The 50,613-nt window shown below is 32.4% G+C and overlaps 2 protein-coding genes across 6 annotated transcripts; one reads left to right on the top strand and one right to left on the bottom strand.

Moving 5' to 3' along the window:
• Positions 1-8,626: 8,626 nt before the first annotated feature.
• On the bottom strand, positions 8,627-29,609 carry LOC124359697 (retinol dehydrogenase 14). 3 transcript variants are annotated; one of them, XM_046812644.1, is made up of 8 exons: positions 29,509-29,609; positions 21,079-21,284; positions 20,190-20,282; positions 16,932-17,171; positions 15,902-16,084; positions 14,942-15,051; positions 13,761-13,850; positions 8,627-11,858 (listed from the first exon to the last, which is right to left on the bottom strand). In XM_046812644.1, exons 2-8 carry the CDS (start codon positions 21,272-21,274, stop codon positions 11,754-11,756), a joined length of 1,017 nt encoding a protein of 338 aa, XP_046668600.1. In that variant the 5' UTR covers positions 21,275-21,284; positions 29,509-29,609; the 3' UTR covers positions 8,627-11,753. The 3 variants fall into 3 exon arrangements, with proteins under 3 accessions (XP_046668600.1, XP_046668601.1, XP_046668602.1); XM_046812645.1 differs by having other exon boundaries at positions 29,442-29,539; XM_046812646.1 differs by lacking the exon at positions 29,509-29,609 and adding an exon at positions 24,854-24,910.
• An 11,160-nt stretch (positions 29,610-40,769) lies between these two features.
• On the top strand, positions 40,770-50,199 carry LOC124359701 (retinol dehydrogenase 13-like). Of its 3 annotated transcripts, none has more exons than XR_006922182.1 (7): positions 40,770-40,970; positions 43,436-43,528; positions 44,123-44,359; positions 45,038-45,257; positions 46,616-46,728; positions 47,157-47,246; positions 50,004-50,055. XR_006922182.1 is itself a non-coding variant. In XM_046812651.1 (7 exons), exons 1-7 carry the CDS (start codon positions 40,814-40,816, stop codon positions 50,115-50,117), a joined length of 957 nt encoding a protein of 318 aa, XP_046668607.1. In that variant the 5' UTR covers positions 40,770-40,813; the 3' UTR covers positions 50,118-50,199. The 3 variants fall into 3 exon arrangements, 2 of the variants coding, with proteins under 2 accessions (XP_046668607.1, XP_046668605.1); XM_046812651.1 differs by having other exon boundaries at positions 45,089-45,241; positions 50,004-50,199; XM_046812649.1 differs by having other exon boundaries at positions 45,038-45,241; positions 50,004-50,197.
• The last annotated feature ends 414 nt before the right edge of the window (positions 50,200-50,613 follow it).

Below are 50,613 nucleotides of genomic sequence, written 5' to 3' on the forward strand. Positions count from 1 at the left end.
CAAGCGGGTATGACGTAGTAGCGCCTAGCGGAATTTTTCTGAACTAACCATTAAAGCTGGCTTTCTAATGCAGCAGACAGCACTCGAATATCACTCGAGCAACTCCGTATATCAATCGGCAAAGCTGTGCTCGAGTCACGCTCGAGCGCCGGCCGGGGGTTTAAACAATGGCGCTCGAGTCTGGCTCGAGCGTAGACTCGAATGTGTTAAAAAAAAAATTTATCTTGAATACAAAATTATAAATTTTTAATGAAGAAGAAAAAAATATTTGTTAGTATTTATTTTGTTGATTTTGCTAGTAATTTTTCACAATTGATGTTTTTGTGTGTTGAAAATCAAATTTTATGAATTGGGTATATATTAATCTGTAGCTGGTTATGTTTACAACAAAAAAAATAACTTTTGAGATAAGTACATTTTTTACTTATTTATTGAGTAAAAATGTTTCTTGGATTCTGACGTTTCCAGCCATGTGAATAAGCATCGCCACAAGGTCTTCTTTGATTTTTACTTCATCTACTGCTTTATATGGTAGCACTGCAGTACAAATCGCTTCATACAAATTTCATTGCAATCGCAGTACTTCATTGTTTTGTACAAATTTCTATTTCCTCATTAATTTTGAATCTTTCCATGAATTCTCTTGATGTTCCATGATGAGCTAGCTATCTATTGCTAATCTGGATGAAGGCAGCACTGGATTGAAGGGATGTAAATACAGTGAATGCTGGATTTTGCTCCTTTACTGAAACTACTTGGTGCTGGACATTTTTAGTCTCCTGGATATAATGATGTAATTGGTGAAAACAAAATACTAAAACTTGTCCTTTTGTGGTTTATAAATTTAACTTTGTAGTTGCATAATCACTGTTTACCACATTCTGTCACAGGCTTCTGTGTTGTTTTAAATATATAGCTCATCACATGTTTTTAGTGTTATTCAACCTTTAAATGTTTTCGATTTGGTGAAAGTTAAATGAAACTATTAAAAACACCATAATTAGTTGCTGTATTGCTAAAAAAAATGAGTTATTAACTAGATATTTTGTAATCCATTGGTTTGACTTTATTATTTGTTTCAAGTTCAATATTCTTATCCCAAAAACGCATATTTTGTAATATTAATAATGCATATCAGTTAAGTTGAATTTGGTATTAAGCTTAATTTCTTTTTTTTTACACAAAATCAGTTGCTATTATATAGAGAATTAATATTCAATAATAGTAATTGGACATTGGTGGAATGGAATTAAAATTATACCAAATATTCAAACAATAATATAAGCAGCAAACACACTAAATTGTTTTAAATGAATTAATAATGGAAGCTTATTTCTAGCTGGTTTAAACAACAACAACAAGTACATCTTTTGCTCATATCTGGAGTAATACAAATTTATAATGTTACATGTTTATATCATTAAAACAATTTATTATAATATTAATAACAATTTGAAATACTGTAAAAACTTATTGGATGTAACAATGATTGACATAATCTGTGTGTTTGGTTATTCAATCTGCCAGATGTGTTTTATGCTAAGAAGTGATATTAATTTTTAATGAATTATTTCCACTGGAGTGAAAACAAATAAAACAAGAGTAGTGACCAATTGTGCTAAAACAAGTCATCAAAACCAAAGATGTTGGAAATGTTTAATAGCATTGATTTAGCAATGACATTAGTTTATATAGAGGAGAGATGACTTTGTTGACGGAGAGCACTATTATGAGTGGACTAGTGAACTAGAGGCCGGGGAGGTGATGCCAGAGGAGGAGTGTTAAATAGAGGTCAGATCTACCTGAATTCCAATATGTCAAGTCTCTCAGCCAATTTACAAATTAAAAAGCCAATCATAAATCAGATTCTGAGATTGGATTTTTAATTTTGAATCTACTTGCTTGTTGATACTTTAAATAAATTTATGGTAGGTCATATCAATTCAAATATTAAAAATTGTTTAAAATATTTCTGTAAATAAAATTTGAAATGTACTGAGTTTGTTTTGAAGTAATATCCATTTTATATGTACAGTGAAAATTTCAATACTGTATATGTAGTGAATATTGTGAGATTAATATTCCTAAAAATGTAATTTGTATCTGTGTTGAAAATAATCAATAGCGAATTTCAAGATGAAATAAGACTATGTACTGTGAAGTAGCGTAATATATTTATTTTTATAGTGACATTAAATGAAGATCAGTACACATTTATTCTTAAAATAGGGAATAAAACTTGTACAATTAGGTAAGACTAATTTCAGTCACATTGGAAAACAGCAGACAAAGTTGTGTCTACTTAATCTATTTCTAATGAGTGGAACACTAATGATGTACTTGAAATGTGTCGTCATCTCCCTGATTATCGTCAAAATGCCAGTTTTGTAATGATAGCTTGAAATGTTTTTAAACATTGACAGTTAAATTCCTATTTCCTTGCTAAGACACTAGTTCACTTCGATATAGTTTTGTGTCGTCTTATACCTTCGGTTTGTTCTTGATGTTTAGTCTTTTTACTATCTTGCTTTAAGTATTCAGATTAATTTGATAGTAATTTTTTGTAATGCAACATTTTACTTCGCACAATATGTTTGGAGTTTTATTATTAGTGCCATCTATGTTGTGACTGGTAGATCAGAATAAAGGAACATCTGGAACTACAAAAGATCTTTGATCTGTGTACTTATTGAGACGTGTAATATATTTTCTGTTTTGCCGGTTTACTGTATCAGTGATGGTCACTTTGGTAATATTTTATTGTAGTGATAATTCCGTTTTATTACAATCACAACACTTTTAGATAAGTTTTTCTATCACAGCTGTGACATTTTAAATTGCTATTAACTTGTACAGAACTTTGTTTTAGCTCCATACATTTTAAGCTTTTGTTATGATACTATGTTATTGTTTTTATTTTAGGATTTGTATAAAATTTCATTGTACATACTTTTTGTTATTTCTGACCTTACCTTCAATCCTCAGCAAGGAAGTGAGAGAGGATAGTTCGACAGCACTCAGGTAGTGTGAATTTTTCATTCGTAGGAGTTTTTTAAGGGGGTAAACTTTGGAAGTTCAGATATTCTTTTGAAACAATAATGAATTCCAGTTTCCGTTTAGCAAGAGTATAACACTTTACTTTATTCAGTTTTCTTACATTTTTTGAGTTCTTTTTGAATATTTGTGTTATTTTTCCACAAATAGATTTTGTATCTTTGCCACACACCCTTGTAAAAAACAAAAAATATTATGTATGATTTTGTTTTGGAATATGCACATTTTAATAGATTTACTTGCCAAATTTTGTTGTGTTTAAATCAGTATACTACACCAGTTTGCCCTTAAATTATTTTATAGAAAATGTTGGAGTGCTTTTAACCCTAAAGCTTTAACCAAAATGGAAAAAATCAGTTCTATAGCATAGTATATGGAATTAACCCGTCTTTTATGCCAGTGAGTCAGGAGGCAAGTAGTCATGACCAGCTTCATTAAAACTTCATAGTATATTGATCAATATTTTATCTTATATTTATTCTAAGCATTCAACAGTAGAATCTTAATACCATAAAAGAAATTTATAAGTTAGTAAACAATTATTTGATCAAGAAATTTGACATAGCAAAGTATGTGTAATTGAGAGTTTAAAAAGGTTTGGTTTTGTTTTTCAAACACTAACAACAGCTGTATAACATTTCAGAAAATTTAGTATGGGTTCTGGATTTATCTAATGTGAAGGCTTTTTATACAATAATAGATTTGCTTTTTACTAATGACTTGCAATGAGGTGAAATTGATTGTTGGTGAAAATGAGGATGGTATTGTTATAAAACAATGGTTAGACAAATGCTATGTTCTAATGATATAAAAAAATAGTTTATATGGTTGCAACGGTAAAGAAAGGTCGTGAAGAAGAGATTATATGAAAACTCTGAATGTTGATGAACACAACAGCCAAAAAATTGACATTGACTTGGCCGACCAAATGGTACCTTACAATACAGCTGATTGAAAATCGCTAAGATGCACAAAAATGTACAGAACATCTTCTATCTGGAACATCTGTACTAAATATTTTGGTAATTTACAGATTCCTAATAAACAAGGTTATCGCTCAATTTCTTAATTAAATAAAGTGGCTCAGTTAGATCTCGTAGGACTTTTAAACAACAATCCTGTTACTCCAGCAACTCAAGTAGGAGATCACTTTCTGAAGGAGTCTGACATTTTTATATTGGTGTAGGTAAAAAAATAGGTGGCAGAGAAAAGTATGTAATAGTTGTTTTCAACAAGCAGCTCCAAAGTTAAAAAATAATTAGAAAAACATGTAAAAATAATCACACACTGTGGTAAGTATCCAGGTCCTCCATATAATTTATGTAAACTTGGCTTCGAAGATGCAGTAATATATTCACAAAACCTGTGTTTTCGCTGTGCTACATTAGACAAACAAAAATCTATAGCAATTTGGCTACTTTTTGTTAATAGTATATGTCTGCAATAAGTTTTTTCAATGGTTATTAAATATTTTAAACTAATTTAAATATAGTAAACTTGTTTTTAAAAAATCAGTGTTTTTCTTGCTTTTTAATACAGTAAAAATACTGACTGCAACTGAAATAAACAGCATATTATAGGTGACTTGCCATACTAATGGCAATCCAAAGTAACAATATCTTAATGTCAAAAGAAAGTCTTTCTGGCTCTTAAATATTCTAAGTTTTGCTGCTAGAAATTGCTAATAGTTTGACAACAGCTGACAAAAAACCTTATACGATTCACTAGTCCCTTTGGACTTTCTGGGAACTGTGAATTAATATCAAATTTGATTTGATGGCACTGGATGTTAGCTAATGTTGTAAAAATCTATAGGTCTCAAGGTAATGCTCCTTCAAGCATTTCAAAATGCAATAAAACTGAAATTCGAGCTAACTCCCATAGCCTCTTCAGAATTTTAATTTGGCCACTGATTAAATGTTTCATATTTTGTCAAAATCATGTTTTTTCCACCAATACTGAATTTGATATTAATACATTTTAATATTTGTGAAGTCAACAGATATAATTAAAGTGCTGAATTTTTGCTCATTTTTAGTTAGGTAGTTCAAATGTTTAAACTTTTTAATAAAACACTTTCCATTTCTACTAAATAATAAAAAAGGAAAAGATATATTTAAAATTTATCAACTATGAAAAACATTAGTGATTTATAATGAAAGGATATTATTTAGTGTTCAAACTCCACTATTAGCCATTACCTTTAGCTTTGCATGTAGTTCTCAAAATTAAAGACTATATAACCTTCTTACTGACATAGCCTTTAAATCACTTAATATGATGTTGAGTCATATTTTTCATTTGGTATCAGGCTTATACAAGGGTTACTCTAAAACTTTGGTATACTGGCAGACCGTGCATACTCCAATAATCTTATAACTCTTATCTGATTGTCTGAGTGCCAATCAGTACCTGAAAGCAATTTGAGCTCATCAGTCTACGTGTATTTTCTGTTTGGAAAGATATATTTTATGCAGTCATTGAGAGAGCACTTTCAGTTTATGATTTTACATTCAGTTTGTCTTAAGAGGAGATCATGAAACATCCCAAAATTGCCTTTGGTTCTAAAACACCATCTCATGTAACTATTTTTTTTTTATTTATTTATTTTTTTAATATTCATAATTTCAAAGGAACTGTAATTTGCTTCAAGATGGTGAATGTTCAAGAAAGCAGCATTCTGCCATCACTTAATAAAAGTTGATTGGGTGTGCACTATTGTCCAAGTAGATAGACATTGTACTAATGTAATGATAGATCTTTCCTGGGATTAGATCAGCAACAGAGCGAATAATCTTGCATTACTTTTTAAACTACAGGAAAATTATTACTTGAGGGGTACCTCATGACTTGAACATTAGGAATTTAATTTTGTACCATGACAATGCCTCTTTCCATACCGCTGCAAATATTTCAAAATCTTTACACAAAAATGGTATTAAATAAATAGAGGACCGCAATATTCACCCGATCTTGCTATGAGCGATTTCTGGTTATTCTTCAATCAAAGGAACATTTGTGCGATCATATGTTTTCTTCAGAAGCCAAAATAAACTATGGATACATAAATACTTTGACTCTTTCAAAAATTGAGTGACTGTCAAGTGGACAATTACTTTTAACAAACCTAACATTTGATAAGTCCAGCACAAAAACTCTTAATGTATCTCAAAACTTTCAGAGTGACCCATGTATCAGGTATATATATATATATTTCATTGGTAATAGTCTTAGAGTATCAGGGGTTAAGCGAAATTGTGACTGACTTATATTAGGTTTTGCACCTATATCAAAAAAGTATAATATATATACAGGGTGTAACTGAAATACACAGACAAACTTCAGGAGGTTGTTCCTGGAGTCTAAACAAACCAAAAAGTTCCTATAAATGTGTGTCCTAAAATGCTTTGTTTTCTGTCTGTCCGTCTGTTTGTTTTTTACATTAACATTTTTTTATAAACAACCATTAAAGGTAGAAAGTTAAAGTTTTCAAAATATGCTAATCTAGTATAGATTGTGAATTAAAAAAAATGTTTAGTCCACAAAATTCAAAATGGCGGGTTCTTATAATCTTTTATGATGAATTTCTCAAAAACTACTTTCTGTATAAAGAATGTACTAGAACCAAAACATTGTATAAATTTTATTCTAAAAGAAACAGTACCTCATTTATTGCAATTGCTCAAGAGATGAAAAAATTGTGAAATTTTTAAACCTAGTAACACATCATATTTACAAGTTTTTCCAAGTTTCAGAAAATTTAAGTATTCTACAAGTGTTAAGAAAATTTAAAAAAATATTCCACCATCAAAAAGAATTTTAAGCTGTAATTACTAAAAACTACGGAACAACTTAACAGTACAGCAGTTATTTCAAAACCTTAGGGATCACTTTACAACAAATGTCCATTTCTGTTACTGTTTACATTGCAATGTTCAGAAAAGCCAACCAGTTTTATGAACCTATGTGCAAACACTTACAGTTTTGTTTATTAAGGTAAGTTTCCCAATACATCGGATGTTGTAAATTTGTTACAGGTGTAATCTGAAGTTAAAAATTAGAGAGTTATCTTCTCTGTGCAATCTGCAGTACGCTACTGATCAAGCAATATATACTTATTATTTTCTAAAATTTAAATTAAAAAAAATCTTTCAGCCTCTTTTGTAAACTTCATCTGAAAGTGTTGACAGCAACTGTTTAATGTCAGTAACTTTGGATTACTTTTCATAAATATTGTAATAATTTTTACAAATTCTAAAATATTCCAAAGATCTTTTCTAATTTTAAAAACTTTAATGTGGCTTCAAGAAATATTTAAAAAAAAAGAATTAGCCAAGTTGGTCCAGCTGTTCTCGAAATTAGCACTTAGCAACTCATATAGCAATTCATTTTTACTATACAGATCACAGTAGTTGAGTAAAATTCAGTAATGAGGAGTATTTATCAATGAGATTTAAGCTTTGAATTATTCAAAATAATAAGGGGCATTGACGAAAGTTAACCCTAAACAATAGTTGATACAGTGTTATTTATCAGTACAATATTAATAAAGTAATCAATAGATTTTTCTTAATGAGCAGTTCTAGTTTTGAAGATATTGTTGAACTATATTTTGTATACTTACACAAAAGAATTAACAGTGAAACTTATAAAATTAAATGCTTCTCTGTTTGTCCCTTAAGAAATATTTTTGCAATACCGTTTTTTCATTGTTAGTGAACTTTGTTGAAAAATGAGCTTTAGTGAACTAATAACTAACATTACAATATTACAGGAACATCCGATCATAGCTTTTCACTAGATGGATCTAAAAATGAGCTTTAGTGAACTAATAACTAACATTACAATATTACAGGAACATCCGACCATAGCTTTTCACTACATGGATCTAAAAATGAGCTTTAGTGAACTAATAACTAACATTACAATATTACAGGAACATCCGACCATAGCTTTTCACTACATGGATCTAAAAATGAGCTTTGATGAACTAATAACTAACATTACGATATTACAGGAACACCTGAACATAGCTTGTCACCATATGGATCGAACTAGTTAAATTGAGATTAAAATATATCTAATGTGATAAAATGTATTTGATACATTTCTTAAAAAAATACTGGTTCTGAAAGCATGTTGAAAAATTTAATATGTGTACTCATGTGTTAGACAAAATACAAAAACAGAAACAAATATCCTGTATTAATAATCCTTGGTTTATCACTTATGAGATAGATATATAACGAATAATTTCCTTCAAAAACTTTTTGGAACCACAATAAGAATCAATGACACCAATGAATATTATTGAGTTACTGAAAGGGTTGAGGAGAAGCCGGAAATAGCAGCATTTGTTGCTGAGAGAGTTTTAGCTGTTCTGAAAGGTATAATTTGTCATCTCCTTTCCCATGTTTTGTGCATATTTTAAGGGATTTATTACTTTTTCACCTATTGATGTTTGACTGCAGATATAATAACTTATCACTCCCAGGTAAAATCCTGGGATAACCAGATGTTGAATGATGTAAAATTCTTATTAGTGGGAAAAGCAACAATAAACCAAATCAAATAACATAATTGAAATAAAACATTTATTGAACAAATCACATAAGAACTATAAATTATACCTAAGATTTTATAATAAAAATTATCAATTACTTAGCTCTTTACATGGCATTTATTTACAATTAAAATGTTCTTTAAGTGTAAGTATACTATGTGTTAATCTAGTAAGGACAACATAATATTGAAGTTTAATACCGTCTAGCACACAGAATTTTTTTGTAATTTATGATTAAGAGCTTTATACATGTTTAAATTTAAGGTGCTGCAATGGGTTTTTGGATTGTTTTTAAAAATCAAGCTACAGATGTTAAAGATGACTTTCCTAAAGGCTGAAATAATATTTAGAAAATGTTTGATTACTTTTTGTGGAATTATAGATGTTAAAATAGGAATTTTTTAATCAGGCCCATAAAAAAATGGCTGTACATGAAATTATGATTTTTTACAAGAAGTTATGATATGAATTAGGAAATAACATGTTTTCTAATGATTTATGATTTAAGGAAATTACGTGTTTTCAGGAAATATAACGTGAAAAGATATTAAAATATTAAATTTGTATGTTCAAATTAGATTTATCATATAAAAAACCTGTCATTCCCTCCAGCACCTTTTATATACATACTGTAAAATAAATCATAAATTGTGACAAAAAGTTTTTTTACTTATCGCATCACCTTTTACCATTTTACTATCTATGGACTGCAAATGTTTTCTATAACACAATAAAAAAGTAGTTACAAATTATTACAATTCAAGCTGAACAACATTATGTTCAGAAATACTGACATATGTAAACAAAAAACCAAATATTAACATTTTTAAGCTTGGAGACTGTCAAGAAATCACCAACTTTAGGCCATTTGAGTGTTTTGTCACCCACAAAGAAATAATATCTGGAAGAACACAAATTAATTTAAAATTTGGAAAAAGTCAACAAGGTTTAATATATTTTGGCTCAACTCAGAAATAATAGTCAATACAACTTAAACTGAAAGTTTTCTTATACCTACAACAATTTGTTATGGATATCAAATTTAATTAAATTGTAGTGGTAAGTAAACACAGTGTTTTTTTAACCTCTTTTAGGGTATTTTAAGAGTTTTGCCTTTTGTTTAAAAAGCATAAATATGTACAAACATGTGTATAAAATGCGTATTGTTTGTGTTTCTTTATTTTTCCTCAACTAACAAATGGTTTAAGTTTTAGAGTTGACAAATTTAATGATTCCAGACTTACAATTCACATGGTTCAGGGTCAAGTGTTGCATTTTACATGTCTAATTGGCTTATTAAGATCTACCTTTTTGCTAAAAATAACATAAATTATATTTCCACTAGCTTCAAAATTACAACAGTTTTAAAGTTCAATGGGGAATCAAATAAAAGGCTACATATAAAAAATAACAAAGAATACAATAAATATACATTTACCACTTTATTTGTTAAGATCAGATTTCAAACTACAGTGAGTACTTTTTTATTGCTCTTTTACAAAACTATTAAGGCAATTAGTATAGATTTACATTTATTTAAAGAGTAACTATGAATTCTCTCAATTATTTATCATCTAATCTTAATGAATAACATATCTTTTGAAGTTTTTAAAACAGCTACTGTTCTGGAGCTAGTAGAAACATTTCTATATGTAAGTTAAGCCATAAGATACACAAACGAATATACTTAACCCATGGAAATTAATAAGTCACGATATTTTTTGAACAGACCTCGTATATCTATGCTAAACTGTACAGCTATAACTTAAATTGAGTGATTTTTGAGATGTTTAAGTAATATACTCATATATAGACATACACAAAAACACATCTTATACACACGATTATGTAGTATTTTAAGTCTGCTTGGACCCATGAAAAATCCCTAAGTTACTCTAGGAGATTAAAAAAATATCTATATATGAAAGGTTTTAATAAAATAATAAACTTCGGCATCACCTGTCCAGAAAAGGCAAAAATGTTCATATCCTTACAAATTTCCAAGAAAACCAATTTTCAAGCACATTTCATAATAGTTTCTGTAATAAAAATGGATAGGCAAACTCAAAGAAATATTTTAAAGTATTGTGTGAACATCAAGAAATGATCAATCATACCACCTAACAAGAAATGGTAGCAATGTACTCTTTATGACAGAAAATAAATAGATAGATCATTTTTTTTATAATAACTACTACTTGTAATCATTAAACTAGGAATACTTTGTAATGAGAATACAGTAATGTAATTTACACAATTTTGCTGGATGAAGTGACCACTATATTTAATTTGGTGGTTAAACGTTTTCATTAGGTACATAATTTTTACCCTGGTCGAGAGTTAAATAACTAATGTAAGAGTATGAGCATGGGTTGCTCCAATCCCTTACAGATCTCCCAATGATTTGTGAGTGAGAAGTACTCATTTTTATAAGTGGATCTAAAGAATTTGGTTGAATTAGATCCTCAGTGTTCTCACAATACTTTAAGAAAAAGAGAACTTTATTTTAATAAAAGGAGAGACCGATCCCTTTTTAAGCCTTTTTCCGACCTCATGGGAAGATCTTATCAAACGAAATAAGGGGTAGAGTCTATATAGTACAAGTATAGGTCAATGGTACTGATAAAAATGTAACATTCAGAGACAGAGTTTTAACCTACACTATCTCTAACTCATATCCAAAGTCCATCATGTTAAACTAGCTCTCCCAACTTTAAAGTTTACAGCTTGGCCTAAAGAATTGAGTTGCTTTAGATTCTCTGAGTAGTTTTATTGTTAATTAATTGAGGGAGAAAACTCACTGGAAGTACTCAGCGCACTATAGTATACTCAAATAGAACTGTGGGTCAAGGTCAAGCTATGAAAATAAACATGTGTAATATTATGTAGAATGATCAACTGGCTTTTTCAAAGGTTAACCATGACCTGCTAGTCGTATTTAAGTTTAGTCTAGACTGAACTCTTACATAAATGTCAGTACTTTGTAAGGCAAGAAAATCACTATTTATTACCAATAGGGTTGTATTGTAGTTTCTTGGGATCTCTCCGTTCTACTCACCAGAATTATATCCTGTACAATATAGGGTGAGGGAAGGAATTCATTGTCTAAACATTTAAATGGTAAGTGTAAAAATAATTAAATGTGAGGGTCTGAAGATTTCAGTTGCACCAGCTCCTCACAGATTTCCCAGTACTTCTTGGCCAGAGCCATGTCTTGGATTCCAGACGATAGCGAAGCCTCCTGCAAGTGAAATAGGTCTTGTTGTTATTAAAATAAAATTTTTCATTGTGATTCTGAAGAGTCACAAATAAATTGTATTATAATTTTCAAAGGGTTAAAAATTTAACTACGGATCCAAATACTCCACAAAACAAAATATTAAAGTGGCTCTTGAATAATAAAATCATCAATTCGTTAGATACCCTTCTCCTAATTTCTATTGGAGCAGTCTGTTTTTTTTCTACTCAATAAAAAAGTTATATAACCATTTTTATACTTAGTTTTTAATAATGTTAAAGAAACAAGTAAGAATCAATAACTAGGTTTATTGGAAATTAAATAACGTGTAATGATTACAAGTGTAAAACTTTTGTGATGTGTCTGACGAAGATAGCCTTGCTATCGAAAAGCCTCACAAAAATAAAAGTATTAAATATTGGTTTTATGTGTTTAAATATAATTACATTAACAGTAGCCAATATAAGCTCCATTATCAACATAGGTGACTTTTGTCAAATTTAATTTTGTTTTCTTAATTATTCTCTGTACTGAAGACTTTGGAACACCAGTTTCAAGTTCAACCTTCCTTAGTGATTTCGGTTTACCTGGAGAGTGGAGCATTGATGTGCATAATAGTATTTCTCTTTCGTAATTTGATCCTCTAGAGTACTTCTGAAACACTTCCAGTTTCTAACAAAAGATTTTTCCACTTAGTTATTGTTGGATTGCTAGGTGGTTCAACTCCTAGGTAGGCAAACTGAAATTGTCTAATTGCTTCTGTAATGTTGCCAAAAGCAATAGCCTACGCACAACACTAATGTTTTTTTTTTCAGCAAGCCATTTCTCGAACTTTAATATCAGTAAAACTGTAATGGAGGAGGTTAGGTTATGTTTTTAGAGCACAAGCAATATTCTTCTATCAAACAGCGGTTTTCAACAATGAGCATTATTAAACAGTTGTTCTTTAAAGCTGCAACGCAGTAATCAAATCAGGTAATTCAAGAAAAGAATTTTTATAGGAAGCAAAATAGTAAAATTTTCAATATGTCACCATTTTGTTTTTAAAGTTGTTAGGAAGCTTTAATTTTCACAAAATATTTTGATAACCTACTTTATTTATTGTGTAGAGTTTGATAATGTTCTGTTCATAAATGGGCAAGTTATATAAAATCAAACGTTTAAACCTCTTTGTGGGACGCTGTATATGCGTGTACAAACCTAAACTCATCTTTAGCTTTTTATATATAGGGATCTAATGGGTTAGTACCATTTATACCTTCATGGAGACCTCTAATGAAGCATTCTCATTTATCATCATAAAAATTAACTTTAATTAAAGTTTCAATACAAAGTCTTTGTTTGTTTGTAAAGCTACTGACAGTCATTATGATTGTATATAATATCTTTTCATAAGAATATTTTATGATCTTATAAAAACACACATCCATCACCTTAACATTCCCTATGAATCATTATATATTTGTTAAATTATTATTTATATAATTATATTAAAATATTATGTTTAATTCATATAAACGTCAAGACACTTAAATTCTATAATCTGGTTGGACTTCTTTTGGATTGTCATAATTCATATAACACAGTGACCAATTTTAGAGTAGCACAAGCAACATACAATGTTCTATTTTGATTGCAAGCAGTGCTCTTTATTGCAATTTGACTCTTGATAGTTGCATTTTGAAAAAGTTTTAAAATTTGGCATTGTACTTAGTACAAAAACATAAAAAAAAACTTTACTGACTTAATTTGTATTTTTTGTGAATTGTCAGAATTAATCATCCATTGAGAATGCTCATCCTCTTTGCGTGCATTCCCAATTCTCCCTTTATGCTCAAGAATATTGATCCTGTCTTATTTTGTAGAATACAGATCAATACATTCTGTGAGAATATTTTCAGTTACCTTGCAGTCAGAAAAATATTTTCCATTGACTCCTGTTACTTCCTCAGAAACAGCCAGGTATATAGATGTCTGAGCGCCTTGCTCCGGCGTCTGTAACATTCAAAGATAATTAAAAGATGCGATAAATATTTATATTGTCCTTTTAAGTTTAACCTGTTAACATTGTGTAAAAATGAGATACAATGGTATATACTAAACAAATATAGTTTCCAAAATCATTATTCCTTTCAAATACAGTTTGAGGAGTTCCAAGTTAAAAAGGTGCATTCCGACAGTGTTCCACCTAACAACAGATACAACTCCCTCAAGAGCTTATAGACGACTCATATTTCCTTCAATGTTGGGTTGAGATTGTGAATTGTTCTGTTCACATTTGAAATAACTGCTTTTCAGGAAAAAATATTACAAAGAAAAATGAGTATGATTTGTCAAGTTGACAGGTATAGTTCTTTTTTTGTCCTGAGGCAAAAGGATGGTTTGACCCCACGCTTAGTCCTAAAAGGACCTTTGCGCCTCCCTTACTTAAATTTGTGTCCTCAAAGTTCGAGGCTTTAACAGAAGCCTATCAGATTTGAGGGCTCCTGTTATCTGATATCCTTGGGGCTGAGGAGATATGCTCCCAGGAATCTTTTCCGAATTTTTGAGATAGCAGGACAATCTAACCAAACATGCTCTGCTGATTCCTCCTCTTCTCCACAGATTCTACATTCGTCAGTCTGGCTAAGGCCCACCCTCATAAGATGTTTCCTGAGGAGGTCATGTCCTGTCAATATTCCTAATATCAGTCTAATATCCTCCTTACTCTAATCCAAGAGAGCTGCCCACCCTTTAGCGTGTGGAGAGATAAACATTTTGGATAGTCTTAATCTTGAGGCTCTACTCCAATTAATGTTTCTTATCCTCTTTTCCCAATCTTTAACAATAGCTTTGCTGTTGCAGGTATAGTTTGTGAAAGGAGAGTTGATAACTATGGTGTGTCAAGATCACAGTCGTTATATTTCTGATGTTATCATGCCTTTTGAATAATTAATGCTAAAACATATTTATAATAAGAAATTTGACTCAGATCTGCCATCTTAAAACAAACTTGATATTATTTAAGGACTATTTTATTTATGTTTACAATAGTCCAGATGATTGTAAAATTGATTAATATTTTGTGAAAGTATTAATATTCTTACCTTGAAAAATCCCTTGACAATGAGATTGAGCCCCCAACTGAGAGGGGCCGGAACATTCCTCCAAATCCCAGAGTCTATCAGCCCAGGATGTAAGCAGTTGGCAGTTACTCCTGTTAGATTATAAGTTCTAATTATAAAACTCGTAAATTTACCATAAAATATACATAATTAAAGGTACTATATCTGATTATATTAGTTATAAAAGTTAACCCATCCATAATAAAGTGTGGCATAGCATAGCATGAAGCATGTGTGATTGAGCTGAACCTGTAAATTAGTAGCCTATTTATTTCTACATTTAAGTTGGCTCGTTCTATACAATGTTACTGTCTTGTATTAAAAATTATATTTCCAATAATTCAATAGATAAGCAAGGTTTGTTATATATTTAATAATTATTTTTGATTTCCTGTGTACAGAAATTAAAGTGTGCATAGATAATTTATTAATAATCTTATGGAAGGGAGAAATCCTTATATTTAGGAACCCCAATGGATCATGAATGTAGTGAGTTATAAACCTGACCACTTCATTGATCAGAGGAAGAGTCATTAATGCCTTTTGGCACGGTACACGTGTGATAATTTTATGAGGGTTAGATATTGAGTGCATAATACCTTTAATTGTATTAGTCAAACAAGAGACTACTCATCCATAAATTATAAATTGAGGCACGAAAAAAGTGAGGACTCGGCTGCCTGTGTGAAGTGAGAGGCTCGGATAGTAAATATTCAAACAGTAACAATTAAAGTTACGTGGTACAGCCCTAGCCTTTTTTTACAATCCTTGAGAGTATAGCTCAATTTCTATGAGTAATATGTTTTTTAACCTTATAGGTAGATAGGCAATAGACTATGTATGCCAAGTTGTGGATGATATCACAAGCACAAGTTCTACAATGTATTATTGTTCAACCAATTCATTAGTTCTTACATAGTATATTAATATTCATATAAATACCAGTGCCTTCCAGCCTCCTGGCTAGCTCTCGGGTGAAGAGGATGTTCGCATATTTGCTACTGTAGTAGAGGTAAGCTGGCAATGTGTTGACGGGGTTGGGGTTATTAAGGTTGACACTGGCAAGTCGGTACAGAGAGGACGCCACCACTACAATTCTGCTTGGGGCTGATCTCTTTAGCAGATCTGAAACGTACAAAACACTATTGATATAAACATTCTGTTTAGTGCATTAGTGTAATATCAATAACACAAACAATTCCAATTTATGAGTGATACCTCAACACTAGATCAGCAAGCAGAGAAGAGCACAATCCATAAAGAAGGAGCAGTGGACAAAACCCAGGCTTATCAAATACTGTCATTTAAACGAGGTGATTACAAGATCTGTACGGGTTAGTTCATTCCTATAAACAAGGGTTAAAAAAAGGGCCATTGTTATAGTTGTTAGAACATATCCTTTCATTAATTTTATCAATTATTTTCAACCTACCCCCTGGATTGCTTATGTTGCTGGTAATGTGAAAAAATTACATTTTAGAGATCTAGCCTCGAAAAGTGTTTTGTAAATTATTACATTTTAAAATCCATCAAGCCTTTCCGAACATAATGCAAATACTCCAAGGCCAGAATCAATCCTTTTATATCATACCAATTGATATTTGAATTTTTAATAACTTACTGATAACACTTATACACTATCAGGAAGTTTTGATGATAAATCGTATCAGGGGGAATTGAAAGAAACAGTTGGTGTAAATATTCATCTCAATACTATTAGATCAGTAGATATCTGCTAGGATAATGCTTCAGTTATAACAGGATTGTACATGCAAATGTAATTTCAAAACTCTGTTCTTTTGTGCCAAAAAATGTGTAATTTGAAAAAAGTTTCAAGAGATTTTCAGGTATATTAGCCAAAATCCAAACTGGTTGGCAGTCACCTTATGGGGATCATCAGTTTTCTATTTGTAGAATATGGCTAATAATTTCATCCTTTCTATTAGTATAAGAACAAGTCACAGTGACCTACCAATCAACAGGTGAGTCAGCAGGAAGGGTCCAAACTGGTTGGTAGCCATTGTTATCTCCAGACCATCAGCAGTCCTCTGTTTAGAGAAGGTGTTGGCCATTCCAGCATTGTGAATTAACACGTCTAACCGACGCTCCGTTCGGTTAATGTCGTCAGCAAATGATCTCACTGAGCTTAAAGAGCTCAGATCCAGCTTCTTTACGATGACATTGTTGTTTTTTGTTGTTTCTACTATTTGTTCTGGAAAATAAAAATCATTATATTGATTAAACATTGATGAAACAGAGTGGTGATCTTAGGAATCTCACAGAGACTACAATAGTGTGCTGTCCTGATGGGTCAAGAGTCAAGTCAAGATAAAAGGGCAACATAAGGCTAAAATTTAGTATTGTAACAAGAATCCCAGAAGGTTAAAAACAAACACAGTAGCATGCAAAGATAAATGCATATTTTCTGGACAGGAATTTAGTGCTCTAATTTTGCTGAAAAGCTAGTGACCTGACCCAAATCTATTATGCCAAAGAGGTTCTAGACTACACAAACCATTTTTGGATCCGTATGACATTTTCGTGCTTTTATTATAGATGTGGTTACACTTCTAAACTGTATAATTCTTTTCTGAAACACCTGAAGAATATTTTACTAAATATCAGAGATAAACGAAGGTCGTAATGATATAATTTAGTTTTAAGTAAAAAAAATTGACAAATCTTTATCATTTGGAGAGGAATAAATAACAGATAAAATATTTAATGATTTTTTTATTCTACATATCAGTACAATTTTAAATCAAATAATGGAATAAATAACTATATTTTTCAAAAACCTGTTTACATTAAGAATGAGGAATTTTTTATAAAAAATTTCATTTCTTTCTAAATATTTAATAAGGAATGGAAATTGATAGGATGGATCCTAAATTCACTACATTCATTAGAAGAATGCGATATAAGTATCGTTTAAGTATATTAGTATATTAATGTCATATTGAAGTGGGTTCAAGTGGATTCTGCACTTCAGCTACAAAGTCAAAGAGACTACAAAAAAAGATGCAGGAAAAGATAAAAGCAAGACAACACAAAGTGAGATGAAAATTATAGGGAAATAGGGCTGACTGTTGACAATCCAAAGCAAAGTTAGATCAATGAATAATGGGAATTTAGTTTGGTAATTTTATAAAATCCATAATTTACGGCAGGTAGTATAGTTTTACATAATGAAGCCATTATTAGGTGTTCCATAGTTCAGTGACTACAATAGCAAGCCATTGTCGAGTTTCTAAGAACCACAGAAGGTCAAATAAATTCTTGAAAATATGACACAAAAAAAGGAAAGTGAAATAACGGCCAATTTTTATCATGTGTTAAGTCCTATTTCACAGTTCAAATGTACTCATAAATTCTCTAGTAAAATCTAAAAGCAGGCAAACGAAAAATTACGTTCAAATTATTTGCCATTTTTCAGTTACAATGCGTCAAGTGTCAATGCTTCGTTTGTAGCCGATTTTTGTCGTCCAGGTTTAGAGCGGTCTTTAACGCTGCCTGTTACCTGGAGACGTTGGACTGTTTTTTGAACTTCTAATTTAGATACAGGGGTTCGATTGGGATAAGTGTCATTAAGTAATTTCCTTACTTCATCATAAAATCTCAACCGGACTCCGTAGCCTGCATCATCAGGATCATAATACGCTCTAGTCCACTAAAACACTCTACGTAAAGTATCACAAAAACACGACTTAACTTTGTTAAATCACACTGTATATCAGCTAAACTATATTTAGGACGACGATTCTTCGGGCAAACAATATTTTTTACAAATGACGTTTGCACTAAACAAAGTTTTGGACTAGACATATTGGTCAGACAATGTTTGGAAACAATATTTGACATTATTTTAATCGCCTCTGGTTGTACTGGGAACTACACAATTGGCTTTAACTCAAATTAACCTGTAGAGTATTGCGACATCATGGACTAAATACTCGTACATTTAACGCACAATACAAGGGTACCAGTAGGATAATGTTGGTTAAACTGTTGTTTTATACACTATTTTAAGGTTGGTTTCTAACAGGGTTAGGGTATGTAAAAATAGCGATGATTTTAAACAGTTTATAGACAGACAATAAGTTTACTTAATAACAGCGAAGTACTGGTCTAAATTTTCAGGATAGCTTACTTGTTTTATTTTCTCATTTAAAATAAATATTTACGACAGTTAACACATTTTTTAAAATTTAATATTAAAGTAAAATCACCAATAAACTGGTTAACCTGTGATAGAATTGTATTGTTTTTTCATAAATTCTGCTAAGCGTTCACCTCTGAATAAGCTTAGCTGAACAGGTTAATGAATAGCTTTAAATTGATTCCTTTTAGTTGTGTCAAGTAAGATTTCTTTCTGGGCATTACTGACAGTATGTCTTCGATGGACCCTCAAGGAACGAAGCAGTCTACCTTGGGAAAGCCGACCTTATCAACATCCTTGAAATGACCATGATGCCCATGATTAAGTACTTCTCATTACAAGCAGCGTGTTCGTGGGGCCTACGTGACTTTCTTGTATCCGTCGTCTATTGCAGTGTTCACTCGTTCTTTTGCGTGCGTGTCTGTTATTATGGGAGAATGTTGATGGAATGATACAAAATTAGAAGTTTTTGACACTTGAATAATTTATTTAGGATAGATATTAATGTATTATATTGACAATGATTGTGAGGATTATCAAAGTTGTATTATTTAGTAAACTTACCGACTATTCCATTTTACGCAACATTGTCCGTAAAAATTGTAACAGTTGAATAGATTTCCTTCATGAGAATATAGCTTAACTATTGTAATCAAGTTGACTAAGTTTTAAGGTGGTAAACTTTTGATTTGAGTGATAGTTGCAGAAATGTTGATTTGTCGGTAAAGACACTGCGATTGTATAAGTTTCATAAAACGCTGCAATCGCTGTTTGATTGAGTTAGTTTCTTCTTAATTTCAAAATCACTGAATTATAGGAATTTAAAGTAGCATATTTGGGCAATTTTGTAACTACACCCGAATAAAGAAAAATATAAGGAAAAATATATTATATTTGTTTTATACACATGATTATAATAGTTCTTTAAATTAATATATGAAAACATATTTTTCAAACAGATATAACATAAAATGCATAGAAAATGATGACAACCTGATATAGACTATTGACGTTACAAGAATCACAATCACAAGGAAATAATAATCCTGAATGTATTGTTCTTTCACCTACCTCTGACTTTGTTGGCTTGCTCCATGTTACGGCAGGCCATAATGACTCTGGCTCCCCTTCTTGCCAGGTCTAGGGCTGTCTCCTTGCCGATACCTGAAACGGTACATTCTCCTGCTTTAACTTGAAATATTTGTGCACATGTTAAGGCAGATCAAGGAATACCATTATCCTCATCAATTAGGTTTACCTCTACCTAAAACCTTACGTTATCAGTTAGATTAGAGGATGTTGAAGGGAACATTAAGTTCGTATTACATTTGTATATTATCATAGTTAGATGTATCAACCGCGTACAGTATTTCTGTTTACTCTGCGTAAGCTTATTTTGAATAAAGAAGTGCTAAAGTCAAAAACAAAGTATAAGCAAAAAGACGAAATGTATAATTAGTGTTTTTAAATGCTTTGAGGAAACGTTCTCCCATTTAGAAATGTTGAGTTGAGGCAAAGTTGAGATTGCGTAATACATGTTTGGTGTAATAATAAGAACTCTATCAAATCCAGAACCTAAAGTATGCAGAACAAGGAATTTGAAGAAAGAAAGAACATTGTAACACAACAACTGTGATCTCGAACACAAAGTAAATAAAAAAAGGAAGAAAATACACAAAATTGTACATAAACAGAATATTTTGAGTTGTACTTTTTACATTGTGTTTTATTTTACCTTTCAATGACTTCCTTTTCTAAGGTTTAACGTAAAGTACTTATAGCAACTATCTGATTTCAATAAACGGATGTTGAGAGGGTCTTTCCTGCTTTTTATTCCGAGTTTATTATTTTATACATTACTTTAAGGAAAGTTTGACTTATTGGAAGTTACAATAAGTTATTTAGAATCTCTTATTGACATCGAAAACAATCGACACGAAGAAACTGTTAAGGAACTCACCCGAGTTACAGCCGGTGATGATGACCGTTTTGTTGTCCATCCTGGAGCGGCTGGAACAGATCCCGAGGGTGAGGCGGTTGTAGAGCAGAACTGCTAGGATCAGCACCAGAGCCAGGAGAGCCGCTGCACCTACTGTGGCGAGGACGAGGGAGCGGGTTGCGGAGTCCCAGGCTTCAAGGTCCCGCCACACAGTCATCTCCCCTCAACTGTACATACACAGAGCGTTAAGTGTACAAATCCTAACAAGTAATGTAATATATCTTTACAAGTCCGGAAAGTTCCGTATAATCCATGCAGGGAGAAAGCGGATACGGAACATCATACAAGGACGAAAGTTGAGTACTCCACTACTGGCACAGAAAGAGGATTTTCTAGTAAGTAATCGTTCTTTCCGTGCGAGGCAACACCCGAGTGCGGAAATTCGTTCAAGGGCAGGTAAAATAATTTAGGTATACGTGTGGCTCCTCTATGCAAACTGTCATTTTTCCGGAAACCAGTACAAAATAAGATTAAAACTGCTTCGGTACACAGAATACTTGCATCATTATCTAAATGTTAAACAGATTTGTCTGATCATCCTCACAAAGCTAGTCCAACATTCCCAACCATTTAAGCTTTGCTTTTCTCAACTTATCCAAACTGTCCGGATATTGCCGTAAAGAGCAGTAATTAACTGTGTTCCATAGTCAGAGTTGCGTCTTACCAGTCTGGTGTACCACATTTACTTATCGGGCCTTCTGATATTCCCCATTACACTTCCACAAGCTGCATCTGCGCAACACTTCATGAATCGAATCAGTAACGTCCACTCTTTTCCAAAGTTTCACCCCATCTACTAACTAAGCCATTATTACGCCCTTGAAATATTTCCCAGGTGCATTGTAGTATTGGGATGAACCACAGTAAACGCAGAAGTACGCAGAATTTGCAGAACGAGGACGATTCGGCAATGTGCTGTACGATATTAACTCTGTCTCTCACTTTTGCTGCTGTTTTCTAAATGTGACCTATCAATGTGAGATATCGGTCTAACATGACTCCCAAGTACTGCAGATGGTAATTGTGTTTGTTTGGCTCTATTAAGCTTATAATTAACCAGTTTGTTACTTAGATAAAAAAACAGACTTCCAAAAAAGTGTACGTATGAGTTACGAGCGGTAATAAGGTTATTATTCTACACCACGTGTAGCGTACTAGGCTTTGCTATGATTCGATGAAAATATCTACTGCTCAAAAAATATAATATGCTCACTTAATTTACAAGATATCCTGCGGACAGACAGGCACATAACCACACTGAAATTAAACTTTTACATACATAAGGCAGACAGAAGAGAAATTCTGCTAGCCTACAGAGTGATAGGCTTCAATGAAGCAGGAAGTCTAGAGATGACATTTTTCATGGTATATCTTGCGGTTAGTTAGGCAGCGTTATGTCACATGTTAAAATTTCACATGATTGTAATAAATTCGTTTACAAATGAATTTATTCTGCGACTTTCTCGTTGCCATCATGGTTGCCCATAAGACCAATGCGACCCATAACGCTCAGCCAAATCCCATAGAGTGACATGCGTCATCATCGAAGTCGTTATTACGTTTATGGAAATGAAGCTTCATTCAAAATTTCAAGTCAGTTAGTTCTCGAGATATCATGCTTATAGACAGAAATGAAAATTTTACAGCCCCAAGTGAATATGCTTCGCTGATTATCAACCAACAAGTATGAACTGCGAACTAAATGTAATTTTGTTAAACAAGAATCATTAAATTATTTTTTGCCTAACTGAGAACAGATAATGTTGCTGATTTTATAAAGGATCGTAACACTAATTATTCATCTTGTTAACGTATGTGTTTGATAATACGATTGTAAAAACAAATAACAGAATCACCGTGATAAATTTAAATTTATTAAGATGTATTTTATATGTTTAGTAAAAATCAAATATGTTAATTAAAGTGAATGAAACAACTTAATTTACTTTTTTTCTTACCATACATTTCTCAACAAAAATCATTACTTCTCCTGTTGGTTCAACTATCTATTTCCATTACATCGTAAAAATGTATAACATATACTTTAAGTTTATTAAATAACTTGGTGTGGTCTTAAAATAATCAAGTTGCATATTAATATTCATACAAAAATTGTTCAAATATAATTCAAAATGTAAAATGGTTTTATTTTATAATTTTTATCCTGTTTACCAAAACCTAGATTTGTTCATAATTATTAAAAATGTATCCATACCTATTGTACATTGTAAGGTAACGTTTGCTTCCAAATATCTGTTTCCACGCATAAACATTCCCCTCTATCAAACAAATAAGCATTATTTCAAACTAATGTATACAAAACAAATTAATAACTTACTTTAAACAAAGAGGATAACATAAGGGGGGGAGTGGTTAACAAATACAAAGTATAAAGTTAATACTCGTATCATAAAATAAAAAGTGTATTAAAATTATTTGAACGATATAAAATAAAATAAAATTTAACGAAAAAAATATGTAAAATGAAATAAAAAAACACTTATAACTATTATTTGTTTTTGATAAGAGAAACTTACTCTAACTCAAACGTATTAGAGACTACCTTTCAATATTATACATTACCCTCTCCATTATCTACACGTATTATCTTAATATGTATGACTATCAGTTACACGCGGCTTCTCACGCCATGAAATTTAGTAAAACAAGGATACCATGACCATATTCTGTTTAAATGGCATTCCAGACAATCCTGAGATAGGTACAAATCTCTGAAATATATTCCAATCTCTTGATTCGTTTTAGATATAAACGTAAAATAGAGCTCTGAAGTCGGAGAGTAAAACTGATGTTTTTTAACTACCTCTGTAATTTCTCTCCAATATTTCATGATATTTTATTAAATAGTTTCAAAGATTCCAGTAAAAGTTGAACTATTTTAGACCAATGTGTAGAAATCCTAAGTCTAAAGAGAAACTAAATTTGAAGTTCTTAGCTTTTCAATTAACACACTTCTGATGTAATAGATTATGGATTTTTACTGTAGTCGATTAAATGAAAAAAAAAAAAAAAAAAAAAAAAAAAAAAAAAAAAAAAAAAAAAAAAAAAAAAAACAGACAGAGAAAAGCTTCTACATGTAACATGCCTTTTGTAAAGTGTAACTGACTTTGACTAATGAATAACAACAAATATTTATTATCACTTGTTTAAATATGTATAAATTGTTGTACTTATTATACTTGACTTTGAAAGGTGATTAAAACTCCTTTAGACATTTACTATCGGCTGATTAAGCCAAGTCCATAACTGTAATGAACAATGGAATGTTAATGGTGTTTTCAAGACCAGTTGGGCGTAGCCCGAAGGAATTTTAGAAATATGAATAACCCTATATGTTAACCGAGGATCCTAAGAATGTCCATGTAAAAGAACATTATAATCAGTTAATTATAATCGTTATTATAATGGGTTCAGTAGTTTTTACGTGATTGAGTACACACAAACACAATAGATACACCTTTAAATTTCTATACTTAGAAAAAGTTTTTAACCTTTATTTCAATATTTACATTTAAACATTATTTTTACTCCTTGGCATGAAGGGTATAATTGCCAAAAATGAAAATGAAAATAAAGCTCATCTAAATTTTATTTAATACTAGTTTGACTGTTTGATTTTAGAACCTGAATTTGCTTCACAATTTACATTTAAAACTTAACTTTTAATAACCTTTTTATCAATTGAGAAGAATCTTTAGATTTAAAAGTGACTTACGAAGTTTCGAAGTATCCAATGCGCAGTACTCGGTACCGTAGCGGAACGAAAGTGAATGTGAGCCCACAAGAACAGGAAGTCTCACTTTCTCCACAGAGTCGTGGTAGTGGAAGTGGACCGGTCTCTCACTGTCAGTGTGTCTGTCTGACAATTGGCTCTTACGCACTAAAACCTAGGCTCAATTACCGCCTAAATTTAACGAGGACATGCTAAATCTCCGTGAACTTGGTGGTGCAGTTGGGTATTTAGTTGAAAGATTTTTTTTTTTTTTAATTTTAGAGGCAGGTTAACATAACTCTACTGACAGAAGAATACACAATACACATATATTTTAATAACATCAAGAGGATTTCAATCAATTTTGTAATCAGTCACGATGAGACAGCAGAAGATAACGACGCGATTTTTCCAAAATGACTCCAGAAAAAAAGACATGTATATATATATATACATATATATATATATATATATATATATATATATATATATATATATATATATTCAATAAACATTGAATCACAAAAAGTACTTGCTCTGCCGGGACTCAGAGTATATATAAGATATGTTTTTACATTAAAAATAACTTAAGGAAGTTGCATTTACTATTAATATTTATATGACATATTGAGCTTGTTTTGATATTTATTATGATATGATATAATCATTTGTTTAGTATTGTGAAGACATAAATAAAATAAATTTAATCTAATTTACTTTTTAATCAAGTTTCTAATTTGCATTATGTTTTTATGTTCACTAATAACGATTATGTTACGAAATCTCACGGGTTTGTCAAGACAAATTAAATAAAAATCAAGAGGTATTAACATTTTTTATCTTACAATTTTTATTTATCACGATTACTTATGTGAAAAGAAGGTCCGAACGTAACTTTTTCCATGTAGGCTACTATTTTGATATGATTAGTGAGACATTCATAGACGAAATCTTTGGCAATTCAATACTTTGAGGCAGTACTAAAAAACAAATGGTATTTATAAGTAGTATTTATGAAAACAGTTTGAGATACCAAAACATTGCTTATTACAAAACGTTTTTTACAAGCATTCTAGAAAACTTTTATTTTTCCTCTGATTCATAACGGAATTGTGAATTTTGTTAATCTTTAACAGCCACCATATTCTAAAGAAATGGGGTACCTTGCTGCTCAACGGACTTAGCCGATATATTTATGAGATTGATGTTACACCAATTTTCACCTTGTTTATGTTTTTTAGGGTCAGTTATCGTCTCCAAAATCCGTGTCATACAGCGTTTTTATAATTATAAAGTGTGGAATTGGTAGTGGTTTTGGGATCAACGTGTCATTTTCGGCGAAGTTTTGAAAACACGTTTCTTAAGTGCTACCATAAAGGCAATTGCGATACACCGGTTTTATACACAAACTCTTCCTAAAACACGTGTTAATGTGCACCTTTGTTAGTGAAAATCAAAAACTGCTCTGACACATTTTATGCCAAACGACAACTGAATTTAAACCTTAAAAGAATCAACTTACCGTACACATTGTAATATTTATTTCGCCGATATCGAATACCATGTACACGATGTTCGCTACACACTACTGTAGGCGAGACAAGCACAGGTGCAACATGAAATTTTTATAACTCAAGTCGAGAAGGCCGGAGTTTTAACTTCAATAAATTATCAACGCGTTGAATATTTTATGTTAGTTCAACAAGAGTTTCTTCGATCGTATTGTGCTCATTTATTGAGCATTAGCGGCGGCGCGCACATTTTCTCATGTTGTACGAAATATGAAGTACTTAACAGCATATAATATTAATTTATTTATTAAATTTGGTCTAAACACAGCTAAGCAGTAAAACAAAGTAGCTTCAAATATTAGCCATCATGTCATACATTAATGACATTGATGAGGTTGTCGGCCAAGTGATTGAAGGAGTTGAAAAATGAGCTTTTACAACTTTTTTATGTTACTTTTTTGCCTTTCTGTTATTTGAATTGTCAATCTCTATATTATATACCAGTGTTAATAGGGGATCTCTATTAGCTACGCCCAAAACTATAACACACGTTATAGAAGTTCTTTACTTTTGTTATGTATGTGAATTGTTTCAAATTGTTTATGAATCAACAAAATAGAAGCCTTTATGAATTGTATTACAATATTAAATTGGTTATTTTTGTTAAATACATTATATACTGTTTTGTACATACTGCACTGTAATAATTTTATCTGTGAATTACAGTATGCATTGCTTAACATAGTATACATAATGAAAGCTATAGTTAAGTTTCTTGTCTGTATTAATGAGGTGAAATAAATAGATTTTCTTAATGGGACAATCAGCCCATTAGTAAGTCACCGGTATGACTTGCGTAGTACGACCTACTAGCCCCGGTCATGCTCTGGCGCAATGTCACCTTTTATAATCAATCAGCTGATTACCTTACAGCTTACCAATTGGTAACCATAAATGTATCTCGGTTATTTCTTTTTCACAAATGATATAACTCCGCAATCCATTAAAACCTTTGAATCTACTCCATAACCTCCGGTAGCAACTTTTGGCGGTAAAAGATACAACCGTAAATACTCTTATCTAAACAGCAAAACTCAACTTCGAGCCTACACACTATTTGAACAGCAAGCAACATGCGCTAGCCGATCAAAGAAAATACTTTGCAACTCAGCAGTACAAAGTCTGGATGAAATTTGGATCGTAAACTTAAACTTTTACTTCATATAAATATACAACTAAATTTAAGTTTCATATTATCGTAGGTTGACCAATTGATAAATGATGACACTGCAATGGCTATATATGAGGATACAAATATTATAAACATTGTTTAGTGCTTTTAAGAGACCAGAAACTACAACAAAACTCTGGAATGGGAATGTTTAATTTATGTAAGAAATCTCTTCAATCCTGCCGCTTTAATGATTGTGCAACGACTCAAGTACAGTCCAGGCCAAAACAGGGGACTCCGTCCTCCGACTACGTACTGAACGCACGGGTTATCAAACTTTCACCCGGGGCCATCTTGTAAGATACAAGACGAGACTCCTTTTGAGAGAATCCTTATACTTAATTTAACTGGTATTTTCACGTTTTATTATTAAATATTATTTAAATATTAGAGAGAATTTCAAACAATATTATAAAAGCAATTTATACTTTACTTTATATTAACATTAAATTTAACATTTAATACTAATTTAACAGTCACCGTAGTATAATATTTATCAGACCAACTTCCAATAACTGATATATAAGTTATATAACGAATATAACTTGTATTTTAAGTAACCACAATAAAAACAAAGGCATGTTAAGGGAAACACTAAACACCCAAAATTACATGACATAAAATCACAAATTTTATGATAACATTTATTAGATATTAACATTTTATCATGAGGTCATCAATTGGTATGTGGAATACAGTTCATTAACTCAAATATATTAGTTCTACAATTGATGTAAGTGCTATAAAGCTAAAATAAATTTTCTCGCACATTGTAACTTTATCTTGACATTGGAACACCACATCCCTTGATGATGCAACAATACTGCTTAATGTTTTAACTTTTTATATGCAAACACTATGCTTTTTATTTGTAGTACGGTACCTTTATATTTATATAGTTAGATGGCCATAAAAAGTTTAATTTACGCAAGTAAAATGTTATACAAATCATGTAATGATTAACACCCCTGATGTGAATATCCTAGTGGTGTCAATATTAGCCAAAATGTGTTATATTTTGTTTGTTACCATAATATATTCCAAATAATTTGTTTGTAAAGCGCACAATAATGTTATCGTGAAAAATCTTTAAATTAAAAAGTATTTATCTCATTTAAAATCGATTTCTGAGATTAACTTTTGGAGATTATTTCGATTCGTTTTTGTTGAGCATTACACGCTGCGTATTTTAAAATGTAACAAAACCATGCCAAGTAAATATGTAGGCCTAACAAATTTTATAGTGACAAAATAATTCTATTAAACATTATTTTTTTCTATAAAAAGAAAACACAATTTATAACATTATAAAATAATATCCATTCTAAGGACCAACTCTGATCTTGACCAAAGTTGTGAAATTCTGTAGAAAGAATTCAAAAGATTATACATTCCAACTGTTATGAGATAGGTTTCCATTATCGTTTCCTAGTTACTAAAATTGATGACTGCTATCTTCCAGAAACTAGTAAAAATACACTTTCATTTTGATATTTCCTACTGTACTTGGTTTCACTTCTTTAATTTTAGATATAAACAAAATCAAAACGTTTTAGTCATGAACGATTGGAAGTACATGGTTATGATTTGTTTATTCCGGTGTTTGCGTTTTCATACTGATGCAAGTTTTTACTACATTAAAAATGATGAAAGTTCTAACTGCCACGCCAAAAGACATATTAAATGTTTAAAATGTGGAAATTACCTTTAATCTTTTTCTTAAGAGCACCATATAAACTTAACAGTAAGTTATGGGCACACCATAATATATGTTACATCCGTAGAAATATTCCTTTGGACCTTCCCACATGCAATTAGTAGTCAGGCAATAGGTAATTCTAATTATTACCTTGGAAAACCTCAGGAAGTAAACCTCAGTGTTGTAAATTTGGAAGAGATTCAAGGCTGATACTCACACACACTGGAGTAGGAGTGTCCTGGCCGGAGTGGGAGCCACATTCAGCGGGAGAGAGTGCAGCAGAAGAGAGGAAAGCTTGTCCGTCATTAGGTACTATGACGTCAGCAGTCCTCGGCCACGGCCTTCACCTCTCCTCCCTCCACCTGAGCCACCAAGGTCAATATCTTCTTAGTTGTGAAGTGCCAAAATATTACATTTTCATTTCCAATTTATGATCTTACTCTCAAAACATAATTCAACCGCAAGAAAACAATGACTAACAAAATGACTGAAAGCTCTACAAAAAGCTAGAAATGTTGAAAAAAAAGGAAAGAGTACTTGAGGTGAAACTATCAACCGAAACACAACAAACGTAAAAATAACTTTTTTCAGAATTTAGACATCGTTATTTATATTGCATATCCGGCAGCACCGATGAAAATGAATGATCAGTAACACGTATGAGACCATTTTACAGCAAGAAAGAAATTATCGAAATACAGTGGAGTTCCGCTAATCCGAACACGTTTAATCCGAACTTCCGGTTAAACCGAACACGTCCAGGAATAAATTCTCATATTTATTTATAACGATAATGCACAGTTATAGAAAATAATGACCTAAAACATGAAAATGGGTGCATCACACAATAAAAAAAACTTTCATTAAATACGCGTACAGTTTTATTTAGGAGTTGGGGTGGGGAGTGGGACCAGCACCTTTTTGTATATGTTTATCAGCCGTGTGGATCGTGTCTCGCTCTCACAGTTTTGTTTACACTGCAGCTACTTTACCTGTTCTATAACTATATATTATATGTCTAGGCATATACAAGTGTCGCAGTCTAAACGTAAAATATTAATTGAACAGATTAATATAGCCGTAGATGTATCAAGGAAGCTTGCGTTTTGTTTTGAGGTTAGCCGTGCAGTGGCAGTGGCCATTAGAGATGTGTCTTTCAATTCGAACGGGTCAGTCATGTGAACAAGTGATCCAGATTAGAGTACATATTTCAAAAGACCCGTTCCCCTAGAACGTTTCGTTCACCTGAATAAGTTTGATATTTTTTTCAAACCACTTATGTTATTTTTAATGATGGTTAAAACTTATAATATTATTATTAAGTTCATTTAAAAACTCTTATCCATGAAAAATAGCTTAACATCATATGGAAATAACTACAAAATATAGAGTTTAGACACTAGGTTACACTAGGTCCTCAAAATTATTCAGTCGTTACTTTCGTTCACTGCTAACCGATTTAAATAAAACCGTAATCTTATAACTCAAAAGGGGGACTAGGGAGTCTCCCCATTTGTAGGGAATAACCTTACTTATGATAAATCAAAGGCATATCAATCAACCAAGTCCATTGATTATAAGTATTAATATTTAAAATATTTAGCCATGTATCTAGTAACTTACAATTACATTTTAAAAATAAGTTTTAATAGATATATTTGCATTTAATACACTCCTGAAATAATAAATTTATTGTTATATATCTATCCATTCACTGTACGATACGCTGTTTCTTCCTCTATTCAAATACTTTTTTACTAGAAGATCCTTTCGTTCACTCGGTCATTATACATCCAGTCGTTCATTCGTTCATTTTGTTCAGTCAACACGATGACCGGTGTAACACGCTCTAGCGGGAAGGCGCAGTAACCCTGTACTGACCGGTTCAACTGAACGGGTCGCAGCAGTGAACGATACCGACTGTGCCGGATTAGTCAGCTGATCAAATAGAGTGAGTGCCGAGCAGTGGTGGGGATACTTGGAGGGGTATTTACCCCACCCTGCGTGAACTCAAATCAACCAAGGTTTTTTTGCAAGCGGTTTACCTATAGGTGCGTAACGCATTTCCTCCTGAGGAAAAAAAGTGTTAAATTAAGAAGTGAAATCAAACAAATAATGGACGTAGAGTACTAATATTATTGTTGAGTACAGTATTAACTGTCGAAAGACATGAATACAGTTAGTCTTTTGTCGCACTGAAGATAGTCTATTGGTTGACGCGTAGTTTCGCCATGATATCTGCAGGTGTAGCAGTAAGCTGATGTTGCTCTAGGTATCGCAGTGCAAGGTCAAGCGCTGTTGCACCTTCGGCGTGTGCCACCCACTCTTTATCACACTTGTTATCGTCGTTACTTCCTTCCTCCTCATATTCCATCGATTATTGAATGACTGCGCGAAGAGCGTCTAGCTTGTATTTATGACTAACGGTGGTAAGTTTTCGCTTACTCACCATAACAATCAGATATCACACTTTTATTACACAAATAATCACATTGGAATTTATGTTTGCACTGAGACAACTGCCGACCACTGCAGACTACAGTGCAATGTCCAGTTGTTCTATGAGTTAGTATGTGTTTTTTACGCACTAAATGTTTACATGGAGTAAATTATATAACATTCTCCCCCACTGAATTTAGGAGGTAGTCATTGAAACGTTCAGGGATCCTTCTTATTCTTTATTTATTTATTTATCAACGGTAATACACCATTTTACAGTTAAGGATATCAAGATGACAATACAAATTATAGAAAAACAATACAAAGGTATCAATAAAGAACAAAACAATAAAATATTGCAAGCATGTCAACCAACAACAAGCTAAATCAATAAACAAACTTAATAAACTAAAACAACAATTCAATAACCAAGCAATCATTTTTTTTTTTTTTTTTTTTTTTTTTTTTTTTTTTTTTTTTGTCAACCAACAATAAGCTAATTCAATAGGCAAACTAATAAACTAAATCAACAATTCAATAAATAGAGGTAATACGAGAAAAGCAGTATAAATAATAACAATAACAGTTTAACAATAATAGCAATAGCTAACATAACAATGACAAGAAACAACGATAACATACATACATAAACATAAATAAAACAATAAGTAAGCTCGAGATATAATACATTTATTTATATAGGAGGACTCCATTCCGGAAAACAAACATTCACCGGGGAACCCGACTCTGGAAGACTCCTCTGATCACAGATTGGCTGTCATCAAAGAAGTCGAACTGGCGACACAGCTGGTTGCCCAGTCGATGCAAACGTGGAAGAGGGCCGTGCATGATGTAGTTGGTGGGGTGTGACCGACCAAAAAACAGGTTACATGAGCGGGTCAGTCTTGAAGCTCTTGATCCTCTTCGAGGAGAAACTATTTTATTTTCTTTATTGAACTGTTCAGATTCAACTTCAGTGGTTTTTGAAGAATCTTCCTTATTTCCTTGTGATGCATCTTCATATTCATCCTCCACCTCCTGTTCTTTCGACCAATTGGATAAGTCTGTCACCATTAGACTTTCATCACCTCGGGGAGCTAAGTGTTTTAGTGAAACAGTAGATTCTCTTCCATTGGGGTAACGAATTAGTGCGTATTGTGGATTTGCTTCTACTAATTCAACTTCATCAACTAGTGGTTCGTATTTGCTGCTTCTTACATTTCGCCTAGTTAGTACTGGACCAGGTTGCAGTAACCATGCTGGTAGTGAAGTACCTTTAGTTGATCGGCGTGGATGAATGAACATTCTCTCGTGTGGAGTGCAGTTTGTTGCTGTGCATAGTAAAGAGCGTATCGAATGTAGAGACTCTGGAAGTACAGACTCCCAGTATCGTTGGTCCAGTCCTTTGGATTTTAGTGACAGTGTAACGGTCTTCCATATAATTCCATTATACCTCTCAATTTGTCCATTTCCTGCAGGATTGTATGGACTGGTTAAACTTGTAGCAATCCCCTTTTGATGAAGATATGTCCTTATTTCATCAGACAAAAATGATTTGCCTCTATCAGAATGGATGTAATTTGGTATCCCATAAACAGAGAACAAGTTTTCCAAACATTCTATCACAGTACTCGAAGTCATCTCTTTGCAGGGGTAAGAGAATGGGAAGCGAGAGTACTCGTCAACAATATTTAACATATAACGATTTCTACTTGACGATAGTAGTGGTCCTTTAAAATCAATATTGAGTCTTTCAAAAGATGAAGTGGCCTTTATCAATGTGTTGGTTTGTTTGTGGAATCTAGGTTTGACCTCTGAACAAATAGGACAAGATAAAGTCATTGATTTTGATCTCATTCAAAGAATATGGCAAATTCTTGCTGCGTACCCAGTGATAGAAACGCGTTATTCCTGGATGACAAAGAGCCTGGTGCATTTCAAAAAGTTTGTTGTCAGTCGTAGAGGCATTACAGATCCGAGAGAGTGCGTCTGCAGAAACGTTTTCTTTACCAGGTCGATATTGAATGTCGTACGAGAAAGGAGAAAGCTCTATTTTGTCGTTTTTAATTCTGCTAGAATGTTTTTGGTCAAAAGTAAATGACAAAGATTATTGATCAGTTAAGAGAATAAATTGTCTCCCTAACAAAAAATGTCTCCATTTCTTAATAGATTCTACGATGGACTGTGCTTCTCTTTCTACTGTTGAGTGTTGTTTTTCACTTCCAGACAAAGTCCTAGAAAAGAAGGCAACAGGACGTCCATTTTGGCTCAGTGTAGCAGCTATTGCAACTCCTAAAGCATCAGTTTCGACTATCAATTGATTTTGCGGTTCAACAGTCACAAGAAATGATCTTTCTATATCCTTCTTAATGTTTTGAAAATCACTAGCGGCAATGGAGGTTGGTTCAATAGGAAAATTCTTAGAGCTTACTAAACTTCTAATCTTGTCAGAAAACCTTGGTATCCATTTGGAGTAGTATGATAACAATCCAAGTGTTCGTTTAAGAGAAGCAGCATCATGAGGCAGAGGCATGTCCAAAAGTGGTTGTAATCTCTCTGGGTCGGGACGTATAGTTCTATTTCTGATTTGATAACCAAGGATAGATATAGTATCTTGAGCAAATTTACATTTCTTCAGGTTCAATGTTAGATTGTATTTCTTAGCCACAGCCATAGACTTTTCTAAATTTTTATCATGATCTTGTTTACCCATTCCCCCTATTGTAACATCATCAATATATGCGAAAGTACCTTAGAGTCCATCTTCTGAAATAATCTTATTTATAGTCCTTTGGAAGTGGACACGCCGTTGGTTACTCCAAAAGGAATGCGTTTGAACTGATACAACTGCCCATTAGCTTCAAAAGCGGTAAGTTGTTTTTCATGCTCTGGAATTGGTATCTGATGATAACCACTAGACAAATCCAATGAACTGAAAGTATCAAATTTAGCTATTTTTAACACAAGTGATTCGATATCTGGCAAAGGATAAGCATCCAATAATGTAAATTTATTTACTGTCTGAGAATAGTCTATTACAAGTCGTTTCTTGTGGTTTTCATTTTTGGTAATGAGCACTTGAGCTCGCCATGGAGAAACACTTTCCTCGATAACACCATCTTTCAGAAGAGACTGTATTTCACATTGTATAAATTTTTCATCTTCCCCAAAAAACCGCCTTGTCTTAGTCACAACAGGTCGACAATCTTTAGTCATGTGCTGAAATAATGATGGTGGTTCCACATTAGCACAGGCAACGTTACAAACGGAGAAAGATGATCTTGGTCCCCCAAAGTCTACAGTAACATTTGTATGTAGTTGCATGATATCATGTCCTATCAGTACATCAGTGCATAACCTTTCAATTACAAGCATTTTGATTTGTTTGTAAGCATTGTCTTGTACATACAGATCTACCCTAACATACCCTTTAATTGGTGAAACGAGTGACGTAGATGCCATCGACATCTGTTTGACTTCTGGAAATGTTTTAAGGTTGTTAGCCTTTACAAAACTACTATCAATAAAACTATCAGAACTTCCAGTATCAACTAAAAACTTAGCTGAAATTCCGTTTACATTTCCGGATACAATTGCTTTAGATAATACTTTGGGTGTTACTGCTGAAGTTATTACAGGACATGTTGTTAAAGAGGCTGAATTTATCTTACCTTTTTTAAGATTCTTAGATAAACAAACTCTGAGAAAATGACCAGTTTTCGAGCAACCTTTACAAATAACATCTTTTGCAGGGCAGTCATCTCTTGAAATATGTCTTGCTCTTCCACAAAAATAACATTTCTGTCGGAGTCCGTGTGCTGATACAGCAGCAGCAGTAGAATTGTCTTCCTCAGTTTTTAGTTTGTCTGAAGGAATCTTTAAATTACTACTCGTATCAACGTTGTGACAATGTGATTGAGGTACACCTGAAGTCATGGAATAAGCGTCTGCATGTTTCTGAGCTGACTCTAAGGAACGAGCTATTTCTTCAACTTTTTCCAAGGTTAAAACGTTATGATCACAAAGCTAAATCATCTTAAAATGTACATCTTTTGTTAGAACATTAATGACATCTATCAAGAATATACGAGTATATAATGCGTGAAGTTGTCTATGAAGTAATTTAATAGATTCTATGAAGAAGAATTTAGAAGTAATCTAAGAAGAAAGAATTCATATAGGATGCCCGTCAAAGATTCTATTTTTGACAAATATTTTCTACAGACAGCTCATTCTAACGAGGGAGGGAGAGTACTGCTTCTTAGCGCTTATACAAGTCCGATGTGCGTTACAAAAGTGAACTACGGTGAACTGTAACTTACTAACTGTGCTTAGTATTCGCAGTCCAACACATTTGCCGCATGAAATACAGTACAATAATTAGAAAAATTGTTTAATAAACAATATTGATAACTTTATAACAAAATAAACCCATTCTCATGCTTAAAAACCGTGTTTTTCTGTCATTTCGTCTAATTCGAACAATCGCGTTAACCGAACCTGTTTGGTCCCAATTAGTTCGGATTAGCGAGACTCCACTCTGGAATTCACTATAGGATTGATACTGTCAATCATCACGAGGTAGTACCTGTACCGAATACAAGGAGTGGCATGATTTACGGCAATTATACATCGCACTTTTGCAAATTGTAAATTGTAAATTTGGCTATTCTATTTGGTTGATTTTGTACTGATATGACACAACAATGGAAATGTACAACCATTTAATAGGGGAGAAGTTTCAGTTCACTGCTCTTTTTTAATGTTTGCAAAAAGAAGTAGGCCACGATGTTCCAGATTTTTTCTTGGCGACGTGAAAGCATTACAATTCTTTCTAAGATTAGAAATATTAGGTGTCTTAGAACATTCACAAACACAATAAATACGAGTTTTTCAGGATTAATATACAGATAAACAGCATGAAATATTGTAGGTTTGTGTAATCGAAGCAGAACATTTGCATTCATAATATTAACACCACATATTCAAACGCTTATTCGTTTCTGAGCGTTGAATAACCAATATTGAAAGGATGATAAAATTTAGAACGTTATACATTACAATGATATAAAACTGCTTTTCAAGGATTGGAATCTGTCCTATTTATCAGGTGACTAAAAACCTTAAGGCATAAGGTTTTCAGTCACCTGATAAATAAGACTGTGCCCAACATGAGGCATAAAACTATTTCATTTTTACATTAGGTTCAGTACCTTATTTATTATAATCGAATGATAAGTAACCGATTTTTTGTTGCATTTTTATTGTTCGTGTATAAACATGATTCGCGTCTATACAACAACCAGAGAAATATCTAATATTGCAGTTATATACTATTCGATCACAAAATACATGTACTAAGCCTTTAATTTTACTTGAAACGGCAACTCTTTTTTCTTGCAATTAGATTCATGAAAGTTTGTGTAGTAATATCAAAACCACAGATTTTTTAAACATGTTAAACGGTTACGGTAAGATACATATATATGCAAAATTGCATACTAAATATAATAAAGTTTTATAAATTTAGTGCTGTGTTGGTTTGTTTTCTTTCAGTACAATGGATAAGAGAAAAATAAAACAAACTTTAGAAAGTCTTTAAAATATCTAAAATTGTTGGAATTACCGAAAGTAAGATTATTCAACCAGTGAATGATTCTAAACATATTGTTAATATAAACCCAGACTGTAGGCTTATGTATAAAAGAGAGAGCATCAAACTGTTAGCTAGTATAACAAGTATCATAGCTATGGCGGGAAGGGTTGATTCAGTGCTCCATTTCACCTTCTGCTAAGTGCAGCGTTTGAAATATCTGAAATTGTTGGAATTCCCTGAAGGTAAGATTATTCAACCAGTTAATGATTCTAAACATATTGTTAATATAGACCCAGGCTGTAGGCTTATGTATAAAAGAGAGAGAGCATCAAACTGTTAGCTAGTATAACAAGTATCATAGCTATGGCGGTCAGGGTTGATTCAGTGCTCCATTTCACCTTCTGCTAAGTGCAGCGTTTGAAATATCTGAAATTGTTGGAATTCCCAAAGGTAATATTATTCAACCAGTTAATGATTCTAAACATATTGTTAATATAGACCCAGACTGTAGGCTTATGTATAAAAGAGAGAGCATCAAACTGTTAGCTAGTATAACAAGTATCATAGCTATGGCGGGAAGGGTTGATTCAGTGCTCCATTTCACCTTCTGCTAAGTGCAGCGTTTGAAATCTGACGCTTTCACAGACTTGACTCCTGGAATCTGTATTCTATGTCCGTCTGAAGAGATAAAATAAAGATGGCGACGATGTAGTTGAAACTCTTAGCATCTTTTTGGCATCAGAGACTCATAGACTATAAAATCAAGTGTAATCTAGATGAAGAGGTATTCTCATTTCAGATACGATCCCAAAGCACGACGAAACAACCGAGTTTTCTACACATAACGTGTAGAAGGAGTAATATAGCTCGATTTAATCATATCCTCCTCCGTAGACAAAAGGTTATAGTCTCGGCTCTCTAACTGAGAGATCACAGGTTCAAATCCCAGGGAGGGTCAATCATGTATAGACACAAAACAGTGTGTGTCCTTTAAAAATAAACCAGTATACATCGAAGCCTACATAGCTGAAGATGAGGCTTAAAATAGAGAGAAAAAAATATTATAAACTGTGCCTCTCGGGAGCCAATTGTTAATGTAAACTTGTTATATTAAATACTGGCACAGTTATGTTTGGGCAGTCCTATTTGAGTTGTATGAATGGTAGTTCTTCAGACCACCCGTGCAGTATGTATAGCAGCCAAATAAACCGAGTTGCATAATACGTTTCAACAGAAAGCCACATTGTTTATTCCAAAAATTCGTTAAAATTATTTTTAACCAGGAAAAAAATTGCCCAAAAAGGCACTCTTTGGGTGTAGGTGTCGTTTTTGGAAAATTTTTGCAAATGGAAATATAGGTCCTGTGATACCTCATTTTAAATGTTTTAAAACTCAATATCATGTTTGTTCGTATATACAGAGTGTTACAAAATGTCTTTAATTTAGGTGTTTTACAGGGAATTCTGTCAGGTCCCCTTAAAACCTAGGTGCACCAATAGGCCTATGTTTTGTAAGATGTTTATTACACGCTCAATCATGAAATATAGAATGGAATAACTTTACTTCCTTTTCTAATTAAAAAAAATCATGAAACAATAGTATAGTAAAAACCGCGAGTGTCTAAAATTTTTTAATAAAAACCTATATTGCAAAGAACACCATTTAAAAATCCTATCAAATAAAAACATTTTGCATTTTAAGTTTTTTCCTATCTTGCGCCGTTGAATAAGACTAATTTTACTATACTTGTGGTGAATTAAAATCACTCACTAATGTTTTTAAGATATAAGGAAACCTTTATTATAATCTCTACTGATCTAAAGCTAATTGGGACCAAGGAAAATCTTACAAGTAATCCACTCTTGCAGTACAATGTACGTACTTAACACAGTGTGCTGATAGCAGGACTAAACGAACCTGGGTTTTATTGTTCTGGATATTGGTTTTTGTTTAATTTTCCTTGCACTGAATAGTGATTTAAAAGTCATTCTGTACTTGTTCAAATGTTGCATACCTATTCCTAAATTGTCTAGTTTAACGAAGAGGTTTTTGATATGCTTATGGTATTGGGTGAGTGTTTTCAAAACTATGTAGTTACTACAGAAACCTATCCACAACGTTACCCAGAGTAAAAGCACCATTCTCGAATGGTGTTCAAGCGATTGGCCAATCGTGTTCGTTCTGGTCATGTCCAGCTAGAACATAACAAAGCTAAACAGATTTTAAAACCTGTTAAGGGTGAAAAAACACCTATCGTTTTGGCAGGAAGGTTTTATGATGTTCCCTCACGATTTTTTTAGAAGGTTAGCTACTGATTGATTAAGATCAATGTAAAGATATTCGCTAACGCTCAGCCAAATTCAATGGGGTAACTTACACCATCATCGAACTCAGTGTTGACTACATTATATCAGGATATAGTGCGGGTAGACGTACAGACAAAAATTAAATATGTCCAGATTTCGCTATCGCTCAGCTAAAAGCACATAATAAAATAATGACACTTATAATGGAATTAGAGAGTACTGTGGTTCGAAACAGAAAGGTATGTGTTGAAAGAACATTTTAAAAACTTATTTATAGGTGTACAGACTATGGCACATTTTATAAAACAATTTATTTCGGGTGTTTTTCTGCTGATGAGCAAATTCGTAAACTACAGAAACCTAATTTATTTGCAATAGTGTTAAAAAAAATTATATTCTCTGCCAAGACTCAAATCCGGGTATCTCACTTTTTGGCGAGCATGCTACCACTAGAGTTCTAGGGGTGAAAACATAACCGTAATTCTTTGTGAGTTAATGTGTTTTAATAAACATACTAATATATAATCCTAAAACAAAATACACGTCAAATTAATTTTAGTTTTATTGCATTTATATAAACGACAGTAGCCTAAATTCACTAGTTCACTAAAGATTGATTTACAAACAGTACTTGCTCCACCAGGACTCGAACCACGATTTTTCACTTACTTGGTGAGCATGCTACTACTACACCACAAAGGTCTTACTTTTTTGATTAAGTTTTTTTATATTTGGCCATTAATGTAACACTTTTGTAAGACAATCCAAATAACATGTTTTGAATAAGTAGCTATAAAACCACTTTTCTATTCATAACATTTATATATAAACAAGGTAGGATTTCGCTATACTACATTTTGTAATCAGACAGACAGAGAACTACACAGAAAAGCTAAGCCATGTCATAGGCTTCACTGACGCTCAGCTAAATTACATGGATTAACATCCACCATCATAGGACTTGTTATTTCTATGTAGAAATGAAAATTCATGTAATATGTAATTAATGTCTTCAGATAAAATCATTTATGTAATAGTTTCGAACCAGTTTACTACTAAGAATAACTGAAGGTAAACTACTGCAATTTATACTGAACGTTTTCTACCTTTACTGACTTGGTTATTGCGGAGCTGAGATAGTGAGCGCAACAGTAATACATAAGAGAAGAGTATACAAAGATATGCATGTGTGGCGTGCAGTCTGTGAACACTATATAGTGTCTGGTGTGGTGGTGTGCTGGTGTGCGGTGTGGCTGTACATCCTGACGACCCGAAGAGCCTGTACCAGCAAAGCTAGACTGGACGGGAAAACCGTAATAATTACCGGATCAAATTCAGGTAAAACTTATTTCTTTAATTCAACCAGTTCTATTTAGACATTAGAATTCTTTAATTCAACCTAGACATTAGAAAGGTGTAAAATAAACCTTGAGACGTGACAGCAGATATATACTATTCTTGTAACATTCAGCCAAAGTACGGGAATTTTTTGGTTCGCAATCCCTATAAAAACGAAATAGGTACGCGACACCACGTATCGCACAAAAGGCGTTACTGAGGTTGCATCCACAATTTTGTATATGTAACCCATGTGATTCTAGAGATTTCCTGCAGGTAGACAGACAGATAATCATACAGAAAATTTGTCACAAAACTACGCTCAGCCGAATTTCATGGTTGGACATATACCCTCATAGAACACATCTATGTAGAAATGAAGTTTTCTTCAAAATTTAAAGATTATGGGTTAAATTCTTCTAGACATATCTTTCCATAAAATACATTAAACTTTTTCATTATTGATATGTTTCATAGCAATGTTCAAACAACATTTCTGATTAGTTAGTGAGGGTACTACAATGTAAGATTGTGCTGAACTCAAATATTTTCACCAAAGTATAACACATTCTTTCCCCTATATTATTTTTTTAGCTTTACTTTATAAATAATAATGTCACATGTTCAAATCACATATCATCATACGAAGTTTGTTTGCAAATATGTTTATTCTGATATTGTCTCATTGTCACCATGGATATATAGACCAATCTAAAAATCTTCTCTAACGCTCAGCCAAATCCTATGATGTGACATGGACCATCATTAAGCTCAGTGATCCTCATATTAAAATGAAGTTTCGCGCAAAACTTCACCTCTGTAGGTCATTTCGTTTTCGAGATATCGTGTTGACAGACAGGCAGAAGTTACATTTTTCCAACCTCTTGAGTGATAGGCCTCGCTAATACGATAGGCCTCGTACTTAGTATAAAAGAACCATTTGGTCGTCGTTGCTTATTGAGCTATTTATTAATGACACTTGCTGTAAAGTCCATTTTAGCTGATTATTGGAATGAAAATGATAAGGAATTACATACACATGTCCAAACAACAAAACAATGTTCCATACGGTACTATAAATTAGGATGAAGAAATAAACTCATTTTATTGTAATAAGCATACACGTCACATACGTATTACCAATTATCAATATTGTAAAAACAATTAAACTTCACAATAAAATATACTAATGTACCTACTGAGTGTTTCTTGTATTTTGTAAAATAAGGGTACTGGAATTGTTTATTATAAATCTATAAAGTAGAAAAAGATACTAATGAAAGAATACTGTTGTTTAAGAATAACTGTTGTAAAAAAGCGGTAACTGAATTAAAAGATTGTTTGAAAATTTGATACAGTATTAATTTGCTAGTAGGTGTGTATTAGTTTTGAGATTCTGATTTTATCTGGAAGTTGGGAAAATCTAGCTGAATATTAAAAAAATCAATATGAAAACGGATAGTCTCAAATAATTGTATTTTATTTCAGCACTTACTTTACAATTTGAAGCAGTTAGGGCTGCAATTTGAATTCACTTAACTCCCTTTTTTATCATGTTAGTACGTTTGAATAATTCCAGTGAGTAAACTTATAACTTTATAAACAAGGTTTGTACAATTCAAATTTTATTAAGTTTGTTTACAAATGTATTTACTCCTTGATTTTCTAGTTGCCATCATAGTTATCTCGAGTAGTGTTTGTTCTCGAGATATCGAGCGTACAGACAGACAGGTAAACATAAATGACAAAAATGATGACGGCCCCTTCAGTTATAGCCGTCGCTGACGCTCAGCCCACAACAAGTAATGTAAATTAAACTGTGATTAATTTTTAAAACCACACAAATTAATGGCCTTGTGTCTTAGGAAATTAAAACAATAATAATTAAAAGATTGGTTTGTATTGAATGTAACTAATTAATATAGGACTAGTTTACAAACATACATTGTGAACTTAAGAACTATAATACAAAATATTAAACAAACATTCGCCAGTCTGAGGTAGAGAACTGACCGAAGAAGATAATAACATTAGTAGTCTGTTATTGGCAGATATTGTTAAGGCACTAGCGTTGACTTGGCTGGATGAGGAGCTCGAGTGATTATGGCTTGTATCAATGTGGACCAAGCTCACCATGCCAGTATAAATGTGACAAAGTAATCAAAAGTAATTGAAGTTCAATTGATAGGTGCTGGCAATTCAACAGCGTTAGACTTGGTTATAAGATGAGCTCGAGTAATCATGGCTTGTCAGTGTGGAGCAAGCTCACCATGTCAGGATAAGTGTGACAAAGTAATAAAATTAATAATAATTGTAGACAAATTGGCAGGTACTGGCAAGGCAAAAGCCTTAGACTCGGCTCAAGAGGAGCTTAAGTAATCATGGCTTGTATCCATGTGGGCCATGCTCATCATGTCAGTAAATTGTGGCAAAGTAATAAATAATAATTGAAGTAACATTAACAGGTATTGGCAAGGCAACAGCGTTAGACTTGGCTAGCAGAGGAGCTCGAGTAATTATGGCATGCAGGAACGTGGATCGGGCTCTACAAGTCAGGAGTAAGTATGAACGAGAATATGTTAATTAAGGCACTTATGGGAAGAGCTGTATATACGTAATGTTCTTTAACAATTTTTCAATGACTTTTTTTATACTTTTAAGCGTAATTTAACGCGGAAAGAGTTTACGATAAAAAACAGTTCTCGGAATCCTCCAAATCATATAGCCTATGACGCTTGCACTACCCTATAAAGTTGTGATATCGGCCTTAAGTTAGAATAAGTCTTCTGTTTTAAAATATTTTCAATTTTGTTAGATAGTTCTACGTAGGATTTTAAGTAATTAATTTAATGCTTTTATTTCAAATTAACGTTAATGTTTATACATTTAAACAAAGTATTAAGTATTTTTCACCAGCGATGCCAAAGAGTTTGACTTGGCTAAACATTCGAGTAATACGGTTATTAATATATTCAAATCAAATTCACCTTCAATATTTATAACTAAAATTAAACATAAAAAAATGTCCAATTACCCAGGCTTAATGTGCAAAAACAAAGCTTTTGTTGAAGACTATCCGTAATAAGTTATTTATTGATGAATACAGTATTTATTGTTGTTACATTATAATATACATTATTATTTACTGTTAGAACACATTGCTGACAAAACGAGGAACAACAATATAATAGTGAAGAGTATAGACCTGAGCGACATGCTCTCAGTGAGGCAGTTTGCTGAAGATATCAACAGGACAGAGCCAAGACTCGATGTGCTGATCCACAACGCTGGAGTCCTCATCCCAGAGAAACTAACAACAGATCAGGGCCTTAATACGATCTTCGCCACCAACCATTTTGGCCCCTTTTTGTTCACCCATCTTCTCATGGGTAAGTAAAGCTTTTATAATTAATTAATGTCTAAAATTGTTATTCAAGAACTAAATTTTGTTTCCAACTCAATTAATTGTTGATGATCAATATTTCCATGTGATTATGGGTAAGTCAAATGTATTGCTTGGCTAGGATATAAGTACCTGATAGTTTACATTTCTGTCTCGTGGGTAATTCAAGAAATAATTATGGCGTGAAAAGTAAGCCTTAATAGTGTATCGTCAGAATAATCGTGTAACAACCCGATTCAATAGATTATCGAAGGACCGGACCAAACACAACCAAAGTCTTATCAAGCAACCAACAAAGTAACTCTAGGTCATATAATACTTGTCACACGATACAATTTCATATGATTGTAGCCAGTTTGTTCAAAAAAATGTTATACTGTGATTTAATGCTAACTATACTCAAAAGATCAATGAAAACATGTTGTCATTTTTTTTCAGTAATTGTTAATTCTGATCTTACACTAAATAACCAATAAATATATTCTTTGGACAAAAAGGAGAAACCTTATGTACCAAATTTTAAGTCTCTGTTACCTTTATATCGAGTAAGACGGTCAGACATATCTTAATAATTATTCTACATACAAACATGTAATACAATTAATAAGTAATAGGAAACTGTGTAACCGTTTACGTTATTTTTATTAAATGTTTTGTATTTTAGGACTGCTGAAAAGAACAGGCAAAAGTAGAATTATTTTTGTGTCGTCTTCAGCCCATTCTATCGGAAAACTGGATCTCAGCAATCCCAATCCGAAGAAAGATGCGTCCACATCGAGGCTCCTCTTCTCCTGGAACATGTACTGCAGTTCCAAGCTTGCTTGTGTCCTCTGTGCTCGGGAGCTGGCTAGACGCTTGGAAGGATCAGGTGAAGTTTGTATCAAGTAAGGCGACACTATAGTCTTTTGGATTCTTTTTATCCACCTTAATATGTTTCACGATTTCGAGCAGCTTTTACATTCTCACATAGACAAAATATAGAATGAATTATTGTGAACGGGTAGAATATAGGTTTTGTTGAATACACTAATTTTGCTCTAAGTTGGTTATAAAATAGCTTTTATTGTTTATTTTCATGCATTTTATGCGTATGCATCTGTCCGTCCTTGCTCCTTGCGCCTTGCTAGGACCGACATAAATGGCTCGATCTCGAAAACATTTCGAATATAGATTTAATTTTGGAATATCTACAGATCCTTGAGTAATATTTTATATTATGAAGTTTGAAACTTTTTGTTTACCCTTGTGTTATGGTACGGACCGTGACACAAAATTTGTGTATTGAATGCTACCATTGGGTTTTAACATTTCGAGATTAAGATAATGCAATTAATTTTGGATTTAGAAAATAGTTTTTATGTAGAAATTTATTTTTCATGCCCCCCCCCTGAATACAGAAAAAAGAGATTGAAGGTTTTTCATCTTTCTACGTGAAATTATAGGTATATAAAGTATGTGTGAAATATTTTTAATTAGGCTCAAATAAAAATGGCTGAAAATAAAAAAGTGAAATTTTTACAGCACGTACATAAGTTATGGTTTCAGTGAGTACTCATTTTTATTTTCACACAACTAATTTCGATAAGAAAAAAATATCTTTTTTCTTAAATTATATTTAATTAAATGTTTATAATTTCCTTAATTTAAACGAATATAAAACATGTTACTGTCTGGAGCATAATATAAAAGTGAACTATTATAATAATGAGCTGAGATGCTTAAATAAAGAAATAAAGTTAATACTTTGTTAAATTTGGATTTTCCTGTCATATCACTCAATAAGGTTTGTGTTACATAAAAATATAGCAATGACTTTAATTGGTACAAATTTACAAGGATTCAATTATCTTGTTTGGATTTAAATAGGGGCATTATAACACGACGTAAACGTGTTGCTATGTATTAATTGTATAAAACCCCTTTTATAATATCATATCATTATATTCATAAATGTTATTACGTCTTTATCGTTTAGAGCAACGGTGTAGTCAGAAAATATAGGCGAAACAACTCTACAGGTAGGGGGGGAGGCGATTCATATCTGGCAGAACTGTGCGAGTTTTCGTAATTTCATACGAGTTGTTCTAATAAAAGTTTAAAAGCATCAGATTTTATAATATCTATTAAAGTTAGAAAAAAGATAATTATTCTATTTTAATATTTCTCTTCTTGTTAATGTTTGATTCAATAAAATTAGTCTAAATATTAGAACTTTGGGTAATTTACTAAGAGGATGTTCTAGGAGTGACAGCCAACTGTCTGCACCCTGGATACGTCTACACCTCTATATTGTGCAACCCGTGCCCCAACACAGTCGCTGAACACGTGTTCACGTTCCTGTTTCCCCTTATAATGGTAGGAACACAGATTATTAATTTATAGACTATGAATGTTTTAGGTTATAATTATTTATTATTAGTGAATAGAGCAAATTATTTCAATTTATCCAGTGTAATAATTGAGTGTAGGGTTTTTTTGTAGATTCGATTCCAAACCACTTTACTAAAACTATAGTTAAACTTTTCATTCATGAATATAAAATTTAATGCAGAGATTTATTTTGCTTTTAATTTATAATTTATTGTAAAAATGATATTTCTAAAACCTTTTGGTGGTCATCATAACGATGTTGCAAGCAAAATTTCAAAGTAAAACTTAATTATTTCGATTTGATTTCTAGCTTTGTATTCTTCAGGTTAATACAATAAAAAGTATACAGTAATTAACTGTAAAAATTATAAGTTTTCCTCCAAAACAAAACTGATATATTATCAATGTTTCAGACAAAACGACAAGGGGCCCAGACTACAATCCATCTGGCAGTATCTGAGGAACTAGAAAGAGTTTCGGGGAAATATTTTTCAAACTGCATGGTACGTATCATTTTGTATCTGAGATAATTTTTAAATTCAGAATTTTACCATGTTGATTGTTCTTTATTTTACCATTATCGTCAAAATCCGCGGATTACATTGTTTATACCTGCTGCGTAATTAGATGGTACAAATTTATTCATAAATTACAAAAATATAAGAGTTCTTTTGGAGCTGACCGAACAGTCGAAAAAAGCAGGTAGATTTTGTGACCATTGAAATATGATACGGTTTATTTCTGAAATGAGGGATTTAAATAACATTTATACAACAATATTAATCGTAGTCCATATTTATACACGAATGTGTGATTTAAAAAATGGCAACCTATTAGAACGAAATTGCATACAGAGATGACCAACAAACTTAGCCGAGATATTTATAAGATAATTGTTTATAATAAGTTTGAAATGATTCGGTTTTTGTGGGACAATTATGGTTTCCAAATGTCACGATGTATAGTAGCCTATACATACAATTATCTGAGGGTGGTTTTTTGGACTCTGGGTATCATGTACGGTGGTTATGTAGTAATTGTTCGTAAGTTTCACCTCGAGAACAATTGCAATAGGCTGATTTTGTATACAGAATATACCTCATAATGAATAAAGAAATACTGAATTGGGTATTCTATCTGAAGGAGGATGTGTCTTTAAACATTCCCAGTATCCCCGATGCTGATCCTGTATCGTTGCATTATGCATCTGAGGAAGAAGGGACGCGAATACCTTTCTTTAGGTATATTAATATTTGTAAGTAATATAGTTAGCGACGTTATCAACGGTGCTTCAGTTATTGGGGGAAATCCACATTGATAAATCGTATGCATTTAAATTAATATATTAACCACGAAAACACCGCGCTGGACTAACCTCAATGCAAGACGGGATAAAAGTTTAACACGTTTACCAAGATATGTCTACGCGTCTTGAAAGACTTGGAAAACTGTCTAGATCTCCAAAAAATCTTTTGCATCAAGCCTGATAGTTTTTTCTTATTATTGGAATCTCTAATTTTGATGAGAAAAAATGCCTTAGTATCCATCTGTTTTAATAAAGAAATTCCTACCAGCATCAGGCCACTTCTATTTTGTTGGCCGGTTGTCGTACCGGTAGCTGTGCCGAGCCTTTTTCTAATATTTGCTACACACAGCTGATCTTGTCGTCTGCTAATGCTAGTTGTCTAGCCTCGTCTCTGGATGTTTCGATACATTATAATAGTCTGTACTTGAAGAAGAAGAAGAAAAAGAAACACTTCTTTACTTGTTCTTTTTCGAGATTATTCTAGGATGGGTATTTCTCGTTCTCTTCTCTTGGGACTACGATAAAGTGAACATTGAACAGGTGCAAACGAATTTAGCGTGGACAAAGGACTTCTTCGAAGCTGGCTGCCCGCCCCTAAACGTCTCTGCACGGAGAAGTGGTTTTTCGTTTCCTTGATTTCATAAAAGGTCTACGTAAATTTCAGTATATTATTTTAGGGCCCAGTACTTTACAAATTCATTGACATTGAATGTAAAGTGTCGCAAGTACATATTACATACTAATTGATTATTGTAAATCAAAGAATAATTACATGTCTTATGCTAAAATAATGACTAATGACAGGTTTACGAATGCAAGAAACTGGCAAGGTAAAAATAGAAGAAAATTAAGATATTCTATAGCGTATAAATATATGTCCCATATTTAGTTATTTTCTCATAATTTATTTATTATTTAACATTTTGTCGATCGTGATTTAATTAACGCATATATATGTGAGTGCGTGCGCGCGCGCGTGTGTCCTTAGTTTCAGTTTCTCTTAGGGGCAGCTATGAACCTCCAAAAAGTAACCTCTCATATAAAGTCCTCCAGTTCATGGTTTTATACGTGTTAATATATGAAATTAAAAATATTATAAATCTTTGATATTGATTGTACCAGTGTATAGTGCAAGGAAATAAACTTATCTTGATGTCCAAAAGGCATATACGAGTAACGTGACCAACAAGCAAAGTCTCGCTCTTTGTGTTTGTTCCCGAGTAAGATTAAATTATCCTGAAGGTGAGGATTCTTGGGTACACATTAACAAAAATAGCAGCCCCTACTTGTGGAAACTGTTTTCAATAGATTATAATATACATTCTTTTATGCAGTTTACTCAATAGAACCCGATGAAATACTCCGAGTATTACACCATTTGTTATTTAAAAATAAAATGTCTGTTGGTTGGGATGCTACGTTTGTCAGCAATTCAATGAAGGAAAGCAATATGTAATTTAACAGAATTTCTTAACTGGATGACTTTGTTTTTTAAATTATGGAAGGTCAGATTAATAAATTTCCAAACTGATATGCGTATCAATAAGTCTAGAGCCAAGAGTAATGTTGCATGACAAGTACATAACCCGTGTCTTTATTGAAATCAATAGAGGATACGTTTCTAGAAGAAAATATTAAAGCCAAGTTTGTTTTGGTGGATGTTATAAAAGGGTCATATTATAAAACAAAAGTTTTCCAGAGCATATTTCTTCTAGCTTATCATATTTAAAACTGATGGTATGACACTTAAATAATAGCTTTATCATCATCAGAAGATTAGGTAAATGACTAAAATTCGTCTGTTTTAGTGCGTGTGGATAGTGGATTCATATGTTTATTTAAATTAATCGAATGATATTTGTTTTAAGGTAAGGTCTATTTTATTTCATATCGTCTTTAGAAAAATGCTGAGTACAATGCTCAATAACTTCATTTTAACTGACCTTTTTTTAAGGAGAAAACACCGGGAAATGTAACTGGAGATGTGGAATTGGCTGGGAAATATTGGAGGTTGTGTGAAGCTATCGTCGGATTGAATTCCACGTTTCCCCAGCATTCTGAATGTTAGCGTTGTTCCTTTTAATGTGATATACTGCTATTTATTGTATATACAATTGTATAAGTGTAACAGTTTAATAAAAAGAAAATTCTTGAAACTATTGTTTATTTTCCACATTGACCCTCGACTGCATGGGTGGATCTTACACCTTTGATGGAACCCAGGGGCGGGCTGATTGAAGTACTCAAACAATCATGACATCTGGTCATATTCTGTTTGTAAAGAACCGAATATCTATGTATCATTGACAGTTAGTGATAAATGGTCTGTAATGGTTAGTAATAATAGGTCCTAATAATTCTTTTATTCCATTGTATTCACAATATACATTGTATCGCAGTCGTTAAGAATTTGTTAAATTCAATAGGCAAGTCTTTTATAAAGACATTTAGACTTACAATTGTACTTCAGAGCCAGTACTTAAAATATCACATTAATCATCTTGAATTAATTAAACACAGTAACACTAATTGGACACCAAAAGGAGTTTGAGAGGAGTTTTAAA

The sequence above is a fragment of the Homalodisca vitripennis genome, chromosome 4, assembly GCF_021130785.1.
Source record: "Homalodisca vitripennis isolate AUS2020 chromosome 4, UT_GWSS_2.1, whole genome shotgun sequence".
NCBI classification, from domain to species: Eukaryota; Metazoa; Arthropoda; class Insecta; order Hemiptera; family Cicadellidae; genus Homalodisca; species Homalodisca vitripennis.

What these genes read in the sequence shown, in the direction of transcription:
- LOC124359697 (XM_046812644.1), bottom strand. Translation starts at nt 21,274, where the DNA reads ATGACTGTGTGGCGGGACCTTGAAGCCTGGGACTCCGCAACCCGCTCC. An exon ending in CATCACCGGCTGTAACTCGG is followed by an intron (nt 20,283 to 21,078) that starts GTGAGTTCCTTA and finishes GTACCGTTTCAG; the next exon opens with GTATCGGCAAGGAGACAGCC. An exon ending in CAGGAGGCTGGAAGGCACTG is followed by an intron (nt 15,052 to 15,901) that starts GTATTTATATGA and finishes ATAATCTAACAG; the next exon opens with GAGTAACTGCCAACTGCTTA.
- LOC124359701 (XM_046812649.1), top strand. Translation starts at nt 40,814, where the DNA reads ATGCATGTGTGGCGTGCAGTCTGTGAACACTATATAGTGTCTGGTGTG. An exon ending in TCGGGCTCTACAAGTCAGGA is followed by an intron (nt 43,529 to 44,122) that starts GTAAGTATGAAC and finishes ATTTACTGTTAG; the next exon opens with AACACATTGCTGACAAAACG. An exon ending in TAGACGCTTGGAAGGATCAG is followed by an intron (nt 45,242 to 46,615) that starts GTGAAGTTTGTA and finishes AGGATGTTCTAG; the next exon opens with GAGTGACAGCCAACTGTCTG.